General features: G+C 40.7%; 1 protein-coding gene across 1 annotated transcript; it reads right to left on the reverse strand.

Moving 5' to 3' along the window:
• Positions 1 to 29,581: 29,581 nt before the first annotated feature.
• On the reverse strand, positions 29,582 to 53,393 carry LOC107771818 (uncharacterized). The gene is made up of 2 exons (XM_016591259.2): positions 52,936 to 53,393; positions 29,582 to 30,099 (listed from the first exon to the last, which is right to left on the reverse strand). Exons 1-2 carry the CDS (start codon positions 53,164 to 53,166, stop codon positions 29,863 to 29,865), a joined length of 468 nt encoding a protein of 155 aa, XP_016446745.1. The 5' UTR covers positions 53,167 to 53,393; the 3' UTR covers positions 29,582 to 29,862.
• Between the last annotated feature and the right edge of the window lie 18,696 nt (positions 53,394 to 72,089).

Genomic DNA, 72,089 nt, shown 5'->3' on the forward strand with positions numbered 1-72,089 from the left:
ATTCTCTCCTTGTATAATCTTGTGCTCTCAAAAGAGTGGTAACAAAATTCATCAAGCTCGTGTAGCTCTGTGACTCTACTTGTGCCCGTAGCTTCTATATCGAGATTCAACTGCCGCAGTGCCCATAAAGCTCTATGCTCTAACTCCACTGGTAGGTGACATGCCTTACCAAATACCAATTTATATGGCGTCATACCAATCGGAGTTTTGAAAGCGGTACGATAGGCCCAGAGTGCATCATCTAACTTTCTTGCCCAATCCGTTCTTGTAGCATTCACAGTCTTTGTCAAAACACTCTTTATCTCTCTGTTCGACACTTCTACTTGCCCACTCGTTTGTGGATGATATGGGGTGGCAACTTTGTGACGTACACCATACTTTTCTAACAGTTTTGCGAATGCTCGATTGCAGAAGTGAGTGCCTCCGTCACTGATTATCGCCCTTGGAGTGCCAAATCGGGTGAATATGTTCTTTCTCAAAAAACCAATTACCCCCTTAGCATCATTTGTCGGGAGCGTTGCAGCCTCCACCCATTTCGACACGTAGTCCACAGCTACGAGTATGTATTTGTTGCTATATGAGCTGACAAAAGGCCCCGTGAAATCGATTCCCCACACGTCAAACACTTCTACCTCTTGAATTGGGTTCATAGGCATCTCATGTCGGCGGGAAATATTCCCAGTTCGTTGGCATTCGTGACAACCTTTCACCCATAAGTGTGCATCTTTGAACACTGTTGGCCAGTAGAAGCCTGATTCCAGCACTTTCGCGGCGGTCCTTACTCCTCCGAAGGGGCCACCATATGGTGATGCAAGACAAGCCTGCAAAACAGAAGATTAGTCTATCTCGGGGATACATCTCCGGATCATGTTATCAATACAAATCCTGAACAGGTAAGGCTCATACCAATAATACATGTGACAGTCACGAAAGAACTTTTTCTTTTGAACAGAGGAAAGATCATAGGGGACAATACCGCTTGCCAGGTAATTTGCAATATCTGCATACCATGGGACTTCCTCCAATGTCACTGCTAGCAATTGTTCATCTGGGAATGTCTCAGTTATATCTTCTATCTCGACTTTCTTTTCAGCTCTCTCCAACCTTGAAAGGTGGTCTGCCACTTGGTTCTCTACCCCTTTTCTATCACGGATCTCCAAATTAAATTCTTGTAGCAAAAGAACCCAACGGATCAAGCGTGCATTTGACTCCTTCTTTGCTATCAAGTACCTAAGTGCTGCATGGTCAGTATAAACAATCACTTTTGAACAAATCAAATAAGACCTGAATTTGTCGAATTCAAACACCACAGCCAACATCTCTTTCTCAGTCACGGTATAATTGAGTTGTGCACCGCTTAGCATTCTGCTTGCATAGTAAATTGGGTGCACCAGTTTGTCCTTCCGCTATCCCAGGACTGCTCCTATAGCATAGTCACTCGCATCACACATGAGCTCAAATGGTTGCTCCTAGTTGGGTGCAATGATGATTGGTGCAGTCACCAGTCTCCTCTTCAGCTCCTCAAATGCTAACCTGCAGTCATCAGAAAACACAAAAGAATGATCCTTTTCAAGGAGTTTACATAATGGGTTAGCAATTTTAGAGAAATCCTTTATAAATCGCCTGTAGAACCCGACGTGCCCGAGGAAACTTCTTACTGCCTTAACTGAAGTGGGCGGTGGCAACTTCTCAATCACCTCAACCTTAGCATGGTCAACCTCAATACCCTTACTAGACACTCGATGCCCCAGCATTATACCTTCTTGTACCATAAAATGGCACTTCTCCCAGTTCAGCACTAAATTTGTCTCCACACACCTTTTCAACACTCTTCTTAAATTGTGCAGACAGTCTTCGAATGAATCCCCCACCACAGAGAAATCATCCATAAAGACTTCCATAATATCTTCAACCATGTCAGTGAAAATGGCTAACATACACCTCTGAAAGGTGGCCGGTGCATTGCATAAGCCAAACGGCATTCTCCGAAAGGCAAAGATGTCATACGGACAAGTGAATGATGTCTTCTCTCTATCCTCAGGGGCTATGGAAATCTGATTGTACCCCAAATACCCATCCAAAAAGCAGAAGTGAGACCTCCCTGCCAGTCTATCCAACATTTGGTCAATGAATGGTAAAGGAAAATGGTCTTTCCGGGTGGCTGTGTTCAGTTTTCTATAATCCATAAAAATTCGCCAACCCGTAACTGTACGAGTTTAGATCAACTCATTATTCTCATTGGGCACTACAGTCATTCCACCCTTCTTTGGCATACACTGAACTGGGCTAACCCAGTTACTGTCAGAGATGGGAAGATGATTCCCGCATCTAACCACTTGATCACTTCTTTCTTCACCACTTCTTTCATGTTGGGGTTTAGCTTTCTTTGATGTTCTCTGAAAGGTTTGTGCCCATCTTCCAGTAGAATCTTATACATACAAAATGTCGGGCTGATCCCCCTAATATCTGCAATGGTCCAGCCAATTGCAGTCTTGCATTCCATTAACACCTGCAAAAGTTGTTCTGCCTGCACATCTAACAAACTGGATGAGATAATAACAGGTAAAGTGGATTTAGGTCCCAAGAAAGCGTACCTGAGGTGAGACGGTAACGGTTTTAGTTCCAACTGTGGTGGCTCTTCAATTGACGGCTTAGATGGAGGAGTTTTTCTTTCTTCTAAGTGTAAGGGCTCGAATTTGAGCTCTCTTTTCCAGTACCCTCGCCCTTCAAGGGCCAAAACCCACTCTGCCAAGTTTTCACCATTCATTTCTTATAAGTTCATGAGGCATGCTGCTAGAGGGTCTTTTGCATTCAGAGTCTCATCTTCCTCCTCCAAGATCACATCCACAGCTTCTATTAGAGAGCAGTTAGCAAACTCACTAGGTCGCCGCATAGATTTCTGCACATTAAACGTTATCTCTTCATCGTTCAGTCTCATCTTTAGCTCTCCAATTTCACAATCAATTAGGGCTCTCCCAGTGTCCAAGAATGGTCTTCCCAAAATTATGGGAATGACAAAATCTGATGGGAAAACAAACTGACAAAATCTGATGGGAAAACAAACTTCCCCACCTGTACTAATACATCATCAAGGATACCAGAGGGCCTCTTCACTGTCCGGTCGGCCAACTGTAATAACATAGACGTGGGTCTAGCTATTCCAATGCCTAACCTTTTGTAGATAGCCAAGGGCATCAAGTTTATGCTTGCCCCCAAATCACAAAGTGCCTTAGCAAACGCATAGTTGCCTATTGTGCATGGGATTGTGAAACTCCCTGGATCAGATAACTTCTCAGCTATGGGTCTTGTCACAACAGCACTACATGTCTGAGTCAGTGTAACCATGGCCAAGTCTTGAAAGTCGAACTTATGAGATATCAAGTCCTTCATCATTTTTGCATAACCAGACATTTCCTTTAAGGCATCAATCAATGGAATATTTACCTGAATTTGCTTGAACATCTCCAAGAATTTCTTATATTGCTCATCTTTTTGATATTTGGCCAATCTTTGGGGGAATGGTGCTGGAGGCCGCTTCTTTAATGTGGTTTGATTTTGAACCTACTCTGGCACTATTTCTGCTGCCTTCTCTTGCTCTGACTCAGTTTCCTTCGCGACTTCTTTTTCTTTTCTTGTTTCAGCTAGCGCATGTTGTACCATCACCTCTGTTAACCCTGTTGAGTCATCTATCTCGATGGGTACTGGCACAAGTGTTTCAGTAGGTCGGCTTTCGCGAACCATCTATTGCTCCAGATCTAGGTCTCTACCATTTCATTGACTCACTGCCATAAGTTGTTTCGGGCCCTATTCTTTTGGATTAACTTGTGTTTCTGCAGGTAACGTCCCTTGAGGATGATTGTTTAGAGCCATAGAAATCTGTCCTAATTGAATTTCAATACCCTTTATCGCTGATTCATGCGAGTCTACCATATGTTGCATTTTTCCTCTGGACCCAATCAATTGTTGCAGCATTCTGTTGTTGTTGTCCAGCATTCCCTCAAGTTTAGTAAACCCATCATCTGGTCTCATAATCTGTTGTTGTTGAGGTTGTTGATAAGTCAGCTGCTGATTTTGCTAAATGTAGCCCTGTTGCCTTTGGTAAGGCGCAACTTGATCCAGTGGTTGCATAGCTCCAGGATTGTTGTTGTTATTGTATTGCTGTTGCGCTAGTCTATATTGTTGATTATGTTGACCCCAATTCTGACCACCTTGCCTCTGTCCCCCATAGCTGGCTACATAATTCATATCTTCATGATATTGCTGGTTGTCACCTTCCGCACTCCACGAGCAAACATATGGTTGGTTAATACATGGTGTACATAAGCCCCCATTAGTTGTGTCAACTATGTGAACCTGCTGCTTCTGGCCTGATTCATCAATCATTTTGGTGAGGATACTCATTTGTGTCATTAGAGTGGCCACATTCTCAGCTATGGAGTTGTTTGGGTCCAACACCACTGAGTGAACTACCAAAGTGATCGTGGAGGCTCTTGTCATCCATCCTGAGTTTTGTGCCATCTTATCAAGTAGGATCTTGTATTCTGCGAATGTTTTACTCAAAAATGCTCCACCTGCTGAAGCATCAACATTGGCCTTTAAGCTGTCAGCCAGTCCCATGTAGAATCTCTGCCCCAACATCTGATCTGGAATACCATGATGTGGACACTTAACCAGCATGCCCTTGAACCTCTCCCACATTTCTTGTAGTGATTCTGTAGGTCTCTACCTGTAGCTCAATATATCATCAATCTGTTGGGCAGTTTTATTTGGTGGGTAGAATTTGTTCAAAAATTGCTTAACTAATTCCTCCCAAGTAGTGATGGAATTTACGGGGAATGAATTAAGCCAAGTCTGAGCTTCTCCTGTCAGCGAGAATGGGAACAACAAAAGCTTTATTGTGTCCGGTGTTACGTTAGGTTGCCTTTGCGTTAAACATATTGATAGGAAATTCTTCAGGTGCTGCTGAGGATCTTCAATGTGTGACCCTAAGAACAGTCCCTTATTCTGCAACAAATATAGCATGTTATTTGTGATTTGGAATGATTCTGCTTGTATCTGAGGGACTGCAATTGTGGTTGCCAGATTGTCGGCGGTGGGTTGTGCCCAATCATATAATGCTGTTTCTGGTACAAGAGGCACCACACCCCGAATGTTTGGTTCATTCTCATTGTTTCTGTTGTTGATTGGATTTTCTATTCCGTCATCCATGTTTGGTTCGATTTGTTCTGTCGAGTTTCGTTGCTGTTTGTTTTTCTTGTTTGCACGATTTAGTGCCTTGAAAACTTTCTTAGGATCTGATAACGCTTCAAGCAATTCACCAGTTCTTGAGGAGTTCCTAGGCATGCACCTGTAATACCCAAGACTACAAACGTTAAATTTTCAATGTATTTGGTTTAGAACGGAGAAAATTGACTACACTAAGAATTCTAGCACTTCTTTTAGCTGTAATTAATAACACCATTGTAAAAAGGACTAAGCGGTCGTTGCAAATATATTCCGGCTAATAAGTCCGGAGTAGAATCTCACAGGGATTTAACCTATCAAACACAGCTACTAGACTCGCACAAATTCACACAATCAATCTTCAGAAATATTTAAGTAACAGATTGGGTTTTTATTAACTAAATATTACGTAATGAAAATGTAATAATTAACAACTAACTACGAACGGGTTGTAAACAAGAATTGGAATGATCTAAGATTGTGATTTCCCCTATTGTCGGAATCTTTTCCGCTACGTTTCCTATAAATTTGCCTAAGTCTTCTCTATCGACCATGAGCACTCTAACTGTCGTAACTCTCTTCCGAGTAATTACCATAATTTACTAGGCATATTCTCCCGAATTACGCTAGCTGGCATTAAGTACAGCTCACTCAGATCGCATCAAGGTTTCGTTATCCCTAAACCTACCTTTAAACCTCCGTATTGATTCTTCATATACGTTTAGGAGTGATGTTGTTCAACAACTACCTAAATATGCACTCTCTCCCGAGTAATACATACTAAATAGGCACAGCTAATTGAGGGCCTTTCAATCAACCACAAGAATAATATAGTTGAACAAATAGAGAAAATACTACGGCAAATCTATATTAACGTAACAAGAAAATCATCCTTCAATAGGTTCCATCAAAACCCTAGATAAGGAATTTAGCTACTCATACTCATAGTAACAATATCCTAAATATTTTGCATAATTAAAATACAGAGTAAAGATGAAAAAATGTAGAAATTGATAATTCTAACTCCCAACAGGTGATTCCACCAGCTCTTCTTGCCTCTAGCTGAAAAAGTCCCTCCAAGTGGTGTTTTTAGGTCTATTTGTATGTGTAGAAGAAACCCTAAACGTGTAGGCCAAGTCCTAGTCAAACCCGGAAATGAATTAAGCCTTTAAAACTCGGATCGGACCTGGCCTCAGTCCTTGCGTCGCCAGCCTAACGCCTGTATTTTGGCTGGCCTCGCCAGGTCTCTCCTTTTCACTATTATCGAGCACACTATCAACGTTTAAGTATCTCTTTTACTCTACTTTCATCTCCAATTCACCTACACATAAAATAAATTCCATTATGCGCAAATAAAGTGTAATTTATCACTAAAGCATGTAAAATGCAAGGCACATAATGTACGAAATTATGGAATTATAGCCACACATCAACCTAATAGGTCATTTTGAGTTTTAGCCTTTATTTTCGTGTTTCGAGACTTTGATTAGCTCCATTTAGTATTCCTCGATTTACATGCGCATTTCGTGTCTTGTTCCGAAAAGTCATTATGTGAAAAATTAAAGAAAATGTGAATTTTTGCCTTATGATTTGAGTTGACTACGGTCAATATTTTGTGTAAACGGATCCGGATCAGTATTTTGACAGTCCCAGCGGGTTCGTATCATAATTTGGGACTTGGGCATATGTCCGGAATTTAATTCGAAAGTCCCTAACTTGATTTGACATGATTTGATGAAAACTAGTAATTTAAAGGTTTAAAGAATTTTGAAGTTTGACCGTAGGTTGACTTTATAGCTATCAGGTTCGAATTTCAGTTCCGGGACTCGATATAGATTCATTTTACTATTATTGACTTGTCTCCAAAATTTGGTTCAAAACGGAGTTGATTTGACATGATTCGGACGCTCGGTTGTGAATTTGAAAGTTCTTAAGTTTTTTAATAAATTTCATGCATTTTGATGTTCAATTCGTAGTTCTAGGTATTATTTTTGTATTTTGATCGCACAAGTGTTCGTATGATGTTATTACACTTATGTGCATGTTTGATTTGGAGACAGAGGGGCTCGGGTGAGTTTCAGACATGTTTCGGATGAGTTCGGTTGAGGTTGGAATAGCTGGTGCAATTCTGTTGCTGGTGTTCTGCTGCAGATCTCGCATTTGCGAGATCAGGCTTGCATCGCTTTTGCGAACATGTGTTCGCATTTGCGAGCATGGGCTGGACTGGGTAGCCTCGCATTTGCGAACTGTTAGAGGTCGCATTTGCGATCTCAGAGTCGCATTTGCGACTCAGTGTGCTCTTGAGTTATCTTTGCATTTGCGAAGGAATGGTCCGCATTTCTTCAAAGCCCCAAAAAAACCCTTATATTTGCGAGCCAAATGTCTCATTTTCGATTTCTGTGGCTCTCAGGCAGGGTTCGCATTTGCGATTTTCGCAATTGCGAATATGACTTCGCAATTGCGACATCTGCAGCTCGGTAAAAGAGGGAAAAACGGGACTTAACTCATTTCTCACCATTTCTCAACCCTAAACACTACAGAGGCAATTTTTCAAGAGGTTTTTCTTTCCAAATTTATTGGTAAGTGACTTTAATCTATTTCCTTTCAATTACCGATTACATTTCATGAGATTTCAACATCAAATTTAGGATTTTCATGGTAGAAATTAGGGATTTGGGTAGGATTGGAAATTTTTGTAAAATTGCGATTTAGACCTAAAATTGAGGTTGGATTTTGAAACAAATCACATAACCGGGCTCAGAGGTGAATGGGTAATCCGGTTTTGGTCTGAACCTCGAGTTTTGACCAAGCGGGTCCGGGGTTGACTTTTGTTGACTTTTTTCAAAATAATTAAAGATTTAATCTTTCACTCGTGGGTAGTTTCTAAAGCTTATTTTGAATTGTTTGAACTATATTTGGTTAGATTCGATTGGTTTGGAGGCGAATTTTAGAGGAAAGGCCCCGGTTGAGCTTTGATTTGATTGCGGATCGAGGTAAGTGTTGGATCTAACCTTGACTTGAGGGAATTAGGAATTGTTGAACTATGTGTTGTGTGGATTATGTGAAAACACGGCGTATATGTGAAGTGACGAGTATATATACGCCGTCAAGATATTTGTTTCCATATTTTCTCGTTATTTTATGAATTATCTTATTCCATGCCTTAATTGTTACATGCTTTATTTGATTTCTATGCCGTAATTGTTATTTGTCATTTAATTATTCTTGTATTGGATTGTTCGTCCCTTCCATGGCTCCGTGCTTATTTGCTACTTGCCTTAACTATTTTATTTTCACACCTTAATTGTCACATACTTTACTTGTCCTATTGTTTTGTAATATTTGTTGCATCCTTAGATTATTATGTTACACCCCATGTTTTCGTACGTGAAAGTATATCGTAAGTCAATTGATGTAAGCTCAGAAATAAGATCATCTTTGAAAGTACATAAAGTAAGTTAATAATGTTACTTTGGAGGTTACAAATATTAAATATCATGGATAACAAGTACCAAGAGGGTTGGAAGGCTTAGAAGCTAAACGAATTGAAGAAAATAAGTTTTGTCGAAAGTCGACAAGTTGGAAATGTTATAACGTGTACTTTTGGGGTGAGACTATGGTGCTTAACATGATAAGGAGGTTATGTTATGAGTTATTTTAGTCGTATGATAGTCATGTGTTATGTTTTGAAGTCAAGCGAGTTGTGGAACAAAAGTTGGCAAAGGTCATCACAAGTTACATTCATAAATATGCTGAAAATTAGGTCAAATATAGCTGAGCTTTTCTACAAATGTACTTTGAATTATGGGGTGATCCACCTACCAAATTGAAGATCTACAAGCCTAGTTTCTATCTCATTAAACCATTCGTCGATACGACATCGGAGTAGAGAGATATTCGTATCTTCGTAAGTCTGTACAAGCAGCTCCCTTGGGACCCACAAAGTCGGTGTAAAACTCCAGCTTGTATATAATTCATTTATAAGTCGTTTTAACTCATTTTTCTCAACCAAAACAGTTCCTAAACCCTCCTAGATTCTCCCCAAGTATTCCACCATGAACCTAGGTGAATCCAAATATAAACCACGCAAGTTCGACGTAAAGAATCGTGGTTACCATTAACTCCCTTTCCTTCTCGTTGTGACGACTTAGGAAGTTACTTGGTGCTGAAGTGAGTTAAAGAACAGAGGGTTATTGATATATTTGAGGTAAGTTTCATCTTTCATGACCTAATCTTAAGTTTGTACAAGTTTTGGGTTGAATTTTGTTGGAGGATTCTTGAAGAAACTAGTAACTATGAAACTTGAAGTTGAGTTATGTTGTGTAGGCTGTTTTTACATGTTTTAAGGTACCAAATGGAATTGTAAAGGTATGGATATCATGGTGAGGATGAGGGGAAGTGAATATGAAGATCATTGTGCTAGAACATGTTGAATTGGAGCTATAAAAGACCCTATGAAGTTATGCACATAAGTTGTTCGATAAAATGACTAAATGAACTTCCCTATAGAATATGAAGTCGATATTGATACCAATCCTTTGTATGATATAGATTACCATTCGTAAGAGGTGTGAGGACTTGTGCAACAGTTGTAACTTCGTTGATAAGGTATGTTAAGGCTATCCCTTCTTTCCTTTTGGTATGATCCATATGATACAACGAAACGAGCAAACACGCAACTTTCACAAATGACTCTATTCTTAGAAGTACTAGGGTTGCCTATGTTCTTGATTCTCCATATGTTCTATTATCATGTCGTTTGTTCATGGGTCTTAGAAAATACATAAGTTAATAAAGTTTATTTGTGATATTAACCGAAGGAATATTGATCTTATGACATTCCGAGAGATATTATTGACTTACTTCATTATGCATTGCATTCATTTATACATGTATATTCACCCATGACCAGATGGTGTTATACACGCATATATTATATGTATATAGGGTATGGGGAAAGGTTATGGCGTTATATACTCACCACCACCTGATCAACTAGCATACGTTGATGATTTCGCCCACTAAGGCCGAGATGATATGATGGGATGCCATCAGAGGCTTAGTGATGTTATGTACGCATTTACCTATGCATGATATATCATTTATACGCATATGCATGACATTATAAATGTTTCATGATTCACAGAGCTATTCAGACTTATATGTTGAGTCCCTTACTCCATGTTTCTTTCATGTCTTTTATATACTTATTTTTATGTCGTACATACTCGGTATATTATTTGTACTGACGTCCCTTTTATTGGGGACACTGCATTTCATGCCTGCAGGTCCTGATAGACAGCTGGATAGACCTTCCCAGTAGATAGAGTCAAACATCAGCTTGGTTGGTAAGCTCCACTTCCTCGGAGTTACCCAGTCTAAACATTGGAGTCCATTTCATATATACAGGTCTGATGGGTAGGTCGAGGCTCTGTCCCGGCCATGATACAGTTCAGTTATCTCTAGAAGCTTGTAGACGAGTCTTATATATTTTGTATATCAGTATTGTGACCTTGCTAGCCCTGTGTGCATGTTAGTTTGATATTGCTGGTTGTAGACATTCATGGTGGCCTCGTCGGCCTTGATTGGTATTGTCAGCTCGCAGGTAGGCCTTGTAGGCCTAAGTTAAGGGTTACCCTTCCAGAGTTCACAGTTACAGAGTGGTGCGCTCGGACCAAATATGGCACCGAGTGCCGGCCACGCCTCCTCAGGTTTGGGGCGTGACATATTATGTGGTCCTTAATTGCACTCTTACTTTTGATGTAGAAATTCTTGTAAATTGAGTTATTGGATTGTCTATGTTATCCCAAATATATTGGGGATCGGGTCGCACGCCGCAACGGAAATTTAAAGATAATGACTTGAAACGGTGGAATCGTATACGGATACTTGATGTTGATAAATGATAATATGGTGGGATCGGTTTGCGAGCCGCAACGGATTGTATACGTGGTACTTGATATTGATAAAGAATGATATAGAGGGATGCGCGCAACAGATTGTGTGTGTTGTATTTGTTGTTGTTATTGTTTTGGTTTCAGCATTTTTTATGAGATTACGACACTTGTTATTCTAGGCTTTCTGATAGTTAGGTTCGAGTTCATTTCCACAAATTAATTGCTTTATTTCCATTTCGCATTTTCCTTCCCTGTTATTATTATTATTATTACTGCGTACATGTTATTGTAAGTGGCCCGCTTTAGCCTCGTCACTACTTCGTCGAGGTTAGGCGCGACACTTATAGAGTACATGGGGTCGGTTGTACTCATACTACACTCTGCACTTCTTGTGCAGATACCGGAGTGGGTCCTAGCGGCGTTCAGTAGCTTTTGCTCGGATTCAGTCGCTGACAGAGACTTGAGGTATAGCGGCACGACATCTGTAGCCCTGAAGTCCCCTTCCCTCCTATCTTTACTGTTTTTCTGAGTTTCAAAATAATGTATTTTATTCAGATCATGTTTGTAGCACTCTAGATGTTCATGTACTCGTGACACCAGCTTCTGGGTTATGTTTAGACTTTGTTGTTCAGTATTATTTTACTATACTTCAGACTTCTATCGTTTTCATTGTTAATATTTTGTTATAAATTATTAAAATCGGTAAATTTTCTGTTTCACATCGGCTTGCCTGGCAAGTAGATGTTAGGCGCCATCATGACCCCGAGGATGGGATTCCAGGTCGTGACAAAGATAGTACACATCAATTGGAAAGAAAAACTCAAAATGAAATTGAATATTTATTTCTAAAATGAGTAGAAATTACGTTGAAAAATCTTCACATGAACTTAAAAGTGTGGGCCACCTTATGCCTCGGTTTGTGCTTTTTATAAACTTATTTTTAGTTTTATGACCCTATTTCTTTTTTTTTTTTTTACACATGGGAGATTTACTTTTATACGTAAGAGATCTATCTTTTACACATAAGAGATTTAAAAGGATTATTTTCTTAAATTATAAATTGTAAAGAAATATGATGTACAAATAGCACCCTCTAAGTTATGGGGTTTTAATATAATGATACAATTTTTTCTCTTTGCTATGTTCTTTGATACCTCTTTGTGGTGGTGTCTTTGGATCTATAAGTTTAAGGGTGGAAGTCTTTGGGATGATTTAAGACGATATGAGGAGTTATCGAGAGAAATGAACTATTTCTGAGATTTCGCAAAAGAAATAAGAGGAGAAAAATATGGAATGTCTTATTATCAGGTGGGAATTAATTGCATATGGAATTCTTGCTGAGAAAGAGGAGTTAAGTATAAGAAGTTAAGAAGAAGATAAGGGGAAAAACTGGTAAAGTATATTGTCTTGATCCTAATTGTGATGTTATACCTTTTCTCCTACTGCAATATTTCCCCTTTCTTTTCTTAGTAAGTTTGTTACTAGGAAAATTCAATACTATTTGTAAATAGCTATAAGATTATCGGAAAACTAAAATTATATTTTAATCTTAAGGCCCTTCTTTTTAAAATATTGCTGCATGTGGGCTAATTTATAAATTTTATTTTTGTCTTTTAGGTTGCTTATTCGATTTGTAAAGATTGACTTTTTACTATAAAATTGTTCAATTAAATATTTAGTTAGATTTTAATTTTCGTTTATGATGGCGCAAACAAATTTACTTGTTATAGTATAACTACAGTTGTGTTTCTTTCTTTTATGCAAAAACAGAAGGGGCAGAGATAAAAGTGTATACGAGTAAAATCGGGCTCATGGTACACCCCGATCTCTGACAAAATAAGCCAAACTTGAGACATGATGACAGGGGACCGAAACCGAGGCAAAAGTCTCATCGAGTCACGGTTCCGAATCGGTCTTAGTCTTGAACGGCTTCGAAGAACATTGTCGGCCAATCAAGCACAGCCAACAGACGGCCATTATATCCTGGACCGGCTGGGGATCTCAGCACATATCGATGAAGAAAGGCAATCAGTTAATCAGAGAATGTTTTACCTTTTATAGAGTTGTACCTAGAGTAGGATTCCCCTACGATATAAAGGGGGTCTGATAATTCATGACATTCATTGTAACACGCATTCCAAAGCAATATATTATTATTTTCTCTGTTATTAGCTCTTTCTCTTGTTCATCAGTGCTGGCCATAGCGAGCCCGGATCGAGGACAAATATTTCACTAAGGCTGGAACTATCCCCCTCGTGCAGTTTGAATCTGTTTTATCTTTGTTTGTTCAATTTGACTTAATCTATCGCTTTGTATCAAATTAATCCGCGTATCTTTAAAACCACTTATAAATTTAATTGTTATCCGCATTTGAGGGTAGACAGTTTGGCGCCCACCGTGGGGCTAAGGATAATAGTGGCATTTTGATACAAATTCCCATAACACACCCTATTTTACACTTGTTCTTTGGAGTATCTTTGATTTCAGGTTAAAGTTGAAATGTCGAACTCCCAGTCTGCCCCTCTAAACGTGGATGCCGAATCCGGCCACCATGGCGAGAACAACAATGTAGCACCCAGCAACGAGGTGCCCCCCGTCGATCTCGGCGGAGTTCTAGCCGCGGACCCGATCAACGCTAGCTCGCATGTGGCCATCAATGCAAATTTGCCTACCAATCCTGAGAACAGCGTCCGGAGGGAAGTCCGATCGATTGCCCAAAATACGCACAACGGTGAAGGTGATGGGATCAATTTGCGGGTGATCTTCGAAATGTTACCGGCTCAACAGGCAGCGATAGCCTAGTTGCAGGACCAAACCGCGCGCCAAGCAGAATTGAGCTCGAGCCATCCCGGGAAGTCACCTGCAGAAATGAACCGGTCACGAAGAGGCCGAATGGAAATGAATCTGGGACCAACCCCGAGATCATAAAGATACTCGAGGAGCTGACAAAACGGGTAGAATCGGGAGAGAAGAAAATTGAAGCCAATGACAAAAAGGTGAAAACCTACAATTTCAGGGTCGACCAAATCTCAGAGGCACCGCCGATATAAAAAGGCCTGGATTCCAAGAAGTTTGTTCAAAAACCTTTTCCTCCAAGCGCAGCTCCGAATCCGATCCCTAAGAAGTTCCGCATGCCCGAGATTCCTAAGTATAACGGAACAACCGACCCAAATAAGCATGTGACCTCCGACACGTGCGCCATCAAAGGGAACGACTTGGAGGATGATGAGATCGAGTTTGTCCTGCTGAAAAAGTTCGGGGAAACTCTGTCAAAAGGAGCTATGATATGGTATTACAACCTACCTCCTAATTCCATTGACTCGTTTGCTATGCTTGCAGATTCCTTCTAAAAGCACACGCCGGGGCTATCAAGGTCGAGACCAGGAAGTGGGACCTTTTCAAAGTGAAACAGCGGGATAATGAGATGCTCAGAGAATTCGTGTCCCAATTTCAAATGGAACGGGAGGTCCATCCGGTCGCGGACGATTGGACCGTTCAGACCTTCACCCAAGAACTCAATGTTCGAAGCTCGTTGGCTTCACAACAGTTAAAACAAAATCTGGTAGAATACCCGGCTGTTACTTGGGCAGACGTGCATAACCGGTATCAATCAAAAATCAGGGTCGAAGATGATCAGCTTGGGGCCCATTCCGGGTCCGTTTATCCCATCATAGCCATCGACGGAGTCAAGAGAGACGTTTATCTTGAACCAAGATCAAACAGGGATCGGTATCAGCCATACAATGGAGACCGGAGAAGTAGTGGGTCTGGGCGAAACCCTGTGAGAAGCGAAAGGAGGAGTGATCGAGGTCAAAACAACCGGGGACTCATGAGCAAAAATAGTTTCGACAGGCCCATCGGGCCTAAGGAAGCGCCAAGGTTATCGGAGTACAACTTTAACATCGACGCCGCCGCCATCTTATCCGCCATCGGACGCATCAAAGACACCAAATGGCCTCGACCTCTACAATCTGATCCAGCCCAAAGGGATCCTAACCTAATGTGCAAATATCATGACTCTCACGGCCACAAAACAGAGGATTGCCGACAACTAAGAGAGGAAGTAGCCTGGCTATTCAACAGTGGACATCTCCGAGAGTTCCTGAGCGATCGAGCCAAGAATCATTTTAGGAATAGAGATTCTAATAAACAGATCGAGTAGGAGGAACCTCGGCACGTCATTAACATGATCATCGGTGGGGTCGACATTCCCCAAGGGCCAATGCTAAAGCGCACCACAGTATCCATCACAAGGGAAAAACGGACTCGGGATTACATGCCGGAGGGAATCTTGTCTTTCAACGATGAGGACGCTTACGGGATCGTACAGCCCCACAATAATGCACTGGTAATATCTGCACTCATAAATAAATCTCAAGTTAAGCGTGTGTTAATTGATCCAGGTAGCTCAACCAACATCATCAGATCAAGGGTCGTGGAACAACTCGGTCTACAAGATCAAATCGTGCCTACAGTCCGAGTTCTAAACGGATTCAACATGGCATGTGAGACCACTAAAGGGGAGATAACATTACCGGTGAACACCGTCGGGACCATTCAAGAAATGAAGTTCTGCGTGATCGAAGGGGACATGAGGTACAATGCTTTGTTCGGGAGACCGTGGATTCACAATATGAGGGCAGTACACTCGAATCTGCACCAAGTGTTGAAATTCCCAATGCCAGGAGGGATAAAAGCAATTTACGGAGAACAACCGGCCGCAAAGGAGATATTCGTGGTCGACGAGGTGATCCCGATATCCGTACCTTCTACACCAAAGGATCCGAGTTCGGCTGCCAAGGGAGAAACCAAATAGCAACTACTGACATCGGCCCCGACCGAACCGGAGAAGCAGGGAAGGATGAGGATGACGACTACGGAGTTCCCAGGTCTTTCATAGCCCCCGACGATTCCTACGCTACCAAATCGACAGTCGAGGAACTGGAGCAAGTCGTACTGATCGAGCACTTACCCGATCGAAAGGTATACCTGGGCACGGGGTTGAGTCCCGAGCTCAGGAAAAAACTCATTCAATTCCTTATAGCTAACATATATTGTTTCGCTTGGTCCCACCTTGACATGACAGGGATCCCGCCGGAAATAACCACTCACAAGCTGAGCCTGGACCCGAAGTTCCACCCGGTCAAGCAGAAGAGGAGGCCCCAGTCCGAAGTCAAGCATACGTTCATCAATGACGAAGTATCTAAACTCCTTAAAATAGGGTCCATCCGAGAGGTTAAATACCCGGACTAGTTAGCAAACATAGTAGTAGTCCCTAAAAAGGGAAACAGATTAAGAATGTGTGTAGACTATAAAGACTTCAATAAAGCGTGTCCCAAGGACTCTTTTCCTTTGCCTAACATCAATCGCATGATCGATGCAACGGCCGGCCACGAGATCCTCAGTTTTCTTGACGCTTATTCCGGGTACAACTAAATTCGGATGGATCCGGGCGATCAGGAAAAAACTTCCTTCATCACTAAGTACGGCACCTACTGCTATAACGTGATGCCATTCGGACTACAAAATGCCGGTGCCACTTACCAACGCCTAGTAAATCGGATGTTCGAAGAACAAATAGGAAAATCAATGGAGGTTTACATTGACGATATGTTGGTTAAGTCCCTGCGAGCAGATGACCATTTGAAACATTTGCAGGAAACCTTCAGGATATTGAAGAAGTACAATATGAAGCTGAACCCGGAGAAATGTGCATTCGGAGTCGGGTCCGAAAAATTCCTCTAATTCATGGTGTCCAACCGGGGAATCGAGATTAATCCCGATAAGATCAAGGCCATCAAATATATCACTGTTGTGGACAACGTCAAGGCTGTTCAAAGGTTAACCAGACGCATAGTCGCCTTGGGGCGATTCATCTCGAGGTCCTCCGACAAGACCCACCGGTTCTTCTCACTATTGAAGAAAAAGAATAATTTCTCATGGACCCCGGAGTGCCAACGAGCCTTGGAGTAACTCAAGCAGTATCTCTCGAGCCCACCTCTACTTCATACTCCGAAGACAGACGAGCAGCAATACCTGTACTTAGCAGTATCCGAGATAGCGGTAAGTGGAGTCCTGGTCCGGGAAGAGGAAGGTACGTAAATTCCAATCTATTATGTTAGCGGGACTCTAGGCGAGGAAAATTGGTGCTCGCTTTGCTAAGCGCCTTTGGGAAACTAAAACAGTACTATCAATGTCACCTCATATGTGTTGTAACTACTTACCCATTGAGGAATGTAATGCATAAACCCGAGCTCTCGGGACGATTGGCCAAATGGGCCGTAGAGAGCAATGGGTATGATATCGAATATCGGTCCCGGACCGCCATTAAATCTCAAATTTTAGCAGACATTGTGGCCGACTTTACGTCGGCCCTAATACCCGAGGTCGAAAGAAAGTTGTTGTCGGGGACTTCTTCAGGAATCTAGACCCTCTTTACGGACGGTGCCTCAAACGCAAAAGGATCCGAACTTGGCATCGTATTGAAGCCACCAACAGGCAATGTAGTTAGACAATCTATTAGGACTGTAAAATTGACTAACAATGAGGCCGAATATAAGGCCATGATTGCAGGTCTCGAACTGGCCAAAGCTTGGGGCAGAGGTGATCGAAGCTAAGTGCGATTCCCCTCCTTGTGGTGAACCAAGTTAATGGGACGTTCGAGGTCAAAGAGGAACGAATGCAAAGATACCTGGATAAGTTGCAGGTAACGTTACATCGGTTCAAGGAGTGGACTCTACAATATATACCTCGGGATCAAAACAGTGAGGCCGATGCCCTTGCTAACTTGGGATCGTCGGTAGATGACGATGAGTTCAACACGGGGGCGGTCGTACAACTCATGAAATCGGTGGTGGAAGAAGGTCACGCCGAGATAAACCCAACAAGCCTAACTTGGGACTGGAGAAACAAATATATAGAGTATCTGAAGACCGGAAAACTGCCCTCGGATCATAAAGAATCGAGGGATCTGCGTACGAAGGCGACCCGGTTCAGCTTGTCCGAAGACGGTACCCTGTTCAGAAGAACATTCAATGGCCCACTCGTAATATGTTTAGGACCGGGAGATACCGAGTATGTTCTGAGGGAGGTCCACGAAGGCACCTGCGGAAATCATTCGGGCGCCGAATCATTAGTTCGAAAAATAATTAGAGCCGGCTACTACTGGATTGACATGGAAAAGGACGCGAAGGAGTTCGTATGAAAATGCGACGAATGTCAAAGGCATGTTATGATGATTCATCAGCCCGGGGAGCTGCTGCATTCGGTCTTGTCACCCTGGTCGTTCATGAAATGGGGGATGGACATCGTCGGCCCCCTTCCATGGGCACCCGGTAAGGCTCAATTTATATTATTTATGATTGACTATTTTTCTAAGTGGGTGGAAGCCGAGGCGTATGCGAAAGTCAGGGAGAAGGAAGTCATCGATTTCATTTGGGACCACATAATATGCCGGTTCGGAATGCCGGCCGAGATCGTGTGCGACAATGGAAAACAGTTCATCGGCAGCAAAGTAAACAAGTTTCTCGAAGACCATAAGATCAAAAGGATCCTATCAATACCCTACCACCCTAGTAGGAACGGACAAGCAGAGTCCACCAATAAAACTATACTCCAAAACCTCAAAAAGAGATTGACCGACGCCAAAGGAAAATGAAAAGAAATCGTGCCCGAAGTCCTATGGGCATACCGTACGACCTCGAAGTCTAGTACCGCCCGTTCTCGTTGGTTTACGGTGCCGAAACTCTAATATCAGTCGAAGTAGGAGAACCGAGTCTCAGGTTCTTATATGCGACCGAAGAGTCAACGATAAGGCCATGAATACGAGCGTGGAACTGCTAGATGAAAGGCGCGAGGCCGCTCTAGTCCAGATAACCGCCCAAAAGCAACAAATTGAAAGGTATTACAATCGAAGAGCCAACCTTCGACACTTCGGTATCGAGGACTTGGTGTTAAGGAAGGTGACATTGAGCACCCGTAACCTGAACGAGGGGAAGCTGGGGCTGAATTGGGAAGGTCCATATCAAATTATCGAGGTCACCGGCAAAGGATCATACAAACTCGAAGCAATGAACGGTGAGCGACTACCGAACAACTGGAACGCGGCCCACTTAAAACGATACTACTGTTGAGGTACGACGCCATTCATTTGTTTTCTTTACATATTAGACTAACACTTGCAGGTAACGATCAAGGGACGATACGACTATTGGTCCTGAAAGCACGCGTTGCACTCTTTTTTCCTTAGACCGATTTTGTCCCAAATGGATTTTCCGGTAAGATTTTTAACGAGGCAACAATGGATCGTGCTACCTTAGAATCAAAAATCAGAGTCAAGGACCACATCAACAGTATCCGAGGACTCTCTATGATCGGCCTCCGATACTGGGGGCCATCACCCTCGAATAATGATTTTGGCAAGGAGAGAAACTTTATGCTCGAACTACCTAGGCTCGGTGGATAGGTTTTATTTTAATGGCCAAACGGTCAAATGAACCGTGCCCACATAGACCACCCAAGCTCTGACACGAAGCATGTACACATTTGTAAACTTGTATATTACACATAGAAATGAAAGAAAGTTTCTCCTTGCGGATAAATATTTTGTCCCTTAAAAGTTTCTACATTTGGTCCCCTAAAGATATCGACCCCAAGGGCCACCTCTGTCCGGATCCAAGAGGTCACCCTCACTTGGGGACTATCGTCCAAGGCAGGCTCGGGCGACCCGGGGTATCGAAGCCTGGAGGCACAAAGCTTATTAGGCAGTGCCCGAACTTTAAAGGCTACGGCCATCCCCATTCGAAACTATCGTCCTAGGAAAGACATAGAAATGAAAGAAAGTTTCTCCTTGCGGATAAATATTTTGTCCCTTAAAAGTTTCTACATTTGGTCCCCTAAAGATATTGACCCCAAGGGCCACCTCTGTCCGGATCCAAGAGGTCACCCTCACTTGGGGACTATCGTCCAAGGCAGGCTCGGGCGACCCGGGGTATCGAAGCCTGGAGGCACAAAGCTTATTAGGCAGTGCCCGAACTTTAAAGGCTACAGCCATCCCCATTCGAAACTATCGTCCTAGGAAAGCCCGGATCTCGGGCTAACGAGCTCATTGGGTAATACCCGAACTTAAAAGGCTACGATAGTCTTAGGATGGCTCGAAGATGTCCGAGATCCGTAACCAAAACATAAGGCCTTCAAAATTTCTAAACCGGTTCGAACGCTACCCTGGGCAAAATTATAAAAAATTCTAAGTGAACATTTCGGGGAAAGCTTTCGGTTATGCCAAGTCCCCCACGAGCCTTAAGCAAAATAGTCTCGAAAACGAACAATGTTCGAACCTCTGAATAAGACCTAATTATTACATGCTAAGGCATCCGAAATCTTTGCAATCATAAGGAAAAAAGCAAAAAGAATCAAGCTTGAAAATTGTAAAAGGGAAAAAGCCTTATATATATATATATATATATATATATATATATATATATATATACGCAAATTTTTACAAAGGCCAAACGGCCTCAACAAAATACAAAGTTAAAAAAGCAAAAAATTACAAGGCACCTAAGAAGCCTAATCCTCACCGGAGCCCGCCTCATCACCGGGACCGTCGGAATCTTCCATGTCCTCGGATCCGTCCGAACCCTCGGAATCTTCCTCATCCTCGGGGTACGCCAACTTCTTGGCCTCGGCCTCGAGCCTCTTAACATTTTCAAGCTTGGCCGATAAATCGAACCCCTGGGCTTGAACCTCTTTGAGGGCCTCCCTCCGGGACTGCCACTTCGCACGATCTACTATGGCCTTTAGGCATTCCTGAGCAGCCTCAACATCAGCTTTGTACTGGGCCACCATCTCATCGACATCGGCCTTGGCTATTTCAGCCACTGACTTGGCTGCTATAAGCTCCTTGGCGAGGGTTTCCCAATCGGCAACAGCCAAGCTCAGTTGAGTCTGGAGCTCCTCAATTTCCCGGGACCGTGCATCTTCTTCTCCTTCATCGATCGAAGTTGGGCCTCCGCCGAGGCCAATTGCTTCCGGGCTGTTTCCTTTTCAAAAGCCAACCGGTCCATCTTGTCCTTCCACTCCTCGGCCATGGCCTTGACATCGTCCATCCAACCCGGAGCTGGTCAACCCGATCAATCTTCGGCTGGACCTGTGGATTCTGACCGTTAGACACCGTGTCTAGCTCATCATCACTAACTTAAAAACATTTTACCTGTTCCAACAGGTCGACATGTTCTTTCTGAGCCGCATCCAACTCGGCTCGGAGGCTCTTGATTTCACCCTCACGTTACTCGCTGAGAAGTTTATACATGTTTCTTTTCTCAGCAAGCTCTTTGGCTTCGGCCTCGAGTTAGCTCAACTCATTTCGGTACCAGAGGAAGGTCTCGTGGTGGAGCACCAAGGCCTACAAATACGAGGAAAGATATTAGAATTATCAAAAAATTAGTTCAAATATCAGAAGAAAAATTGGAATCATCAGGAATTATCAATAGTTACCCGGTTCAGTGCCTGTTGTGCTTCGTTGAACAGGCATGGCGGGTCTACCTTATTCATTTTGGACTGGTCTTCTTCAGTCACCAGGCACCGAAGGTAACTGGCTATCCCTACGTGGTCGGAAAGAACCTGGGCATCCTCCGAAACGGTGATGATAATTCACCGTTTCCGACCAGGATCCGCACTCAGGGAAAGGAACTGGTTAACCAGTCTCGAGCTTGAGTTAGGCCCACCTTCCCCCGAGAACGAACTTTTCCTCGGTACCTTTAAGTCACCTAATCCAGTGACGTCCTCCGTGGCAGTGGAATCCATGCCATAAAAAAAACAGAGGAGGGGATCGTCCGCTCCGTGGGCCCCCTCGTTGGGTCGTTCTTTCACCGTTTGGGCCTCGTTGTACATAGACTCGGTAAACGAGGGTGACTCGGTGATGTCTATCACACTAAGTGCCTCCTTCGGGGCACTGCCTGCATCCCGAGAAGCCTCAGCCCTAGCCTCCTCATCGACCTCCCTAGTCTAAGGCAGATTGTCCTCACGGGTCTCTGGTTCAACGGCCCCCTGCTCTTCGAGGGGCGACGACTCGCGGGCCACAAAAACAAAAGGCTCTTCCCCCTCGGACTCGTCCCTAAGCCGATAGAGCAAGTCCAAAGCTGGTGCTCGGGAGCTAGTGTTTTCCTTTGGCTTGTGCACCAGCCTTCTCCTTGTTTTCTTTTTCTCCGAGCTCGGGGAACTCGGAGCCCTCCTCCTTTTCCTCTCTTCGGCTTGCCCCGGAGCAGGAGACTCAACAGGCAAGTCCTCGTCCCCGACCAACGGCCTAAGCTCGAGGTTCTTAGGCAAACCTGCAAAAGAAAGTAAAGGAGATAAGGACGCGATGTTAGAAGAAAAAGTTCAATACGACTTGTTCGGGAAAAGAACTCCCAACGGCCTTTTGACAGTTTGCGCCATGAGCGCTCGGAGTAGGGCATCTATGACACAATGCCCTCGACCCACTCCTTGAGTCGAGGGATAGCATTCGGAACTCGAGCAAGGGCTACAACATAACAAGCACTGATAAGAAAATGGAAGATAAGTCATAAAATCGACGCTTAAAGGGAGTACTTACTTGATGCGTTCCACCTTTCGGGGAACGACCTCCACTCGGCAGGTACCAGGTCTGCGGTCCTCACTCGAACAAAACGTCCTTGCCAACCCCAATCCCGGTCCTCATCGATGCTCGAGAACGGGGTTTTGCTGGCCCGGCGTACTAGCTTTATCACCCCCCCCCGAAAGATTCAGGGACTGTATAAGCGGAGTAGATTATCGATGGTGAACGAGAACCCATCGATTTTGTTCACAAAAGATCGGAGGAGTATCACGATCCTCCATATTGATGGATGATTCTTGCCTAGGCATACGTTGTACCTCTTGTAGAAGTCTAAAATGACTGGGTCTACCGGGCCCAATGTAAAGGAATAAGTGTAAATACTTAGATATCCCTCGACATGGGTGGTAATGGCCTCTTCGGGGTCGGGGATGATAGCATCCTAGGAAGCTCAAATCTATTCAAGGACAAGAATGAAGCTTTGGAATCTCAAAGAGGGCCTTTAACAAGATGTCAAGCTAAAGAGTTGCAAAACAAGGTCATTAGACTTCAAGTGCAAATAAAGAAGTTGTTAATTGGGATGGAGAGCTAAAGGATAAAGGATATGAGTTGTCTAGGTATTATACTTATTTTATGGTCCAAATTCATGTCCAAGAAAAGGTGGATTAGATCCCAAGAGACATCCTCGGAAGAAGGTCCAAATCAGGCCACTATTGGACTTATTTGGCACCTAAAAATATGTCCAAACTTGCAGCCCAATAAGTCCTACATGAAGCCACATTTTTATAACATAAAAAGGACTTACTTGCTGCCCAAGAAAGGTTCAATAGGCGTGATAGAAGTTGGGTACAAGTTGGTGCCAAGTTGCTTGCAAGTTGCCTTCAAGATTTTCAAGATCTTATCCATGATTGGTTTGCGACTTTTAAGATTCTATCCAAGATTGGTTTTAACTTATTTTCATATATTTTGGTACTAGATTTATTGCTTTCCTAGGTAGTTAAGATTATGTTTTCCTTTTCCTAAGATTGTTGGAGTTACTTTCCAAGATTGACTTGGTTTTTGTTTCCTAGTGTTTTTCCTTTTCCTAATGTATTTGAACTTGTTGTCCAAAGTAGTTTGGGACTTTATTTCCTTATTTTTAGGTAGAAATTTCGTGACCCCCTCTCTATATAAAGGGGTGTCCTCTTTATTTTTATATTTTAGATTATTATAGACTATTATCAATAAAAATTGTGAGATTTTTCTTGCACTCTTGTGTGTGGCTACTCTTGGATTTATTCTTCAACCTTCAAGACTCAACTTAAGGTGGTAAGATTAAACTCTTTCGAAATCTTAGATCACTTCTAGGTATTCAAGAAAAGTGATAAGTTTAGGCTTATTGTTGTTCTTGTTATTCTAAAGGGTCGGTTTCACAATCTATCTCTTGTTTTTAATTCTCTACCAAAGGCAATTAGTTCTTTGTTAGCTAATTGTTGTTGTTAGGATTCAACTTCAAGAATAGACTTCTTGAATTCAAGAAACTCTTTCTTGAATTCAATCTATCTTTAATTTTCCGTTGTTTTTTTGTTTCTTTATTTTCTTTTAGCTTCCGCACGTTTCTTGATTTTCTTTAGTAATTCTTGGACCTTTATCGTGTTGTTATCAAGTGGTATCAAAGAATAGGCTAATCAAGATTTCAATCTTGATAATCTTGGGAGGTTCTTGAGCAAAACAAAACAAAACAAAATAAAACACCCCAAAAAAAACAAAAATCAGCCAAAAGAAAAGCATTATGGCTCATTATTATGTGTAGAATCCCAGTGTTATTTGGTTTCCAAGTCAAGAAAGGAAACAAGAAGAGGGGATCCTAGTTCTTGAAGATTAAGGTAACTTCTTTCCTTATTCTTGTGGGTTTTGGGTTTCCTAAATTCTTTCCTTATTTTTTCTACATAACCAGTTCCTATTCTTCCAAGGTTTGGTCCTTCACTTTCCTTTTCTTTTTCTAACTCCACATTCTTATCACTAAGGGTTGTGACTAGTAAGGTTTATTAATAAATCTAAAGTTTAACGACCAAGAGTTGCTTTGAGTGGAAAAAGGCAAGAGAGGCGAGAACATTAGAGGAAAAAGCCAAAATTTGAGAGATACATAATTCTTCTAATCTTTGTTCAAGATGTTTCAAACAGGTAGTTATAGTGAAAGGAGGCGAGCTATGACTCAACAACTTGAAAAGTCGAACTTACAGTATACTGAATGGAAGGAAGACAATGGTAAAATTATTTTTCAAACAAGAGCTAAAGTGATGTCTGCGATTTGTGCCCTTAGAATTGACAAAGAGTTTGGCTATAACTCAATTAGCACTTATATGGTTGAAAAATTGAACTTGCCTTGTGTTGAGCATATTGAACCCTACATGTTGAGAGGAGTAAAGGTAGATAAAAGAGTGTTATTACTATTCTCTATTGGAAGGTATGAGGATGCGATCTGGTGTGATGTGATTCCCATGAATAATTATCATATCTTGTTGGGAAAGCCATGGTATACCTATAGAAGAGCTTCATATAACATGAAAAAAAATAGATACTCTTTTGAGGTTAACGGGAAGAAACTTATTCTTAGACCTTTGACTCCCTCACAAATTTATGAAGATGAAAAGACTGTTAAAGAGAATATGGAAAAATATGAGAGAGAAAAGAATGAGAAGAGTAAGGGAATGCATGTTGACATCCCAAGAGAGGAAAAAGGAGAGATTGTATTGAGTGAAGAGAATGTGATGTCAATTGAGAAAAAGAGTGACTTGAGGGAAAAGAAAAGAGAGAAGGCAATGAGATAAGAAAAGTCTTTGAGGTAGAGAGAGAAAAACAAGAGAGTTTGAGTAAAGAAGAAGAAAAAAACTTTAGTGAGAGAAAAGAGGCTAAGGGTGAGGGAAAAGTTAGTTTTGTGATAAAAGCCAAAGAGAGTGTAAGCAAGAATAAAATTTCTTTACTTCCTAACCCATTAACTCATTCTTGTTTTAGTTCTTGTGATTTTGTGCAGCCACGTGTTGAAAGACCTTTTGAAAGGAGAGGTGAGGCGCGAGAAATGGTGGTAAAGGATCCAATTGGATTCCAACATGAATTAGGCGAAATTAATTCTTGTTGGATGGTGGAAGATAAAAGCTTGGTTAAATTCTTTGTTATTGAACCTTTTGACTATTTTAATTCTTATTTACATGTTTATGACATGGAGTTTCCTAAAGCCATTGCTAAGCTGGAATCATTGCATAAAAGAATACAAGGTAATGTTGTTCCATTAGTAAATAAGTCCAAGTATGATATGTATAATTGGTTCATTCACATTCTTGGCCTTCCTAGAATACCTAAGGTATTTTTGGAGGTAATGAACTATACTCTTATTTCTTATGTTGGTGACTTTATAATTTTTGTGGATGATATTTTGATGCATATCAAGTCATTAACTGTAATATCTAAGTTAAAGTGCAAGAGTAATTTGCTTCCTTTTGAAATTGAGTATGACATAGATGATTATGCATTCCAACTTGGTGGAAAGAGGCATGAAATTTATGAGAAGAGGCTTGCTAATGAGTTAAATGTTCTTTCTTCTCTTATTCAAGTGTCTAATAAGTTTTCATGTGATAAATTACTAGAATGTGAGTTTTGTTGTTTGATGAGAAGTCATTCCTCTAGGCATGTTGATTGTGAGCCTGTAAAAGTGTTTGCTACTATTAAAGAGGATATGCATGATTATTGTGACGTTAGTGATCAAATACTCTTTCATGAACCTATCTATGACTCTTTCTGTGACAGTTTGAGCAATTATGTAGAATCCATTGATGTTGCGAATATTATTGGGGAAAGTTATAATCATGAGCTTGAATGTATTGAAATTTGTATTTTGGAATTTATGGGTTCTTCTGACCTTTATGAGAATTTATGTGCTTCTTTGAATAACTTACATGTAGAAGAATCCATGGGATTTATAATTGATACTTGGCTATATCATAAGAGTGTCTTATTTGATACATGTGGCAGAGATACTTGTGTTAAATGGATGCATGACCAATATTTTATAATTTTTTTGGCATGCACATGTTTGGACTACCTTATTGACAAGATCGCATTGCAAATTTTATTACATAGTGCATCTAAGAGAGGTTTTTATTGGACAACTCTAAGTAGGCATAAATTTTATTGGGATGATGATGTCCATATGCTTTATAAAGGAGCATTTATACCTATTAGGCTTAATTGGGTTAAGTGGACACATGGTCACTATTTTATTTTATTCCTACTATTTTTTCAGATTAGTGGATGCCATTTACTAGTGCATGACTTCTTTTTCTTGCAAGGTCGAAATTCGAGGACGAATTTTCTTCAAGAAGAAGGGAATGATAGCATCCTAGGAAGCTCAAATCTATTCAAGGATAAGAATGAAGCTTTGGAATCTCAAAGAGGGCCTTTAACAAGATGTCAAGCTAAAGAGTTGCAAAACAAGGTCATTAGACTTCAAGTGCAAATAAAGAAGTTGTTAATTGGGATGGAGAGCTAAAGGATAAAGGATATGAGTTGTCTAGGTATTATACTTATTTTATGGTCCAAATTCATGTCCAAGAAAAGGTGGATTAGATCCCAAGAGACATCCTCGGAAGAAGGTCCAAATCAGGCCACTATTGGACTTATTTGGCACCTAAAAATGTGTCCAAACTTGCAGCCCAATAAGTCCTACATGAAGCCACATTTTTATAACATAAAAAGGACTTACTTGCTGCCCAAGAAAGGTTCAATAGGCGTGATAGAAGTTGGGTACAAGTTGGTGCCAAGTTGCTTGCAAGTTGCCTTCAAGATTTCCAAGATCTTATCCATGATTGGTTTGCGACTTTCAAGATTCTATCCAAGATTGGTTTTAACTTATTTTCATATATTTTGGTACTAGATTTATTGCTTTCCTAGGTAGTTAAGATTATGTTTTCCTTTTCCTAAGATTGTTGGAGTTACTTTCCAAGATTGACTTGATTTTTGTTTCCTAGTGTTTTTCCTTTTCCTAATGTATTTGGACTTGTTGTCCAAAGTAGTTTAGGACTTTATTTTCTTGTTTTTAGGTAGAAATTTCGTGACCCCCTCTCTATATAAAGGGGTGTCCTCTTTATTTTTATATTTTAGATTATTATAGACTATTATCAATAAAAATTGTGAGATTTTTCTTACACTCTTGTGTGTGGCTACTCTTAGATTTATTCTTCAACCTTCAAGACTCAACTTAAGGTGGTAAGATTAAACTCTTTCGAAATCTTAGATCACTTCTAGGTATTCAAGAAAAGTGATAAGTTTAGGCTTATTGTTGTTCTTGTTATTCTAAAGGGTCGGTTTCACAATCTATCTCTTGTTTTTAATTCTCTACCAAAGGCAATTAGTTCTTTTTTAGCTAATTGTTGTTGTTAGGATTCAACTTCAAGAATAGACTTCTTGAATTCAAGAAACTCTTTCTTGAATTCAATCTATCTTTAATTTTCCGTTGTTTTTTTGTTTCTTTATTTTCTTTTAGCTTCCGCACGTTTCTTGATTTTCTTTAGTAATTCTTGGACCTTTATCGTGTTGTTATCAGGGAACCACTATATCTTTGTCGGCCCAGTTGCAGTCTTTTCGGACCGTAGGGAGGACCTCTTCGGTAATTGAGCAGATGTATCGCGAGGCCTCCTCACACCGACCCTGTGCAGAAGAAGGCTTCTCAACCTTAAAGTCGTCGGTGACCGAACAGCCACCGGGGATGAACATCTTCAAGGGGGGCTCTTCCGCCGGTTCATCAATGGGACGGTCTCCTCGACCTCAGTAGTCGGTCGCGAGAAAGAAGGAGCATCCTTCTGAGGAACAGATTTTGAGGTTTTTGCCATTGTTATGGAAGAAAAAGCTTGGAAAAGATGGAGAAAGAGTGAAAGTTGAAAGATCAGACTTGTTGGCTTGAGTAGGAGATGGGTAAAAGTGTTTGCAAAGTACTGAAGAACCTTGGGTAACGGGGGTAAAAATGCTAGAGAATATTGAAATCCTAAAGGTACGAAGGTAGAAGATTTGGTGTAAAGTGAAAAATGGATAGAAGAGGGCGTATTTATAGGGGTTCAACGACGTTTCACATCCAAGGACGGCCGACCGGCGGCTGACATGCATTTAATGCCATGACTGACGAGACGTTTCAGATGTTTTGTCGTTTCTGTCGCGATATGTCGAAGTAAGAATCAGGAGCTCATGTCGTTTCTCGTCATTTACTCTCCGAGAAACGAGGGAACTATCTGTATACGGGTAAAATCGGGCTCATGGTACACCCCGGTCTCCGACAAAATAAGCCAAGCTCGAGACGTGATGACAGGGGACCGAAATCAAGGCAAAAGTCTCATCGAGTCACGGTTCGAAATTGGTCTTAGCCTTGAACGACTTTGAAGAACATTGTTGGGCAATCAAGCACGACCAACGGAGGGCAGTTATATCCTTGACCGGTCGGGGATCACGGCGGGGATCTTGACACGTATCGATGAAGAATCGGCAATCAGTTAATCAGAGGATTTTTTACCTTTTATAGAGTTGTACCTCGAGTAGGATTCCCCTACTATATAAAGGGGGTCTGATAATTCATTAAAGACATGGTAACACACATTCCAAAGCAATATATTATTATTTTCTCTGTTATTAGCTCTTTACCTTGCTCATCAATGCTGGCCATAGCGAGCCCGGATCGAGGACAAATTTTTCACTAAGGCTGGAACTATCCCCTCGTGCGGTTTGAATCTGTTTTATCTTTGTTTGTTCAATTTAACTTAATCTATCGCTTTGAATCAAATTAATCCGCGTATCTTTAAAACCACTTACAAATTTAATTATTATCCGCATTTGAGGGTAAACAGAAAGTTTGCAGAAGTGCTCATCCAAATGTTAAGTCAATGGATCCAACAACTAATGACCATGAAAACCTAACATTTTGACAGCTAGTATCATGTATACAATGATAGTTTTCCAAGTAAAATTATGCTGCTCTATAAATGAAACTTTGCTTCCTCTTATCACGACAGTTTCAAAAATAAAAATCAGAGACAAGAGGACATTGAGTGCCCAATAAATATCACCCCGAGTAAACACAATGAAGCAGAGTACCTGTCTGCAGTAATCTAGCCAAACCCCATTCTCAAATACATCAAGTACACAGTATACGCCTTAAATCCACTCCAATCTGCCTTGATGTTCCACGCAATGTTGAATTCTACCAGCAGCTGAGAGTGCCTGGGTTGTTACTTTAGCAGGTTTTGTACTGTACTTCAGTTCGAACTTGGGATATCGCCTCTGATGCTCTTCTGCACTTGAAGGTGTATCCGTTAGGATTTCATTAAAGAACTCATCTGCAACATCTCCATCTTCATCTATCCTAAGACGCTTGGCATACCATCTCAATCCCTGAGCCCAGTGAAAAAAGAGATGATTAAAGATGCAAACTAGAAGCAACAAGTTATCCCAATTTCAGAACTACAAGAGCACAAAGAGGGGAAGTTTTCACCAAATTCAGACTTGATAAACAAACAAATTTTTCGAGGTCTTGGAATCAGTAAAAGAAAAAAAGTTGTTATTCATCTACACCGCTGACGAACAAAACACCGTTACTGCAGATGATTGCAAACTATCAGTGAAGCTTGATGAGTTTTTCTCGAAAAATTAACAATTTATTACCACACAACCAACGAGTTGAAATTTGTTTGCAGTACCAAAAACCCAATGAAACTCAAGGTCAACCACCCAAAAGTGCAAGACCAACAAAAAATGAGCTTAACATAAGGTGTTCTACCAGCAACAAAGGAAAAATAAAAACAAGAAATATAACAAAAATCTTCATCAAAGAAGAACCCACAGACAAGATAAACGGAGCTGTCATAAGCTTAATCTACAACATCTCAAGTGGAACTAACAATAAGGATGAAACCGCTTCTAGATAATCTCCACATCATTCCTGAACTAGAAAATCAATGTTTTTTCCAGGACCCCTGCCTCTTTTTTTTGGAGATTGGTAACAATATATTAGAAAAAGCACTAAGGCAGTGCAAAACAATATCTCCAGGGGGGATAGATCAAAACTGACCCATCAAAGTTACAAAAAGCCTAACATCAACCAAGAATTCTGTGTTCTCTACATGACTTTCTTTACACCAAAAATAAAATAAAAGAATACAATTCATCTTAATGTTCTAGAGGGGATTGTATCTGTCTTCAAAAACTCTTTAATTCCTTCTTTCCATACTGTCCACCAAATGCAAGCAGGTATTAACCTCCACCATGCCTTCTGTCTAACTAAACCTCCATTGTTATTCCAACACTCCAAAAGCTCCTCAATAGTTGCAGGCATGGTCCATTTGGGGTCCACAATGTTAAGGAACAGTTGCCACAATTGCCTAGTGATAGGACAATGCAGGAACAGGTAGCTGTTTGTTTCCAGATCTCTGCCACATAACAGACATCTAGAACATAACTGAAATCCCCTTCTTTTCAGGTTTTCTTGAGTTACGCGTACTTCTCTCGCTACCAGCCATGAGAAACAGGCCACCTTAAAATTGGAGCTTTGACTATCCATATATTCTTCCATGGCCGTCTCTCTATGTACTGGCCTGTATTTAAAAGCACAAGATAGGCAGATTTGACAGTGTAGCTCCCACTCTTGCATTTGTATCTTCATGATCAGTGAGACCATTGAAAACTTTCAAAGCTTTAAAGAAGTGAGCAATTCTCCCCATTTCCCAATCATTCAATCCTCTTCTGAAAGTGATATTCCAACCATGTTGTCCACAGGCTTCTTCCATTTTAATTTCAGGTATGGTGGCAATACCATAGAATTCTGGAAACACCTCTTTAAGTGGACCATGTCCTAATCAATAATCACTCCAAAATAAAGTCTTTCTTCCATTACCCACCTATGCTAGTGTTAACTAGAAGAGAATTCCAAAATTGCCTGATAGATTTCCAAACACCAACCCGATATGGACTATTAACAGATCTTGTGCACCACTATTCAGTCTGGCCATACTTCACACTTATTACCTTTCTCCATAAAGCATTATCTCTTAGTTGTATCTCCACAGCCACTTCAGAAGTAAACTTTGATTGTGTGCCTTGAGGTTCCTGAGTCCCAAATCCCTTGCCTTTTATGGGTGATAAATGAGTTCCAATTCACCAAATGAATAGCTCTCTTAACTCTATTACCGTGTTAGATGAAATCCCTCCTTAATGCATCAATTCTTTTTTCTGCATGAGTACCCCTGCTAAAGATTTTATTCCCTTGCCTACTGTAGATTTTTGAATTATTAGCTATTATGAAAAGTAAAACGAGATATTCAATGAGAGGAAGTGAAAGAGGTCGAAACAAATATAGTGGTAAGAGTGACAAAGAAGTCTTACGAGTAAGTTAAAATGGAAATGACATAATTTTACCTTCTCACTTCTCAGATGCTCCTCTTTTTTGTTATTCTCAAGAATCCTCACAAAATACAAATGAGAGATTCATTATGGGCTGTAAAGACAAAACTCTTAGATACCTCCCCCTATATCGGAACCAGTTGCTTTTTTTCAGACAGACGAACAGTTCACTATATGCCAAACAGAAGTGTAATACCCTGGTATTTCAATTCTATTGGAAAGCTTAAATTCATGGTTAAGAAATTATATTTATGAAGGAAATTCGATCATTTCTTTTCTTTACAATATGAGACGGCGTTAATGTCAAGATGAACGTTAAAAGACCATTTCGAACCAGTTAGATGGGTATGGTTTCCCTATGCGATAAACAGAATCCTCCGCCGAAATGGATGTGCTCCTTTGATATTAAGCTACCTTTAAAGAAGATTTTATAAGTAAGATGCTAGAGACTTCCGGCGAAACAAAAAAATAAGAGTTAATTGATTCGAATCATCCTACGAGAGGCGAGTGAAGTTGTAAAGTATGGAAAATCAAGGTTCGTGTAAAGGAAAAGTGTCTATACCTCTTTCTTTTCTATCTCTGAAGATGACGTGCCTAATGTTATTTTAAGTGAGGGAGAATGTCATAACCCAAAATGAATGAGGGTAATTACGTTATTTTAAGACAGAGAAAAACTGAAAGGGGTTATGGGATGTGGCCCCCAAGAGTTGAAAGAATAGGAAAATTTAAGGAATTGACAAGCTTCAATAAACTAGTAACGAAACATGGAGAAAAGAAATAACTGAAGTTTTGCTTTACAATTTATACACTAGCACAACATGGAGATTTTGAGTGATCCAAGGAATCCCTTTGTGAAGAAACAATGTAATTAACTTTGATATCACACAGGGCAACGAGATGGGGAAAGGCTTAGGGGTTTCGATGTTAGCAACAGTAAAGTCCAAGGTTCTTCAGTCCAAGTTATTAAGGTGCAAATACACAATTAAGGTGAGTATTTCATGGTAATTTTCGGTACATTTTGTTCATGGATTACTAGTATCAACCTTTATATACCTTAAAAGCTTTAGATTTCTTCAAAATCCATCAAGAACATCAAGGAGGTGAATTTCTAGGGTTTACTTCAAAAGGTAATTTTCACCCTTTACACTTGACGAATTAAATCTTTTTTATGATTAAATACATCTATTGAGAGTTATATTGGAGAAACATGAGGACTCTAGTTGCTGGCATTACATTGTTGTTGCAACTTTAAGGGAATTAAATTCAGTGATTCAATTATCTAACACATGATCAAGGGGATATATGTAGAGTCTTAAGAGGGCAAATAATGTAATGAGCTCAACAAGTCAAGTGGAAAAATAGTGCAATTGGGTCAAGCCCTTAAGATACCATCAAGGGCATAAAGTGCTGGTGGAGGAGACAATTAAATTTCAGCAGAAGTTTTCTAGAGTTGAATAGGTATTTAAATAGAAATTTAATTTGTTGGCGAATCTCACTTTAGTCTTAAAGGATGCTAGGGTCTCAGTTAGTGATTCAAAAAGGACTTCTTGAGATTTTGGAAACGAAAGCTTTACTAACTTGCTTGTATTTTCATATAGCAAGCAACTGAGTATATAATCTGATTTCTATGTGCTTAGCAATCAGTTGCGTGAAAGAGATTTTTGATTCACAAATCATAGCACGAAATAATAAAACCATTGTAGCATCGAATTGTAGCGAAGAAGAAGAGTTTACAGCGAAGACAGTGAATGCACGGGATGGCTTGATAGATGTGAGAAGTCAAGTTTAAACTTGGTAGCTTCTAGGTAAGTTTTAAGGTTCTCTCTCCTAATAAGGAATTCCATTAGCACCCACGTGCTATATGTATTCGATGAAATTCCTAAGCCATGTCTTCTTGCACTCTAGAACTCAATTCACTCCATTCTTAATCTGTATGACTTTATATGAAAATGTGACAGTATTGTATACTTGTGTGTATCACCACTTGTTATGATGACTTTGTTTGTGATATTCACATTCATTCTAGCATTCAGTTTAAGCATTCATTCATGCATTAATGTTATAACATTCAAACGGGAGAGTTAGCCGACATCCCCTTGCGGGAGTGCTATAAGGGCCAGGGTTAGCAACCCCACGCTTGTATGCGCTATTTGTTTGTTGGGGAGATAGGCTGACACTCCCCCATAGGTGCTGCCAGATCTCACGTATGCAAGGCCACTATGTGCAATTATTTTTTTATTGGAAAAATAACTTAGCTTTCAACTTTAATTTCAGTTATCAATTATAGACTCAGTTTCCAAGTTCAATTTTAGTTATCAGTCCATAGTTCAGCTTATAGTTTCAGTTTTCAGCTCATTACCTGTTTACAGATTTTAAATGATTTATATGATATCGTGTGAACCTGCTTACTTTCATATTATGATTTTTCCGAGAAGGTCTCACTCCACCTTTTTTTAGGAGGTAGCCTATGAGACTTACTGGTATCCTTTGGTAGTACTTAGCCCGTTTGGGCCTACTACGTCGTGTGGCACGTATTGAGGACACAGGTAACGAGGCTCGTGGCTTATAGCATGAGGCAAGAAGCAGGGCACTGTTGCCTTTTTTGATAGAGGCAAGGCGTTTTGAAAAAATTGAGCGCTTATCCGAGAAGTATTGAGGCGCAGTGAAGCAGGAGAAGTGATGTTTTTCCTTAAAAAAAATTAAAAGACGAGGTCTTAAAAGCAAAAAAACGAGATCAGATCTTTAGGGTTTGCTTTTACTCCTCTTAGGAAGCAAAGAACGACTTCTTTTTCAACTTGGAAGCTCTTCTTCATCAAGGATCAAACTTAAGGTTTTCAAGTACCTTTTCTTCTCCTTTCTTCTTCTTTTACTTCTTTTTTGTTCTACTTTCTTTTTCTTTCTTCTGTGCTTCAACATCAGTTTTCTTCTACTCCTTTTTTCTTTCTTTTTTTTTCTTTTTCCGGTAGCGTCATCATTCATCTTTTTCAGGCAGTATCATCATTTTCTGGAGCTCTTTTCTTCTATACTTTTTTCCTTCTTCTTCTTTCTTCTTTCTTCTTTCTTTCCTTTCTCTTTTTCCGGCAGCAAATAATTTTTCGGTTGTTTCTCTGTTTTCTCCTCTGTTTTTGGAGTTTTTTTGCTCAGTTTTTTGCTTCCTCCATTACCTACATTTTTCTTTTCTTTTCTTTTTTAAGTTTTAGTGTACAATTGATTGTATAATAACGTAATTATTTTAGTTTCTACAATCCACATATAGTTTTTGACTTGAAATATTTGCTAATATGTTATTGCTATTGAGTTTTTTATTTATACATGCAAATTTAATATTCTTTTTTGTATTAATTGGCGTTTCACTTCAAAAAGGCGAGCGCTTTGCTTCTCAGTGAAGCGGGCGCTAGTTATTTTTTGTCGCCTCCCGCTCTCCAATACACTAGTGGCAAGTATTGAGATTGCAAGTGACGATACACATGGCGGGAGACATGCTCCGTAGACTCTGTAAGCCCCGTTGACTCTTCCCAGTGGTTACTGGATTTCTTTGGCTTATGTTATTTTATTTGGCATACTATTTATTCTTGGGGAATTATGTATTCAGGTTTAAATCTTTAGAGGCTCATGACTTGGTTTAGTGGGTTATAGTTCACAGTTTAGCTACGTTAGGATCATGTAACTCAGTTATTAGACAATTGATTTAATTCAATTTTGGTTATTACAGTTTCATTGCACTTAATGGTATCTATGTTATCAAACTCAATGTTAGAAGTACACACAAAACAGGCTAGTTGTAACGACCCGGCCGGTCGTTTCGAGAGTTGTAGCCTCGTTCCCCCATTTACTGCTCATTTTATGCTTTACAGTTGTTATGTGACTTGCCGGGGTGGTTGGTTCGGGTCCGAAGGGATTTCGGAATGAATTGAGACACTTAGTCTCAAGGTTGGAAGCTTAAGTTGAAAAGGTTGACCGGATGTTGACTTATGTGTAAACGACTCCGGAATGGAGTTTTGATGGTTCCGTTGGGTGATTTTGGACTTAGAAGCGTGTCCGGATTGTGATTTGGAGGTCTATAGTTGAATTAGGCTTGAAATGGCGAAAGTTGGAAATTTGGAAGTTTGACCGAGAGTGGACTTTGTGGTTACCGGGCTCGGATTGGAGTTCCGGGAGTTGGAATAGGTTCATGGTGTCATTTGTGACTTGTCCCGTCACCCGTACTCCAGAGCAGGTAGTCCAGGGACTTCAGATGGGTATTACTAGCCCAGCCAGTTGCAGCTGCTCAGGCCCAGGTGGGTCCCGTTATAAATGATGATGAGCAGAGAAGACGAGAGAGATTTGGGAGACTCCAGCCTCCAGCTTTCAATGGGGCTGAATCTGAGGATGCCCGGGACTTTTTGGACAGATGCCAGCGGATCCTTCGCACGACAGGTATTCTGGAGACCAGTGGGGGCTCATTCACTACTTTTCAGTTTACTGGGGCTGCCTTCAGATGATGGGAGGCTTATGAGAGGCGCATACCAGTCGGTGCAGCACCACTTACATGGCGTGAGTTCTCTGTTCTCTTCTTGGAGAAGTTCGTGCCGCAGATTGAGCAGCTTCATCAGGAGGGCATGTCTGTGACCCAGTACGAGATGAGGTTTTCGGAGTTGGCTCGTCACGCAGTTTGGTTGGTTCCCACTGATAGAGAGAGGATTAGGAGGTTCATTGATGACCTCACATATCAGTTGCGGTTGCTTATGACTCGGGAGAGGGTATCTAGTGCTACTTTCGACGAGGTGGTCGATATTGCTCGGCAGATAGAGATGGTCCGTAGTCAGGAGCGTGAGGAGAAGGAGGCCTTGAGGTTCGGGTGGTCCCAATGTTGTTCATTCTGGGGACAGCCTTACCACAGTAGGGGTCGTCCTTATATGCCCGCTCAGATGGCTCGTCCAGTTCACCGTGGTGCATCATCCAACCATGGTTCATACAGTGCTCGTCAGAGTCGGTCATCTCTTAGTGCCCTTCCAGCTTAGAGTTCATCCCGTGCTCCTTCAGTTCAGGGTTCATCTGCACCGGGTGCTTCTAGCGGGTATTCTGGTTCTCGGAGTCCGCCTCAGTACTTGCCGCCATTTTCAGAGATGGGTTGTTTTGAGTGTGGATATTTGGGTCACATAAAGAGATTTTGCCCCCGCCTTTCGGGAGGTAAGCTCAGGAGAGGAGTCAAACTACGACTTCAGCACCAGTTACTTCACCACCCGCCCAGCCAGCTCGGGGTGGGACTCAGTCAGCTAGGGGTCGCCTAAGAGGGGGAGGCCGATCAGATGGGGGTCAGGCCCGATTCTATGATATTCCTGCCAGGCCAGATGTTGTTGCTTCAGATGCAGTGATCACAGGTATTGTCTCGGTATACCACTGGGATGCTTCTGTATTATTTGACCCTGGCTCCACTTATTCGTATGTATCATCGTATTTTGCTCATTATCTGGATGCCCCGTGAGTCCTTAGTTTCATCTGTTCATGTATCTACGCCAGTGGGCAACGCTATTGTTGTGGACCGTGTATATCGGTCATGTGTAGTGACTATTGGGGGATTGAAGACTAGAGTTGATCTCTTATTACTTAGTATCGTTGATTTCGACATGATCTTGGGTATGGATTGGTTGTCTCCATGTCATGTCGTTCTGGATTGTCACGCTAAGACCGTGACGTTGGCGATGTCAGGGTTGCCAAGGATTGAGTGGAGAGGTTCTCTAGACTATGTTCCCAGCAGAGTGATTTCATATTTTGAAGGTTGAGCGGATGGTTGGGAAGGGTTATTTATCTTATTTGGTCTTTGTGAGGGATGTTGGTGCTGATACTCCTACTATTGATTCTGTTATGGTGGTGCGAGATTTTCCGGATGTGTTTCCTGCAAATCTGCCGGGCATGCCGCCCGACAAGGATATTGACTTTGGTATTGACTTGGTGACGGGCACTCAGCCCATTTCTATTCCTCCGTATCGTATGGCACCAGCTGAGTTGAAGGAATTGAAAGAACATCTTCAGGAACTTCTTGATAAGGAGTTTATTAGGCCTAGTGTGTCGCCTTGGGGTGCACCGGTTCTGTTTGTGAAGAAGAAGCATGGTACTATGTGGATGTGCATCGACTATAGGCAGTTGAACAAAGTTACAATCAAGAACAAGTATCCTTTGCCGCGCATTAATGATCTATTTGACCAGCTTCAGGGAGCGAGGGTGTTCTCTAAGATTGACTTGAGGTTTGGGTATCACCAGTTGAAGATTCGGGACTCGGATATTCTAAAGACAGCATTCAAGACCCGTTATGGTCATTATGAGTTCCTTGTGATGTCTTTCGGGCTTACTAACGCCCCAGCAACATTCATGCATCTGATGAACAGTGTATTTCAGCCTTATCTCGACTCGTTTGTCATAGTATTCATTGATAATATCCTGGCGTACTCTCGTAGCCAGGAGGAGCATGCCCAGCATTTGAGGAATGTGTTGCAGCGGTTGAGGGAGGAGAAGCTTTATGCCAAATTCTCCAAATGTGAGTTTTGGCTTGGTTCAATGGCGTTCTTGGGGCACGTGGTGTCCAATGAGGGGATTCAGGTGGATCCAAAGAAGATAGAGGCGGTTCAGAGTTGTCCCAGACCGTCCTCAGCCACTGAGATTCGGAGCTTTCTCGGCTTGGCCGGTTATTATTGTCGTTTCGTGGAGGATTTCTCGTCTATTGCATCGCCTTTGACCAAATTGACCCAGAAGGGTTCTCCTTTCAGATGGTCGGATGAGTGTGAAGAGAGCTTTCAGAAGCTCAAGACTGCCTTGACCACAGCTCCAGTTCTAGTTTTGCCTTCAGCTTCAGGTTCTTATACAGTGTATTGTGATGCTTCTCGGATCGGTATTGGGTGTGTCTTGATGTAGGAGGGTAGAGTGATTGCTTATGCTTTGCGTCAGTTGAAGCCTCATGAGAAGAACTACCATGTTCAAGATGTGGAGTTGACTGCCATCGTTCATGCATTAAAGATTTGGAGGCACTATCTCTATGGTGTGTCTTGTGAGGTATTTACAGATCATCGGAGTCTCCAGCACTTGTGCTAACAAAAGGATCTAAATTTGAGGCAGCGGAGATGATTGGAGCTGCTAAAGGATTATGATATCACCATTCTGTATCATCCCGAGAAGGCCAATGTGGTGGCCGATGCCTTGAGTAAAAAGGCGGTGAGTATGGGTAGCCTTGCATTCATTCCTGTTGGTGAGAGACCTCTTGCAGTTGATGTTCAGGCCTTGGCCAACCAGTTCGTGAGATTAGATGTTTCGGAGCCCAGCCGGGTTCTAGCTTGTGTGGTTTCTCGGTCTTCCTTATATGATTGCATCAGAGAGCGTCAGTATGATGATCCCCATTTGCTTATCCTGAAGGACACAGTTCAGCACGGCAATGCCAAAGATGTTACTATTGGAGATGATGGGATGTTGAGAATGCAGGGTCAGATTTGTGTGCCAAATATAGATAGGCTGCGTGAATTGATTCTTGAAGAAGCCCACAGTTTGCGGTATTCCATTCATCCGGGTGCCGCTAAGATGTACCAGGACTTGAGGCAGCACTATTGGTGGAGAAGAATGAAGAAAGATATAGTGGGGTTTGTAGCTCGGTGCCTTAACTGTCAACAGGTGAAGTATGAGCATCAGAGACTAGGTGGGTTGCTTCAGAGGCTAGAGATTCCAGAGTGAAAATAGGAGCGGATCACCATGGATTTTGTAGTTGGGCTCCCACGGACTTTGAGGAAGTTCGATGCTATTTGGGTGATTGTGGATCGGCTGACCAAGTCCGCGCACTTCATTCCAGTTGGGACTACTTATTCTTCGGAGCGGTTGGCTGAGATTTACATTCGCGAGATTGTTCGTCTTCACGGTGTGCCGGTGTTGTGAAAAGCGTGAAGCGAGGAAAAGCGACAACCCCCTTTTCGCTTAAAGCGAGAAGCGAGAAACGAAGCGCTCGCTTTTTTGAAGTGAAGCGAATAACTATAAGAACAACTACATAACACATAAAAAAGGCAATAAGAACTAAGAATAAAGGATATAAAAATAAGAGGAAGGGCAGTATACCATTCCACTAAAAAATGGGCAGCATTTCAACGAAAAAACAATGCAAGAAAATGAAGAAGGAGAAGAGGAGAAGAATGAGAAAGAACTGAAGGGAAAAAAAAAATTCGCCAACATTTCGCTTCTATTTGGACGCTGAAACAGTGAAAGAAGAAGAAGAAGAAATCACATACCTGGACCAAACTTGATGATCTTGAAGTTGAAAAGTGTAGAAAACTTGAACCCTAGTCGCCTCTTTCTTTCTCTGTTGCTGCTGGTCGATATGTTTTAAAAAAAGAACATCTTTTTTAATTAAATAGGCTAGCAGCCCTTTAAAACAGAGAAGCGCACGCTTCTTACGCATCGCTTCGCATGTCGCTTCTTGCTTTTTAGTGAGAAGCGAGCACTTTTGAATACCTGCTACGCTTCAGATAGCAGAAGCGCTCGATGGGTCGCCTCGCTTTGCTTCTCGCTTTAAGCGAGAAAGCGTCCGCTTTTCACAACACTGCGGTGTGCCGGTGTCCATCATTTCAGATCGGGGCACGCAGTTTTGGAGAGCGGTACAGCGAGAGTTGGGCACCCAGGTTGAGTTTAGTACAGCATTTCACCCTCAGACGGACGGACAGTCCGAGCACTATTCAGATATTGGAGTATATGTTACGCACTTGTGTCATTGACTTTGGGGGTGCTTGGGATCAATTTCTGCCGCTCGGGGAATTTGCCTACAACAACAGCTATCAGTTGAGCATTCAGATGGCTCCGTATGAGGCTTTGTATGGGAGACGGTGTCGATCTCCGGTGGGTTGGTTTGAGCCGGGGGAGGCTAGGCTATTGGGTACTGACTTGGTTCAGGATGCTTTGGACAAAGTTAAATTTATTCAGGATCGGCTTCGCACAACGCAGTCTAGACAGAAGAGTTACGCCGATATGAAGGTTCGTGATGTTGCTTTCATGGTTGGGGAGAAGGTACTGCTCAAGGTTTCACCCATGAAGGGTGTTATGAGGTTCGAGAAGAAGGGCAAGTTGAACCCTCGGTATATTGGGCCGTTTGAGGTGCTTCAGTGGATCGGAGAGGTGGCTTACAAGCTTGCCTTGCCACCTAGTTTGTCGAGTGTGCATCCAGTGTCATGTTTCTATGCTCCGAAAGTATGTCGGCGATCCGTCTCTTGATTTGGATTTCAGCACGGTTCAGTTGGATGATGATTTGACTTATGATGTGGAGCCGGTGGCCATTTTGGATCGGCAGGTTCGAAAGTTGAGGTCAAAGGACATAGCTTCAGTGAAGGTGCAGTGGAGAGGTCAGCCAGTTGAAGAGGCTACTTGGGAGACCGAGCGGGAGATGCGGAGCAGATATCCACGCCTATTTGGGACTCCAGGTACGTTTCTAGACCCGTTCGAGGACAAACCTTTGTTTAAGAGGGGGAGAATGAACGACCCGGCCGGTCGTTTCGAGAGTTGTAGCCCCGTTCCCCCATTTACTGCTCGTTTTATGCTTTACAGTTGTTATGTGACTTGCCGGGGTGGTTGGTTCGGGTCCGAAGGAATTTCGGAATGAATTGAGACACTTAGTCTCAAAGTTGGAAGCTTAAGTTGAAAAGGTTGACCGGATGTTGACTTATGCGTAAACGACTCCGGAATGAAGTTTTGATGGTTCCGCTAGCTCAATTGGATGATTTTGGACTTAGGAGCATGTACGGATTGTAATCTGGAGGTCTATAGTTGAATTAGGCTTGAAATGACGAAAGTTGAAAATTTAGAAGTTGACCGAGAGTGGACTTTGTGGTTACCGGGCTCGGATTGGAGTTGTGGGAGTTGGAGTAGGTCCGTGGTGTCATTTGTGACTTGTGTGCAAATTTTGGGGTCAATCGGACGTGATTTAATAGGTTTCGGCGCCGTTTGTAGAAGTTGGAATTTCCTTAGTTTCAATAGGCTTGAATTGGGGTGCGATTCGTGTTTTTGATGTTTCAGGTGATTTGAGGGCTCGACTAAGTTCGTATCATGTTTTAGGACTTGTAGGTGTGTTTGATTGAGGTCCCGGGGGCCTCGGGTTGATTTTGGCTGGTTAACGGATCAAAAACGAGACTTAGTGCATTGCTGAAGGAAGGAGTCTGCTGGTGCAATCGCACTTGCGGATTTTTTATCGCAGGTGCAAGCTCGCAGAAGCGAGCATGGCAGCGCAGAAGCAGAAAAAGGTAGAGTGGGGCAGTGGCCGCAGGTGCAAGGGAAATTCCGCACTTACGTGATCGCAGATGCGAACGGAGGTGGCAGATGCGCTGGTGTCCGCAGATGCGGAAGGGCGATCGCAGAAGCGGAGGCAGTGCAGCCTTGGCAAAACCGCAGAAGCGGTGGGTTTTTCCGCAAAAGTGGAATCGCAGATGCGGTTAAGTGTCCGCAGGAGCGAAAAGGCTGGACAGAATATTTAAATTCAAGGGTTCGCGATTTTTCTTCATTTTGGACATTTCAAACTCGGTCTAAAGCGAATTTTGAGAGGATTTTCGAGGGGTTTCTTGAGGTAAGCCACTTGTGTTCATTTTTAATCAATAATCTTGTTTTCCCGTTGAATTTCCCACCTAGTTTGTGTGTATTTAAGGTAAAATTTGGGAATTTGAGGCTAGGGATTTGGAGAGTTTGATTTGGGGTTTTGGGTTGCGATTTGGTGTCGGATTTTGGTAAATTTGGTATAGTTGGACTCGTGGTTGGATGGATTTTCGGGTTTTATGACTTTTATCGGATTTCGAGACGTGGGCCCGGGGGTGGCTTTTGAGTCGACTTTTGACTTTTGATTAATAACTTAGTGTTTTTCTTATGGAATTAAATCCTTTAGCTCGTGTTGATTGTATCGAACTGTTTGTGGCTAGATTCGAGACATTTGGAGGCCGATTCACGAGGCAAAAGCGTGTTGGAGTAGGGATTTGCACGGTTTGAGGTAAGTAACAGTTCTAAATTTGGTTCTGATGGTATGTAACCCCATAGTGAGTCATGTGATTGGTTTTGAGGTGACGCACATGCTAGGTGACGGGCGTGTGGGCGTGCACCGTAGGAATTATGACTTGGTCAATTCCATGAAACTGAATAGTTGAAAAACATATGTTGTTATCCGTATATTCTCCATGTGTTATAGAAATTGAACTGCAAATCATGTTAGAAATGATGTTTAGACTATGTGTTGGCACTGTAGGGACACCACAGAGTTCAGGTACATGTTGAATTATCTGCTAAATTGTTGTTTTGTACTCAGTCACAGTTTTACTTGCATATTACATCTAAGTGCACCGCCGCGCCGTCACACCTATTAATTTTCCGCAATTCCAGCGACGGCGTGGCTTGTCCGAGCCCAAATCTCGAACTGCCATCAGTGGGAAAACACTTGGGGCCACACAGAAATCATAAGATGCCATCAGAAGGCACCTTTGGCACAAAGTCAGCAGACTAAGGGACAAGCAGCCGAAAGTGGGAAGGCATCTTTGACCTTCTGGGCCATGGTTGACAGCAGGATCCACTAAGTCTGCCTTTCCAGCTTTCCATGCTAGAATGCACCAGGCTGCTGGAACAGCCTTACCAGCACTGCCAACCACCCCCTTTGTATAGCCATTTTAGTTTCTATAAATAGGCTTTATACTCATTCTTTGTAAGCATCAGATATTGCATAATACAACAGAAAATTGGCACTTGCCTCCCAAATCCGAGTCTCTTTCTTTTATAGCTTTCTTGCTTGTTTCGTATGATTGCCATCGCTTTAGCACGATTGTGCTATTTATTGTCTAAGGGCTGAAGCTAAGTAGCAGTCAGGCTAACTTCGCTGCCCTCGCCGAACCATCGGAAAAAACGGTTCCGCGACAATTGGTACCAGAGCCTAGGTTCTTGCATGGCTAAGAACTCACATCGCAACATAGACGAAACCCAGATCGAAGAGAACCCAGAACCATAGAGAGGTATTGGTCGAAAGCGCGACAAAAGTAGGGCCAGAGACGCATCTCCACCTATTAGCGAGCTGCTACCCTACGTGGAACCTGAAACTGCCGAAACCAGAACTCTCGATGAGAGAGTTGACATGGTAGAAAAGGGTCTGTCGGCCTTTCACCGTCGTATCGCCGCTGCCGAAAACAATATTTGTTCACTTGAGTCAGTTGCCCTTGATGGACTTGGCGAAATCAAAGGGAGAGTTAAGGACCAAGACGAAGGACTAACCAACCTTGAACTCAAGCTCACTGAGGCTTTGTCTGCCTTACAGGCAGAAGTTGGAACTTTAAAACTGCGTCTAGAAGAGACAGCAGGAACCAGTGGGCGAGGTCCTATCACTGTCCGAGAAACACGTATTGAGGCTCCTAAACCCAAAGAGTTTCGGGGTGAAAGAAGCGCTCAAGACGTGGAAAACTTCTTGTGGCAGCTGGATGCTTATTTCGAACATGTAAGCATAACCAGCGATGCTGCCAAAATCCGAATGGCTGCCATGTACTTAGCAGAAACCGCCATACTTTGGTGGTGCAGAAAGAAGGCAGATATGGAGAAAGGAACGTGCTCCATTGACACTTGGAAGCAGTTCAAAGAGGAGCTAAAACGGCAGTTTTACCCTCAAAACGTTGTGCACGAGGCTCGCCGACAGTTGAGGGAGCTTAGGCAAACATCCTCCATCCGTGAGTACGTAAAGGATTTCACAAAACTCACCCTTCAGATCCCCAACTTGACCACTGAGGATCTATTGTTCCATTTCTTGGATGGCTTGCAGCATTGGGCCAAACAAGAATTGCAAAGGCGACAGATCGACAACGTCGATGAAGCTATTGTAATAGCCGAATCATTGTCAGATTTCCGGACAGAGCGTCCAAGGGAAATAACAACCGGAGCCAAGCTGCTACTGCTCCAAAGATGGACACCCACCGAGGCAAAGGCAAATTTGTTCCCAATCGGAACAACGATAACAGAGGCAACCGCAACCACTCTTCTAATTACCGCAAGGATTATGATGAGAAGAGGAAAGGAGGCGCACAAAAGGCTGCTCAGCGAGATGTTTGCTATCTTTGCGGAGACCCTTCTCATGCTGCTCGAAATTGCCCTACACTGAACAAATTAGGAGCAATTATTGCAGCCCACCAGCAGCAAGGACAAACTGTTGCGCCTACTGACAGGCAACCCGAGGAGCGAAGAGCACCAGCTGATGGTGCAGGACAAGGGAAGAACAAGGCCGTAGGCTTGTTCAATCATATGGCCTTGATAAACCATATGACCATTGCCGCTGTTGCTGCCCAACCGCCTCGTGTGAGGCCCCGTGAATCATTATTTGTCGATGCCAAGTTAAACGGCAAAGACGTGCGCATCATGGTGGACACAGGTGCGACACATAATTTTGTGACAGAGGAACGAGCTAGGGAGCTTGGACTTGTCTTTATATCCAGCGACACGCTGATGAAGACCGTCAATGCCCTTCCCACTACCGTTCATGGCTTTGCTCCTAACGTACATATTGCTTTAGGAGGCTGGCAGGGTTAACGGACTTCACCGTTGCTCCCATGGACGTCTTTGACATCATACTGGGATTGGACTTTTGGTACGAGATCAACGCACTTATTGCGCCACGTATCAACCAGCTTCACATGAGCGATCCCGGAGGCTCGTGTATTGTGCCCCTTGTTCGGGTACCACAAAATGGAATGCATTTGTCAGCGATGCAACTTGTGAAAGATTTCAAGAAAGGGGAACCAACATTTCTTGCAACCTTGACGGGAATCGTTGAGAATTCCCCTGAGGCAGTAGCATTGCCTCCCTGCATTGAGCAAGTCCTTGATGATAATAAGGACGTGATGCCGGAAGAACTTCCCAAACAATTGCCACCACGAAGGGAAGTTGATCATCAGATCGAGCTGGTTCCAGGGGCGAAGCCACCTGCCATGTCGCCTTATTGCATGGCGCCCCCGGAATTAGAGGAATTAAGGAAGCAACTCAAGGAGTTGCTAGAGGCTGGCCACATACGACCATACCAAGGCACCTTACGGAGCTCCTGTCTTATTTCAGAAAAAGAAGGAGGGTACCATGCGCTTATGTATTGATTATCGGGCCCTTAACAAGGTCATTGTGAAGAATAAGTACCCTATCCCTCTCATTGCTGATTTATTTGACCGCTTGGAGCAGGCCAAGGTATTCACCAAGATGGATCTGAGGAAAGGTTACTATCAAGTGCGGATTGCCGACGGGGACGAGCCCAAGACAACTTGTGTTACACGCTATGGGGCTTTTGAATGGTTGGTAATGCCATTCGGTTTGACCAACGCTCTTGCCACCTTCTGCACTTTGATGAACAAATTATTCCATCCTTTCTTGGATCAGTTCGTTGTCATCTATTTAGATGATATTGTGGTTTACAGCAACAATATGGAAGACCATGCGGAACACCTTCGCAAGGTATTCAAGGTACTAAGGGAAAATGATCTGTGCGTAAAACGTGAAAAATGCAGCTTCGCACAGCCCATAGTACAGTTCCTTGGGCATACAATCAGCCATGGGGAAATCCGGATGGATAGGGACAAGGTGGAAGCTATCCAGGACTGGGAAGCTCCAACAAAGGTACCGGAACTTCGGTCCTTTCTCGGCTTAGCCAACTATTATCGAAGATTCATCTTCGGTTACTCGGCTATTGCATCCCCCCTCACTGACTTGCTGAAAAAAAACAGAGAGTGGGAATGGAGCGACATCTGCCAGAAGGCATTTGAGAAACTCAAGGCAGCAATCACCAAGGAACCCGTATTGGCCTTGCCTGATTTCTCGAAAGTTTTTGAAGTCCAGACTGATGCGTCTGACTTTGCTATAGGAGGCGTACTGATGCAAGAGGGCCATCCTATAGCCTTTGAGAGTCGAAAGCTGAACAACGCTGAGAGGCGTTACACGGTCCAAGAGAAAGAAATGACGGCTGTAGTCCACAGCCTAAGGACTTGGCGTCATTACTTGTTGGGGGCACATTTTATTGTCAAGACTGACAACGTTGCAACAAGCTACTTCCAAACACAGAAGAAGCTATCTGCCAAACAGGCCCGTTGGCAAGATTTTCTGGCCGAATTCGACCACACCCTAGAATACAAACCAGGGAGAGCTAACGTAGTTGCCGATGCTTTGAGTCGCAAGACAGTACTAGCAACCATTGTTAGCTCAGCAAGCAGTGGCATCATCAAGACCATCAAAGAGGGCATGCAACATGACCCCGTGGCAAAACAACTTCTTGCCTTGGCCACTCAAGGCAAAACTCAGAGATTTTGGGAAGAAAATGGTCTCTTGTACACCACTGGCAAAAGAATATACGTGCCCAAATGGGCAAATCTCAGGCGTACTCTGCTGAAAGAAGGTCATGACTCTGCCTGGGCAGGTCATCCAGGGCAAAAACGCACATTGGCCCTGATTGAGTCTTCTTATTATTGGCCTCGGATGCGGGGCGACATCGAGGTATACGTATGCACTTGTCTAGTTTGTCAACAAGACAAGGTAGAATCCAAGCTTCCTAGGGGTTTACTGGAGCCGCTGCCAGTTGCGGCGAAGCCATGGGACAGCATAACCATGGACTTTATTACGTGTTTGCCAAATTCAGAAGGAATCGGCACCATTATGGTGGTTGTCGATAGATTCACCAAGTATGCAACATTTTCGGCCACCACTGCCGGTTGCAAAGCTAAAGAGGCAGCACGTATATTCTTGAGGGACATCGTAAAATATTGGGGCGTGCCTAAGCACATCATAAGCGATCGAGACCCTCGGTTCACCGGCGCATTCTGGAAAGAATTGTTCAGCTTGTTGGGAACTCAACTGCACTTCTCAACAAGTTTCCATCCGCAAACAGATGGACAAACAGAAAGGATTAATGCCTTGCTTGAATGTTATCTGAGGCATTATGTCAGCGCCAATCAAAGAGACTAGGCTAAGCTACTGGATATAGCCCAATTCTCTTACAATTTGCAACGCAGCGAAGCGACCGGGAAGAGTCCCTTTGAGCTTGCAACTAGGCAACAGCCCAACACTCCTCAATCATTGCCCGCCAACGTCGGATTGAAAAATCCGGGGGCTTATCACATGGCCAAGTTTTGGGAAGAACAAGCCGATCTAGCCAGGTCATATCTAGACAAGGCTGCCCGCAAAATGAAGAAATTTGCGGACCGGAAGCGTCGTCCAGTCAACTATAGGATTGGAGACAAGGTCATGGTGAAATTGAATCCACGGCAGTTCAAATCACTGCGAGGCGTACATCATAGTCTGATTCGCCGATATGAGGGCCCATTCGAAATTGTTGCCACGGTGGGTATAATATCTTACCGACTGGACATGCCGCGTCATCTGAAAATCTATCCTGTCTTCCATGCTAGCCAATTAAAACCATATTTCGAAGACATGGAAGACAAAGATCGGGCGCAGTCCAGCCGAAGCCAAATTTTTTCTACTCCACCAGCAACAGACAAGCAAGTGGAAGCCATCATAGACCATCAGTTGGTCAGTGGAAAAGGATGGGGCAATTCGAGCGCACAGTTCCTTGTTCACTGGAAAGGAACTTTGCTAGAGGAGGCATCATGGGAGAAGTACGAAGATTTGTGGCAGTTCAGGGAACAAGTCCACAATTATCTTCAGTTGTGCGGCGCCGGGGTCGTCGCTATTTCAAGTGGGGGAGAGTACACCGCCCCGCCGTCACACCTATTAATTTTCCGCAATTTCAGCGACGGCGTGGCTTGTCCTAGCCCAGATCTCGGACTGCCATCAGTGGAAAAACACTTGGGGCCACACAGAAATCATAAGATGCCATCAGAAGGCACCTTTGGCACAAAGTCAGCAGACCAAGGGACAAGCAGCCAAAAGTGGGAAGGCATCTTTGACCTTCTGGGCCATGGTTGACAGCAGGATCCACTAAGTCTGTCTTTCCAGCTTTCCAGCTTTCCATGCTGGAATAGCCTTACCAGCCCTGCCAACCACCCCCTTTGTATAGCCATTTTAGTTTCTATAAATAGGCTTTATACTCATTCTTTGTAAGCATCAGATATTGCATAATACAACAGAAAATTGGCACTTGCCTTCCAAATCCGAGTCTCTTTCTTTCATAGCTTTTTTGTTTGTTTCGTGTGATTGCCATCGCTTTAGCACGATTGTGCTATTTATTGTCTAAGGGTTGAAGCTAAGTAGCAGTCAGGCTAACTTCGCTGCCCTCGTCGAACCCTCAGAAAAACGGTTCCGCGACATAAGTCTCTATTGTTCATTGTTGATACATTATATCATTGCTGTTTGGACTAATTATCATGATTACTGAGAGCCTGAGAGACTGGAGAGGTTGATGATTGAGTGAGACCGAGGGCCTGATTATGAGGATATTTATGGGATCGGCCTGCACGCCGCAACATGTTTTATTGATTTATGCCATGATTGGCATGTTATAGCGCTTGGGTTGAAGGAGCCCCTCCGGAGTCTGCACACCCACAGTGAGCGTAGTTGATTTATATTGAGGGATGGATCTTCCCAGGGCATGGATCTTGCCCGAATCATTTATATTTAGGGATGGATTTTCCCTGGGCTGGATGGGCCTTATACAGTACTCTTTCCTGGGTTGGATTGGCCATATACAGTACTGAGTGATTGAGTATTCCGAGAGTGTGAGTACACGAAGCTTCTAGTGTGGTGCATTACATACAGCATGTAGATTGGCATGTAGATATAGAGAGGTCGTATTCCTCATATCATTCAAAATTGATCGATCATACTTGCACTGAGTTTAACTGTTGAACTTGAAAGCATGTCTATTTTTCTATGTTGTAATTTCTGTAATTGAACTATATTCGTGAAGCTCGTCACTACTTTCAGTCCATTATTTAGTCTTGTTACTTATTGAGTTGGTTGTATTAACGCTACACTCTGCACTTCGTGTGCAGATCCAGGTGTTTCCAGATACGGTGGGTGTTGATTTCTTTGCACAGCTTGATCGTTTGGAGATTCCAAGGGCGTTCGCAGACCTTATCTCTCCTTCCCTATCTTTCAGCTTTATGTACTTAGTTTTAGTCTTTCATAGACAGTATTTCTAGACTTGTGTTGTATAGACGCTCATGTACTCAGTGACACCCCGATGTTGGGAATTTCCATATTGAGTTTTGACTTTCTATCCAGTTTTGAGGATTTTGATGATTTACAGCTGTGTTATTCTTATTTTTCATTTAAAAGTGTTGGAAGTATTTTGAAGTGTCAACTTACCTAGTACCACGTTAGGCGCCATCACGACAGGCTAAGTTTTGGGTCGTGAAAAGCGAACCGCTTCCTCACTTAAAGCGAGAAGCGAAGCGAGGCGAGGTATCTGGCGCTTCTGTTAGCTGAAGCGTAGCAGATTTACAAAAGCGCTCGCTTCACCTGAAAAAGCGAGAAGCAATGAAGCAATGCGAAGCGTAAGAAGCGAGCGCTTCTCTTTATAATTGGGCTACCAACGTATTTAATAAAAAAAGTTGTCTTTTTTTAAAACGCCGCAGCAACAGAGAAAGAAAGAGGCGACCTAGGGTTTAAGTTTTCTACACTTTTCAACTTCAAGATCATCAAGTTTGGTCCCAGGTATGTGATTTCTTCCTCCTCCTCCTCCTTCTTCTTCTTTTTCTTTCACTGTTTCAGCGTCCAAATAGTAGCGAAATGCTGGCGAAATTTTTTCAGGCGCCATCACGACAGGCTAAGTTTTGGATTGTAAAAAGCGAGTGTTTCCTCGCTTAAAGCGAGAAGCGAAGCGAGGTATCTGGCGCTTCTGTTAGCTGAAGCGTAGCAGATTTACAAAAGCGCTCGCTTCACCTGAAAAAGCGAGGACCGATGAAGCGATGCGAAGCGTAAGAAGCGAGTGCTTCTCTTTATAACTGGGCTGCCAACGTATTTAATTAAAAAAGTTGTCTTTTTTTAAAACACCATCGAGCAGCAGCAATAGAGAAAGAAAGAGGCGACCTAGGGTTTAAGTTTTCTACGCTTTTCAACTTCAAGATCATCAAGTTTGGTCCCAGGTATGTGATTTCTTATTCCTACTCCTCCTCCTCTTTCTTCTTCTTCTTTTTCTTTTTCTTTCACTGTTTCAGCGTCCAAATAGCAGTGAAATGCTGGCGAATTTTTTTTTTTTCCCTTCAGTTCTTCTTTCTCATTCTTCTCCTCTTCTTCTTCATTTTGTTGCACTGTTTCAGTGATAAAAAGATTGAAATGCTGCCCATTTTTTCTTACAGTTACATGTGTTGTCTATGCAGTATTTATTTTAATATTTTTTTTTAAATTCCGCTTCATTTCAAAAAAGCGAGAAGCGAATCTCGCTTTAAGCGAAAAAGGGCTTGTCGCTTTCCCTCGCTTCACGCTCTTCACAACACTGGTGAGAAGATTCAAATAGCACATCGAGCACAAACAATAAGAAGGTTGCTTGACATGATTTGGTCATGTTTTGCATCGATCTCAGATGCACCGGTCTATAATTGTGAAACCATAGTGAGTGAAGGTGCTAAAATAGTATGGAGTAGACCTAAAATCATACGGAAGGATTCGAAGGACCTACAATCTCCGGGAATCCATATAGATTTAGCGAAGGAGTGGTCTCATGTTGAAGTGCTCTATACAGTGACGACAACATTGACTGCCTTACTTTCCCATTTCTTGGAGCTACCTTTAGATGCAATCTTTTAAAGCGTATTTTAGAGGTAAAAGAAGGTAGTTTCCCTGGCAAAATACTTTAAATGTTGAACTGGCCTACTTCCACAGTACTGCACCACTCTCATAAGTCATAACTTTCTGCCAAGTGAAACCACTTCCATCTTATTTCAACAATTTGGATAGAAAGCATATACGGAATCTTCCGATGACAATCCGATCTAGCTAGATGAAGTTCAAGCTCTTTTATCTTACTTATAGAAACTTTTGCGAGGGATGGATACCAAGCTAGATATGTATGGCTACACTTTCAGAGGTGACTCATCTTTGCCTATATGTCACCAAAAGTTACTTTCAACATTTAACTGCAAAATAAGGAACTCCATATTCCCTCTACCGAAGAGATTATACAACTGGGCCCTCTATGACACCTCTAGCAAGCATCAATGGTAGTGCTACTTTGAGAATCTTGCCAATGGTCAATTTACAGAAACCGCTTCCCCTCTAACCCCATTATCTCTTTACTAGCAGTTTAGCACCAACATTAGCACATCCTCTTTACACAATTTTCGGCCACCTTGCACCTTCCACCTTCCACCAAATGGCTTATCTTATCTACATTTATGAGTTTGGGTCTGATTGGAGTTTAACAAGAAACAACAAAAACCTCTACCTGTTTATATACATTGCTTCTTCAAGTTCAACTACTGCTTGCTACTTTTCATTTTGATAGGAGTAGGTGCTTGCAGCTTACTCTTTGTTCAATAAATGTGCCTTCCTTACTGCCCAGCCCCTATCTTTAATCTTAAATAAAGTGAAGTCGGCACACACACAAAACCCAAAATTATCAAGTATAGGATCAATCAACAGCCCAAACACTAACTGCTCAAATGCAATCTTCTCTAATTGTGTACTTCAATGTGTGTAACAAACATAACAAACTCTTTAGGTGCACTGATAAATCGTGGTTAACAAGCACATCATTTCGAGATTTTAAATGGAGATAGCAGTAACTCATTTACCACGTTTCAAAGGCATTCTTCAATTGGTTAGTAGAGTGAGTTTTTTAAATAAGAATACTAACTCAGAACAATAAAATTAGGATTTATGAGTCCGTTTAAAGCATATCAACAAAATCAAAGTCAAAATTACAATAAATGAATATAATCTCCGTTTAAATACCTGAATGGCACCGTCGCGTGAACTACAAGGAAAGAGGATAGGGCCGAATTGTGCTTTCTCAACCGGGACTTGAATTGGGACACTGAAACCCCTGCGTGGAACATTCTGAGCTTGAGCTGCTGCAGCTGCTGCTGCTATATTACCGTCGGTGTTATCTTCTACATCTCTCGCTTCTTGCCCTTCTTCTCTTGAAAACCCTAGAAATCCAGCTAGTCTTCGCAATAATCCCATCCCTCTCTATAAGAATAGCGACATGCATTAGCGAGAAATACGGCGAAAACTACTGAAATGCAAACACCGTCAGGATTGGCGATTTTTGTGCGGCCAGAGATATTGACGGAACGACGATCTCGCCGGAGAAAATTGTAGTCTTGGCGGTGGACTGATGACTTGTGAAAGTCAAAAGTAAGGGTGATGACGTTACAAGTGCCGACCGGCGCAAAAAATGAAATATTGTTATAAAATAAACACATATAGTAAATATAAGTATACAAACAAAATGATATATTATTATTCAAATTTTAAAGTTACATACGTAATAAACTGAAATCTCATCTAATTATAGAATAAAGCAAGTTGTTGTGTAAACTGTTTCTACTACTGTACCAGATATAGATAATCTTCTATCGGGTATAATATTTATCCATAATAGAGTATCGAAATAATAAGCTCATTATACCAAATATAGATATTCTTCTACCGGAATAATATTTATCCATAACGGAGTATCGAAAAGATAAGCTCATTATATCAAATATAGATAATCTTGTATTGGGGGTAATGTTCATCCATAGTGGGGTACCGAAAGGATAAACTCATTGTACCAGATATAGATAATCTTCTACCGGTGTAATATTTATCTATTGCGGGGTACCGAAAGGATAAGCTCATTGTACCAGATAGGGCAAATATATAGACGACCCCTTAAACTTGGCTCCAGTTTCCATTTTGACACCTTAACTTAGCTCTTTTCCTATTGAACACTTTAATTCTATTTTGGTGTATACCATTTAAACACAACGCATGTCCGGCCAAAGGAGCGTTATGTCCACACATGATAAGCGCGTGAATGTTATTAATATTTGCTTAGGTAGATATTCCAACGGTAAAAATAAAACCCACCCGTTAGACCCACTTTAAAACACCAAATTTTCCCATTTTTTCTCTCAAGAATGCCCTAATTTCTCTTTCGTCTTCTTCCCTTGCAAATTCGTCATTTTCCCCTTCTACTGAAGCTTAGGTGCCCAAGCTTGAATCTTGATCTGATTTCTTCCTCATCTTTCTCGTTTATCAGTTCCATGTCACAAAAATCAATAACTTCTCGCAATGGAATGGAAATTTGCCACTGTGGATTTAATGCGCCACTGACTATATCATGGTCATCTGCAAACCCAGGTCGTCGATTTTATGGTTGTAAATTGGTAAGTCGATCGTATTGTTTTTGTTAGACCCTTGAATTTCTTAATAAAAAAATCTGTTTTTAATTTTTTTGGCCGCATTTCTTTTTGAATTTTATAGTGTCGAGGTGGCTGCAAATATTTCAAATGGCATGATGATGAAATGTTTGACCAAGCTAAGAGGGTTATACGGGGTCTGTTGAAGAGAGTCGAAAGAACTGAGAAAACAGTTGTGCGGTTAAAGTGGTTATTTGTTGTGGTGGTGGTGCTGTTTCTATGGATTTGGCTTTGGTGATGCTGGTGGTTTGAAGAACAATGTAGTATTTTTATGATATGCTTTTGCTAATAGTGTTGTAGTTGCTGCTATTAGTTCAAGAAAAATGTAATATGTTGGAAGCAGGTACTAGGAATTTGGTCTTTTGTTAATGTACACTATCTTGTTATGAATAAAATGGAAATGACCAATTTTTAATGTAAATTTAAGTTCAGCTGCACTTCCATAATGTGTTATGAATGAAATGCAAATTCATATTCATGAATTGAAAACATAACTGCCTAAACATTCCATTGCATAATGTGATGGACTAGCATTACATCCAAGCTCAAAAATAGAGCATTGTTTTGGTCTATAAATTACAAAAAACAGAGCATTATTTTCCCAAACATATAACTGCCCAAACTAGTAAACTCTAATAGAGCATAACTGCCCAAACAAAAAACTGGTAGTGACATCTTAGATAACATAAATAAAAACTGGTCTGCTTCACAGTGTAGATGCAGCTGAACTTGTTTGACTTGAAGAACCTTTTTTCCTTGCTGCACTCATTTGCTGAAGTTGTGACCTTGTCACTGCATTTCTTCTTTTAAACTTCAATCCGGAGGGCTTAAATCCAATGTCTATGTTAGTTGCAGATATATCCTTGAATGTCCCAGCTGATATGACTCTCTCATATGATATACCAGGCTGTAAAATATAATGAATTAGTAAAAAATAGAACAATTCCAGCCCACAAAACTGCATTATAATAAACTATACACCCTTACATTCAGGATAGCAGTTCCAGTCATAGTGTTAGTGAAAATCCCAAAACCAGTATGCCTTGGCCTTTTATGTCCAATGGTTGTTGCATTAGCCGAACCTCCTCCTAGTGTAGTTCCTCTTCCTTTTCCCCTACCTAGTCCATGGCCTCTTCCTCTTCCCCTTCCTCTACCAAGCCCAGTTGATTGGTTGTTGCTTTGTCTTTTGACAATACTTGTATCCTCACATATAAAGGATGGATTGCTTTGTAGAGATGGTATTTTCTGAGATGATCTTGGTGGAGGTGGTGGCATATTTTGACTTTGTTGAGTAGCACTTCTTGGAACATGCTGACAGAAGTAAAAGAAAAGAATATCAGAATTGCAAAAAAAGAATGTAAAAGACAGAATTACAAATATCAGAATTTACCCCTTTCCTGCATCCAGATTTGTTGTGTCCTGTTTGTTGGCAGTTTGAACAAGTCATCTTTAACCCTTTCTTTGATAGTTTACTATGCTTTTTTCTTGGTTCATCCTTGGCTTTTCTCCTACATCTCTTTGGTCTACCTGGCATAGGTTTAGGTTCCGCAGGCTCTAAAGATGGATTTGTTGAATCCGACCACATCTTCATGTTGGGAATTGGTTGAATGAAATGCTGGTAAGCTTTAAGGAAAGTTTCCTTCCTATACCAGTGGAAAACATAATCATATGAGTCCATTTCTCTATCATAGAATGCACATACTGCATGTTGACATGGAATACCCCTTAATATCCATGATCTACAAGTACATGTCATGGTCCTAAAATCAACAATGAATCTGTACACACCTTCATCAACTTCAAACCCATGTTCTGCATTCCACGTAACCTTACACCTCCTAGAAAGGGCTTTGTTCTCTTCCAGTATCATCCTAGCCATTGGTGCAATGTCAGTAACCCAAGTCTCAGCAAACTTCCTCATTTTAATGATCCTATTCATGATTTTATGTCTAATTTCTTCCAACATAGTTATAACAGACTTGTGCCTAGGACCTACTATCCAAGAATTGAATGTTTCACACATGTTATTCTCAATGACATCACACTTTGAATCTTCTCTAAAGTATGCCCTACACCAATACTCTTTATCATACTTCAACAAGTCTTCACATATCTTATAACCAAGCTTATTCATTGCTTCCAGTTCTTCCTTGAATTTTACTTCATAAGATGCTTTGGCACATCTCCAGAATTGTTTCCTCCTTTCTTCACCTCTCCGGTTCTTGGATCGGTTAGACCAAATGTGTCTAGCACACATTTTGTGTTCTACCATTGGTAGTAATTCCCTTATAGTTGGTACTAGTCCCTACAAAAAATAGTAATAACTGTTAGTAGACAGTATATATAAAGTAGGAAAAAGAAAAATTAAAAGTTGATTGTAACTTTACCTTTTGCATATCTGATATAACAGTTAAGCCAACACCATCTCCCAACTGTAAATCTGCAATCAAATATGTGATGAACCAGCTCCAGGAGTGTTTTGTCTCTTGATCAACTACAGCCCATGCAATAGGAAAGATTTGATTGTTCTCATTTCTACCAACTGCAACAAGTAATTCACCCTTGCAGATTCCCTTTAGAAAACAGCCATCAAATCCTATAATCCTTCTGCACCCCTCTAACCATCCTCTTTTCAAAGCATCTAAACATAGATAGAAATAGACAAACAGATTCTTGCCAGGAATAGTCTCACAATCTGTTTTGATCCAGCATGAACTCCCAGGATTTGTTTGCTTAATAATATCAGCATAATCAGCAAGTCTGTTAAATTCCATCCTCCAGTCACCCATGAATTGACTTATCACCCTACACTTAGCCCTGTAACAAACAGTCCTTCCAACATACAAACCTAACTTATCCCTGACCAAATCCTGAATCTCCCACAACTTAATATTTGGCTGGGAAATAATCCTATCTTTATACTTATTGGCAATGAACTTAGAAGTACATAATTTGTTCTTATTTTTGGTGTTGCACTTATGAGCTGGATGGTACTTCTTCACAGTAAAGTCACATGAATCTCCATAATTGCTTGCATACAATTCCCACTTACACTTGGCTCCTTTACACTTAACTCTAACCCTATCCTTTTCATTAGGCCTAATTGTTAGTTGCACTTTGTTCTCCACAGCATATGAGGCTACTGCTTTTCTAAACTCTACAGCATTTTCAAATACCATACCAAGCTCAAAAATAGCAAGGTAACAGTCAGGGTCAAACCTTACCTTTTTACTTCTCCTTCTAGGAGGTAAGTCAATACCGCTTTCAGCTAAAATATCTAACTCATCTGTGCTATCATCACTTCCAATATCAGAACTGGTGTAGTAGTCTTCATCCCCTCCTAATTTTCCAGCAAACCTGTCCTCCTTAGATGGTCTGCCAATATCCTCAAAGTCTTTATCTATTTCAGCTTCTCCCAGAATAATCTCTTTAGTTGGAGTAGGTTTCTTTCTTTGTTTTTTCTGTTTTTTCTTCTTTCTTCTTTTATGCCTTAATGAAGTGAGCTCTTCATTCACATCACTATCATCTTCATTAGTAATATTATCTAATTCAGACTCACTACTTGATAGATTTGATGCCAAACTAGCATCTATGTTTGTTGTTTCTTCAGCCCCTTGTAAATTCTCACCTGCAACCCCAACATAAGCTAGATCTTCCTCAGGCATAGATGTGTTATCTGCAGCACTTTCTTGGACATTTATATCCTCTGGAACAGTAGATGTTTCCCTAGCCTCTTTATTTAATGTATTTTCACTTGGTTCAACAACTTCTGGCCCACATAAAAGGCCACATGGGACAATCTCATCAAGCAACACAAGCTCATTAAATACATGCTTAATATACAAATCTAAATGATCAAGATGATTAAGGTGACAAACTATATTATACAGTTGTTCATCATTTTCAATCAAGACAAAGTCATTAGATTTAGGATTAATTAAATAAAAACCATCTACCTCAGCATAGCCCATATCCTTTGTGTAGGATAGAAGCTCAAAAAGAGAAGTGGTCCTTGTCTATCATGTGACCATCCTCACCCCTCTCTCCTACATATCTCGGGACAGGATCCTTGACAATATGTCCACCATGGTAAAAATCGACAAGAATATATTCGTCTGCAGACATGTCTAGACCCTCGAAACTTCAGTCACGGCCAACTCCAATCACGACCAACTCCAGTTACGACCAACTCCACTCACTATATCAGATATAGATAATCTTTTACCGGGGGTAATATTTATCCATAGCGGGGTACCGAAAGGATAAGCTCATTGTACCAAATATAGATAATCTTCTACTGGTGTGATGTTTATCCATAACGGGATACTGAAAGGATAAACTCATTGTACCAGATATAGATAATCTTCTACCGGGGGTGATGTTTATCTATAATGGGGTACCGAAAGGATAAGCTTCTTCAGGAGACTTATTTCCAATAGAGTATTAAATAGATAAACATATTTACGGCGGAGTCTCATATAGATAAGCTTCTTCATGAAGCTTATTTACAACAGAGTACTAAATGAACATCCATATATAATATATTTATAACACTCCCTCTTGGATATTCATTAAAAGATAATGTGCCTCATTAAAACCTTACTAGGAAAAACCCCGTGGGAAAAAATCCTAGTGAAGGAAAAAGAGTACACATATTTAGTAATACGCATAACTAGTTGTTTTATTAAAAACCCTATAAGGAAAACCCTGTGGGAAAAATCTTAGTAGGGGAAAAAGAGTAAAGCGCATATATTACTCCCCCTAATAAAAATCCTGTTTCAAATATTTGAGTCTCCGCATTCCAATCTTGTATACCATCTTCTCAAAAGTTGAAGTTGACAAAGATTTAGTGAATAAATCTGCCGGATTGTCACTTGAACGGATTTGTTGCATATCAATGTCATTATTTTTCTGAAGATCATGTGTGTAGAATAATTTTGGTGAAATATGCTTTGTTCTATCTCCTTTTATAAATCCCCCTTTTAATTGGGCTATGCATGCAGCATTGTCTTCGTATAAAATTGTGGATCTTTTATCACATTCCAAATCACATTTTCCTTGAATAAAATGAATCACTGACCTCAACCATATGCATTCCCTACTTGATTCATGAATAGTTATTATGAAAGTAGATTGCTTTATTGAGCGCAATGATATGATAGTACCTCCACATGTAAACACGTACCCGGTTTGAGATCGAGCTTTATGTAGATCAGATAAATAACCTACACTTACATAACCAACAAGATCTGCACTACCTTTGTTAGAATAAAATAAACTCATATCAAGTGTTCCTTTTAAATATTGCGATATATGCTTAATCCCGTTCCAATGTCTCTGTGTAGGAGAAGAGCTATATCTTGCCAGTAAATTAATAGAAAATGCTATGTCAGGCCTTGTAGCATTAGCAAGATACATAAGTGCACCAATTGCACTAAGATAAGGTATTTCGAGACCAAGGAGTTCCTCATCCTCTTCTGGAGGTCGGAACAAATCTTTTTCACTTCAAGTGATCGAACAACCATTGATGTACTCAATGGGTGCGCTTTGTCCATGTAAAATCGTTTTAAGACCCTTTCTGTATAGGCAGATTGATGGATAAAGATCCCGTATGCTAAATGTTTAATTTGTAGACCAAGACAAAATTTTGTCTTTCCAAGATCTTTCATCTCAAATTCTTTCTTAAGATATTTAATTGCTTTTTGGAGCTCTTCTCGAGTTCCAACAAGATTTATGTCACCAACATAAACAACAAGTATAACAAATTCTGATGCCATTTTCTTTATAAAAGTACATGGACAAATAACATCATTTATGTAACCTTCTTTCATCAAATATGGAATGAGGCGATTATATCACATGCGCCCAGATTGATTTAAACCGTACAAAGATCTTTGTAATCTGATTGAGTACATTTCACGATACTTTGAACTATATGCTTCAGGCATTATAAATCCTTCAGGGATCTTCATATAGACTTAATCAAATGAGTCATATAAGTTATGACTTGCATTTAGATGGCATGGCATCTTCAGGTGTCTGGACTACAAGTCCGATCCTCACAATCTCTTACAATATTGTGAACTATATTGTATCAAATATATCATTGACGATCATTTTGTATCGGTTCCTAAGCGACATAACTTGTTGAGATCTCATCACTTTCTTTATTTTCAGGTACCTGAACTTCTTCTGGAGTTTCATGAAATGTTATGTCGTGGGCTCTTCTAGAGCTCATTCCTCCTCATTATGATCATTTTGATCATTTGCTCCTATTATTTTTTAAGGATTGTTACCTTTGGAACCGATCGGTTTACTACGCTTCATGCGTGCAGTAAACTTTATCCTTCAGGGACTTTAATTTTAATAGGAGCATTTGCAGCTGAAATATGATATTTAATTTTGGATCAACAAATGCTTCTGGCATTTGACTTAAATTATCTTCTAAGTGAGGATCATATTAATGATAATTCGATTCATATAACATATTTTTCAGCTGTTTATTCCATCCCCCAAATGTTAAAAAACTAACACATATCACCAATCTTCTTTGGAAAACCTATCTTTGTGCATTGTGGTAGAGAAATTAATCATATACCACATATCAAAATTTATTAGATAGTAAAAATATTTAGTTTCTGATCCTAAACCAATTGTGAGGGAATGACTTATCATATTTTGTTGGTCTGATGCATACAAGTGTTGTTGTATGCAATTTAGAAAATTTTAGACCAACACATGAGGTTTTGTTCTCATAAGCAATAGTTTAATCATTAATAGAAGGTATTCAATGATAAACTAGCTTGGATATAAACCAGCATCATCAAGATGAACTATCTTGATTTTATAATCTGAAAATTATGCCCTTATTGAGAAAAGCAATTTCAAATGCCAAACTGCAGGTTGACAATAAATACACATGTAACCATCTCATATATGCATCTATAAGTGGTTTATATGATAGGTGAATGGGCCCATATTCACCTTTTATATATTCCAGAATTCAGGGGTCTTAGTCCCAACTTTAGCTGGTATAATCAATTTATTATGAGAACAAGCAACACAAGAGAATTCTTGAAGAATCTTCTAGTTCTTCAGTATATGCTTATCTGAATTCTCAAATAGCTCATTTAAAAATGGAAAATGAAAACTTCAAGTTTATCATGGCATGCGCTATCTTTTAGTAAACTTCTGGTTTACAATGGCACAAACTTTTGCATTAGTAAACTTCTGATTTACTGCGGCTACTTTTGTATAAGTAAATTTCTGATTTACTGTAGCTGCTTTTGCATTAGTAAACTTCTGGTTTACTATGATACATGATGTAGTACAAATTGAATAATAAGGCGATACATGATATAGTACAAATTGAAGAATAAGGTGGGTCACTTCTCACATACATATTATTTTACCCCCTATGATTGTGGAAAAATAAAGATTTCCAATCTTCCAATCATTTGTAGTCTCATTATGATAGCCAACTTCAGGTTTACTACAACATATGTTTTGACCATAATCACATAATATGAATGACATATTTTTATATAAGCTCTTCGAGAGCCTTCGTTTATTATCCACAATCTAATATTTATCGGACACTATTGGTGTCATGTGTCTTCTAGACAAAAAGCTAGCTCTTCAGGAGTTGTTGATACATTTTGTACTATCAAATATTTCTCACACACTTCTAGTATCATGAGAGAATTTTTTTTCAAAATGATATAAACAAAATAAATATGATAGTAAACATTATTATCAAAGCATAATTTTTATTTATGTATAATAATTAGATAACCATACTATCTACTATAAACAAAAAAATTAAAATATTTACATTTCTACAGATTCATTACCGATCATATGACTTGTTTCTCTTTCCGGGAGTGTAAAGTAATCAGCTACACCCAAATGCATGAAGTCTAAATTATCTTCAGAAATAAAATTTGCTTTAGCATTTTTCTCTGTCTTCTTCAGGGAGGTTTGATACAGCTCAACCAGTTTCTTTGGCGTACGACATGTACGTGACCAGTGCCCTTTTCCTCCACATCTATAGCATGCATTTTTTGCCTTTACTGCTTGCACCGCTTCATGCTTTTGTTCCTTTCTTTTCCACTGCTGGTGGTGAGGAGGGTTCTTTGGTGCATTATTATTACCATGATTAGCGTTTCTTCCCCGACCACGGCCATGACCATGACTGGGGCAACATCCTCTTCCACGCTTAGCTTGGTGGAAGTTTGTCTCATTCACTTCAGGGAATGGACAAGAACCAGTTGGTCGGCTTTCATGGTTTTTCATTAATAGCCCATTATGTTGCTCGGCTACAAGAAGATGTGAGATAAGTTCAGAATACTTTTTGAATCCCATCTCTTGATATTGCTGCTGCATGAGCATATTCGAGGCATGAAAAGTGGTGAAAGTTTTCTCCAACATATCATGTTTAGTAATATTATCACCACATAATTTCAAATGGGAAATAATTCTGAACATAGTAGAATTATATTCACTGATAGATTTAAAATCTTGTAGCCTTAGATGAGTCCAATCATAATGTGCCTGTGGAAGAACGACCATATTCAGATGGTCATATCTATCTTTTAAATTATTCCACAGTATGACTGGATCTTTAATAGTGAGATATTCCATTTTCAAGCCTTCATCAAGGTGATGGCGTAGGAATAATGCTTGATTTGTGTCCTTGATGGTGTTTGCCAGACCCATCGCATCAAGATAATTTTTAGCATCAAGCACCCAAGACATGTAGCTTTTGCCCGATATATCTAGGGTTACAAATTCAAGTTTAGAAAGATTTGACATTATTTAGAAAAAAAAACTTCGTACCTCTGATACTTTCAAAGTATTTGCTCGAGATGGCAGAGCCTCGTACTGATAACGTGTAATAAAATAAAGACGGTAAAGTAAAGACAAGTATAGAGAGAAACTGATATATTATTCAAACTTCAATCTAATATTTATCGGACACTATTGGTGTCATGTGTCTTCTAGACAAAAAGCTAGCTCTTCAGGAGTTGTTGATACATTTTGTACTATCAAATATTTCTCACACACTTCTAGTATCATGAGAGAATTTTTTTTCAAAATGATATAAACAAAATAAATATGATAGTAAACATTATTATCAAAGCATAATTTTTATTTATGTATAATAATTAGATAACCATACTATCTACTATAAACAAAAAAATTAAAATATTTACATTTCTACAGATTCATTACCGATCATATGACTTGTTTCTCTTTCCGGGAGTGTAAAGTAATCAGCTACACCCAAATGCATGAAGTCTAAATTATCTTCAGAAATAAAATTTGCTTTAGCATTTTTCTCTGTCTTCTTCAGGGAGGTTTGATACAGCTCAACCAGTTTCTTTGGCGTACGACATGTACGTGACCAGTGCCCTTTTCCTCCACATCTATAGCATGCATTTTTTGCCTTTACTGCTTGCACCGCTTCATGCTTTTGTTCCTTTCTTTTCCACTGCTGGTGGTGAGGAGGGTTCTTTGGTGCATTATTATTACCATGATTAGCGTTTCTTCCCCGACCACGGCCATGACCATGACTGGGGCAACATCCTCTTCCACGCTTAGCTTGGTGGAAGTTTGTCTCATTCACTTCAGGGAATGGACAAGAACCAGTTGGTCGGCTTTCATGGTTTTTCATTAATAGCCCATTATGTTGCTCGGCTACAAGAAGATGTGAGATAAGTTCAGAATACTTTTTGAATCCCATCTCTTGATATTGCTGCTGCATGAGCATATTCGAGGCATGAAAAGTGGTGAAAGTTTTCTCCAACATATCATGTTTAGTAATATTATCACCACATAATTTCAAATGGGAAATAATTCTGAACATAGTAGAATTATACTCACTGATAGATTTAAAATCTTGTAGCCTTAGATGAGTCCAATCATAATGTGCCTGTGGAAGAACGACCATATTCAGATGGTCATATCTATCTTTCAAATTATTCCACAGTATGACTGGATCTTTAATAGTGAGATATTCCATTTCAAGCCTTCATCAAGGTGATGGCATAGGAATATCATTGCTCTGGCACAGTCTTGGTTTGATGCTTGATTTTTGTCCTTGATGGTATCTGCCGGACCCATCGCATCAAGATGAATTTCAGCATCAAGTACCCAAGACATGTATCTTTTGCCCGATATATCCAGGGTTACAAATTCAAGTTTAGAAAGATTTGACATTATTTAGAAAAAAAAAGTTCGTACCTCTGATACTTTCAAAGTATTTGCTCGAGATGGCAGAGTCTCGTGCTAATAACGTGTTATAAAATAAAGATTGTAAAGTAAAGACAAGTATAGAGAGAAACTGATATATTATTCAAACTTCAAACTTATGTACATAATGAACTGGAATCTCCTCTATTTATAGAAGAAAGCAAGCTGATGTGTAATCTGCTTCTGCTACTGTACCAGATATAGATAATCTTCTACTAGGGGTAATGTTTATCCATAATGGAATACCGAAAGCATAAGCTCATTATACTAGATATAGATAATTTTCTACCGGGGATAATGTTTATCCATAACGGTGTACCGAAAGGATAAGCTCATTATACCAGATATAGATAATCTTCTACCGGGGTAATGTTTATCCATAGTGGGGTACCGAAAGGATAAGCTCATTATATCAGATATAGATAATCTTCTACTGGGGATAATATTTATCCATAGCGGGGTACCGAAAGGATAAGCTCATTATACCAGATATAGATAATCTTCTACCGGGTGTGATGTTTATCCATAACGGGGGTATTGAAAGGATAAGCTCATTGTACCAGGTATAGATAATCTTCTTTCGGGGGTAATGTTTATCCATAACGGGGTACCGAAAGGATAAGCTTCTTCAGGAGACTTATTTCCAATAGAGTACTAAATAGATAAACATATTCACGGTGGAGTCTCATATAGATAAACTTCTTCAGGAAACTTATTTACAACGGAGTACTAAATGAACATCCATAATATAATATATTTATACTACTTTTTTACCAAACATAAGCGGAAACATAGATTGTCCATAAAAACTTTTTTCTTTTTTTCGAAATAGTTTTTCAAAAGTGTATTTGTGGAATCTTACAAGTTTTTGGAAATTTTCGAAAATGAATTTTTCTAAAATCAAAAAATAGTTTTAACTACTTTTCAAAATTTTCAAAAAACAATTTCCCCGCTCACAAAATTGTAATAATTTTTCAAATAAAATGTATGTCCAAAAATAATTTCAAGTTCCAAACATCATTTTTCAACTTAACTCCAAATACTTCGCGACAAGGTGGGTGTGGCCCCTATTGAGGACAAGATGGGGGAAGCATGGCTTAGGTGGTTTGTTCATGTGAGGAGGAGGAGCACAGACGCCCTGGTGAGGAGGTGTGAGAGGTTGACATTGGAGGGCCTACAGAGAGGTAGAGGTAGGCCAAAGAAGAGGTGGAAAGAGGTGATTAGGCAAGACATGGCGCAACTTCAGCTGACCGAGGACATGACCCTTGATAGGAAGGTATGGAGGTTGAGGATTAGGGTAGTAGAGTTGGTAGTCTAGAATGTTCATAACAGTGGTATTGGCACGCAGTCTCGCTTTCTGTTGGTAGTAGGTTTTTATGACTAACCTTTATTTTCTTTCATTGTTGATCACCTTACAGTCTTGTCGTTTTTATTCTGCTTTTATATGGCTTTTTGGTATTGTACCTTCTTGTCTATAATTTCATTAATTTGGTGCTTATGCTTTCCTGAGCCGAGGGTCTATTGGAAACAACCCCTCTATCCTCACAAGGCAGGGGTAAGGTCTGCGTACATACTACCATCCCCAGACCCCACGGTGTGAGATAATACTGGGTATATTATTGTATTGTATTCTATTCAAGTTTTAATTGTTTATTCAAGTTTTAATTATTTAAATGTGCACTACTCTACTTTAATTTTTTGATTATAAATATTTATATTTGGTTGACTAATCTCCAACAATGAATGTTGGTATCCATAACCTCTAAGGATTCCTTATGAGATTTGGTGTCGAAATTAATCTTTCAATGAAATAATATTCATAGTCCTATTCTTTTAGTTCGTAGCATCTTTTTTCAATACAGATTATTTTTTTAATAAGGAAAGAAATTATATAAGGTATCATTTTAATCGGTTTCAAAGTCCTAAATATTAGGACTTCCAGCATAATTACAATAAGAAAAAATTTAATAAATAAAATTCTCACTACTCAAAATCCCAACCACGGAGTCATGATGGCGCCTAACATCCACTTGCTAGGCAAGCGAACGTTAGCTAAAGTGTTAACCAATTTTAACAATTTAAAAGCATAACATTGATAATTTAAAACTGAAATACACGTGATAAATGAAATCTTAATGTAGTCTAAACATATTCCAGAAATCCGGAGTCACAAGTACATGAGCGACTAGAATACTACAAATATGATCTGAAATAAAATACAATTGTCTGAAACTAGATGAACAGTAAAGAATATATGATAGAAAGGGACTTCAGGGACTGCGAACGCCGAGCAGATCTACCTCAAGTCTCTTGTAGAAGTCACATATGAGTAGTCTCCTCTACGTGCCGCTAGGACCAACACCGGGATCTACACAAGAAGTGCATAAGTGTAGTATGAGTACAACCTATCCTGTGTACTTTGTAAGTGTCGAGCCTAACCTCGATGAAGTAGTGACGAGGCTATGACAAGACACTCAGAATAAATATGTATGGGTAGTAAATAAAATACAACAGTATATAAAAAACTGATAAACTCATAAGAACGAGACCCGAAGGTCAACTAACAGAGGGCCCCAGAATAACATCCTCTCAAAATACTCATATCACAGTACCGGAATAAAACATTACTGTCACGCCCCAAACCTGGGGAGGCATGGAAGGCACCCGGTGCCATACTCGGCCCAGGCGTACCACTCTGTAACTGTGAACTCTGGATGGCTAGCCCTAAACTTAGGCCGACGAGGCCTACCTGCAAGTTGATAATACCAATCAAAGTGGACGAGGCCATATTTTGAATCATCTGAAAATAACGTCTCTCTCATCTAAGGGGTAAACATACCCAAAAGATCATATATATAACTATGTAGGATGACGAGGCCGCCATGAACATCTACAACTAACAATACCAAACTCAACATGTACACAGGACTGGCAAGGCCACAATACTGATATACAAAATATATAGGACTCGTCTACAAGTTTCTATAGATAACTGAACTAAATCATGGTCGGGACAGGGCCTCGACCTACCCATCAAACCTGTATATATAAAATGGACTCCAAAGTCTGGATCTGGTAACTCCGGGGGTAGTGGAGCTTACCAATTAGGCTGATGTTTGGCTCTATCTACTGGGAAGGTTTATCCAGCTGTCTATCAGGACCTGCAGGCATGAAATGCAGCATCCCCAGAAAATGGACGTCAGTACGAAATAATGTACCGAGTACGTAAGGTAATAGAATAATTGAAAGCTTAGACTGAACTGATAATATAATAACTGAAAGTAACTGGGAGTCAAAGATTATCTGAAGATATGCTTGCCTGCGAATATTGACTCAACTCTCTCAATATAGTAAGTAATTTGTCCGGCCCTATAAGGCTCGGTACGTATAACTGCTCTACCGTAGTAGGCTCGCTCATAGGCGCTTGACCATACTAGGCTCGGTATCTCGGCCATTCTAGGCTCGCTCATAGGCGCTCGGCCATAGTAGGCTCGGTATATAACTTACAATCTGATCAGAGGTTGCCCAATAGGGGCCTGCCCACTTATTATAGCTCGATGGTGGCAAAAATACTGTAATACTGCCCAATAGGGGCCTGCCCACCGATTATAGCTCGATGGTGATTAAAATAATGTAATACTATATATATATATATATATATATATATATATATATATATATATATATATATATATATATATATAGACCCTCTGCTCTCTTGACTGGAAGAAGACAATACTTAACTGAATATAAAGTCCCGATAAGGGAGAATACGATAATTTATGAGACTACGGTAATGTATATAAATTTAGGAATACGAACTTCTCATTATGTCTCATTATCAAATGCATGTAGTTATGAGATAATGCCAAAATGAAAGAAAGGTTTAGCCTTAACATACCTATAGCAATCTGCCCAATAACCATGCTGAACTCAACTGGTCGCACCTTAATCTACAACCACTATAATGATGCTATCATTAAGCTACGAAAAGTACAACTAACGTACAACGAACGACAAGCTAATTCTATATTAAAATGGGCAACATCTACCCTGATTTTGTTACATTTCCCACATCCTATATTGCAACAATAACCCAAACAACAACCAGTAGCTTTATGGAACACAACCAACACAATAACACGTCGAGCGGCAAGCTCGGTTCATGTCTAATAACACTATATTTTTAAGCCTTCCCCTCTTATTTATATTCAGGAAATTGTTGATAATAACAACACAATATACTCAGGTTATTCCATAAATTTTCCAGCCATAAAACGCTGCAAGAACACCTCCCAAACAATCCAACAATCAACAACATTACTAACAAGCCTTTCAATCGATATCTCACAAGTTCTAGCTTCAATAACTTAGCCGTAACTTTGATAAACTCAAATACACGTAGAGTAAGAGGTTCCTTACCTTCAAACAGATAGAACAACTCGAATTTGAGATTACTTCACAACAAAGTATCGTTCCAATGCAGCCACAAGAACAAGAAAAAGAAACTAGCAAGCACTTCAGGTTTCTCGGCAGTAGAATCACTTTGAAATACTTGAAATAATTTAGGGTTGATATGTGTAAGGCTCCGTAAAAATTTTCTAATGATTTAAGATTTTAAAGTGCGCCAATGGTATTTGGGAATAACGTATTTGGGTATTAAAGGAGACCTATGGGATAGAGCCACATCATTTTGAATTGATAATGTATGTTTAAGGTGTGTTGAAACATACTAAGGAGTTTTGTGAATGGCAAGAACTTGTGTGGAACAAGTTGGATACATTAAGTGGAAAGGATATCCCAATTCGCACAATATCCTACTTCAAATGTATGCTGCTACCAAACTATAAAGACTTAGGAGGTGATCTACCTATCAAATTAAACCCCTTTGAGTCTAGTTTCCAACTCATCAAACCGTTCATCATTTGGATATGTATACAGAAATGTATGGCCATGTTACTGGACCTGTGTCATATGCACACCCAGATGTGCGGCCGCACATATTTGAGAGTTTCTACCTTGTGTGCGCGGCCAGATGCGTGACCACTTGCCCAGGTGCACGGCCGCATATGTAGGAGCCCATTAAATAACCCCAAGGCCAGGTAGAGATGTGGGTTAAGTCATTTCTGAGTTATAACCTGATATTTTTAGAATGAAGTGAGAGTGTTCTAGAGAGAGTAAGTAGATGAAGTGTTTTGTTCATCAAGATCTTGTTCAAGCCTTGAAATCCAACAAGGAAATCTCACAAGATATTCACTCAAGAGGTAAGATTCAAACCCTTAGTCTTCAATTTTGAGTTTGGGGTAAAAGATGAGTGATTGGGAGTATGATTCTTGGGTGTAAGAGTATTAATTATACATGCGTGTACCAATAAGGTTTGTGGGAAGATTTCTAAGCTAAAATAAGTAAACGTTGTGTTGAGGAGTGAAGGAAATCTTGTAGAAGAACCTTGTAGCCAAATTTGCACACCTAGTGTTTGATAAAATGCTCAAATAATTTGAAACCATGAATATCTTCCTAATTTGTGTTCAATTTTGTTATGTCTCAAAATAGATTGAGATTGCTAGAATTTCCGGAACGTTGTGGTAATTTAAGGAAAGCTCAAAGTGAGGTATGTTGGCTAAACTTCTCTCCTAGAATTGAATCCCATGATATTCTTGTAAGTCCCGAGTTATCCATTATAAATTAACTATTCCGAATAAGCTTTGTATTGAAAGGTATATGTTCAAAATGTGTTTAGGATGCTCTTATCATATGATGTTATCCTTCAGGAATGTGTTCAAAGCATGAGTTGTGTATAAAAATGTTATGACTCCAAGTAGTATTTCAAATGAAGGCTATTATGCCAAATTGTGTAAAAAGTCTCAATGTGCTTAAGACTCTTAATTGCTCATAGGTGTACTAAAAGTCGTGATTAGAAATTCTTTGTTGTCAATAATCTATAAAGATGCTTGAAAGTGAAAGTAGTGAGTTGGGGATATAAAGTGTGGACACCGTGCCTAGAATGAAAGTTATACTTGTGGCCAATAGCGCCGATGAAATAAAATGATGTGTGAAATATTATGAAATGAGCCTTGATTCAACTGTTCCAAATTGACTCCGAAAATAGAATTATCCAAAAGCTTATGTACTCAAGTCATGTCCAAATGTGGTTGTTCTAACTAATGCTATGCTTGGTAGGTATTTCTAATATGTTTTGAGTTCATACATATTCATGAGTTGAAAATGTGTATTGCCCTTTTAGGGAAAACTATTTCAAGAGTATTCTATATGATGATGTTTATGATTATAATCCTTGAAAGTAAAGAAATGAAAGTGCGGAATATGATATACGGCCACAGTGCCATGAATGAAGAATAATATGTATAGCCAAGGGATCCAATGAAATAATGATGTTGTAAGTAGTTTAAAGAAATTGTGAAGTGATATATGGTGTGAAAGGTTATGAGATGAACGTCTTTGTGCTTATGTTTCCAATGTGTTATAAGATCCTATGCCCTCATGAGGAGAGGCTATGGTGTTCCTAAATATTTTAAATGTTCTTGATGTCCTATGATCACCCATGGCAAGTACAAGTAAGTGATGGTATGAACATGAAGTGTGGCCGTTTGCCTAAATGAGAATTATGAGGTGTTGTATGTCCCAATGGTTTCAACTATAGTTGTATGCTTCTGAAATAATGTATGTAAATGACTTCAATTTTAAGTCCCCAAGAATCATGAACTTAGCCGATGACCTTTAGATAACAAGAGAGTATATAATGTAGTGGAAGAGGGATGTCCTATGCTAAGTGACGATAAATCTTATGGATAGCGTATTTGGGCCATGCGCATTGTTATCGACTTATTGATTTACCATGCATGTTCTAATATAATGAATTGTGTTTCTCTATGATGAGCATGAACATGAAGTATTCAAATGATATGATAAATTACGACCGTAAATGTAATGACAAACTATGTCGCTATGAGTTTATATATGGTATTGTGATTGGGATTACACCTCCACCCACATATATTGGGGTGAGGCGGCAGGGCCGCTTTGTGTTGGGATTGTGGTATTGTGATATACCTCCACCCGCATATATTAGGGTGAGGCGGGTAGGGCCGCTTTGTGTTGGGATTGTGGTATTGTGATACACCTCCACCCGCATATATTTGGGTGAGGCGGTAGGGCCGCTTTGTGTTGGGATTGTGGTATTATGATACACCTCCACCCGCATATATTGGGGTGAGGCAGTAGGGCCGCTTTGTGTACGGATTATGGTATTGTGATACACCTCCACCCGCATATATTGGGGTGAGGCGGTAGTGCCGCTTTGTGTAGGGATTGTGGTATTGTGATTCACCTCCATCGCATATATTGGGGTCAGGCGGTAGGGCCGATTTGTGTAGAGATTGTGGTATCGTGATACACCTCCACTTGCATATGTTGGGGTGAGGCGGC

This window comes from Nicotiana tabacum, chromosome 23 (assembly GCF_000715075.1).
Source record: "Nicotiana tabacum cultivar K326 chromosome 23, ASM71507v2, whole genome shotgun sequence".
NCBI classification, from domain to species: Eukaryota; Viridiplantae; Streptophyta; class Magnoliopsida; order Solanales; family Solanaceae; genus Nicotiana; species Nicotiana tabacum.

Coding starts and splice junctions, on each gene's coding strand:
- LOC107771818 (XM_016591259.2), bottom strand. CDS start 53,166: ATGGGATTATTGCGAAGACTAGCTGGATTTCTAGGGTTTTCAAGAGAA. Junction 30,100..52,935: donor CACGCGACGGTGCCATTCAG/GTATTTAAACGG, acceptor CACTGGGCTCAG/GGATTGAGATGGTATGCCAA.